Source organism: Aethalodelphis obliquidens, unplaced genomic scaffold (assembly GCF_003676395.1).
Source record: "Aethalodelphis obliquidens isolate GAN/ISIS:26980383/991018 unplaced genomic scaffold, ASM367639v1 scaffold72, whole genome shotgun sequence".
NCBI classification, from domain to species: domain Eukaryota; kingdom Metazoa; phylum Chordata; class Mammalia; order Artiodactyla; family Delphinidae; genus Aethalodelphis; species Aethalodelphis obliquidens.
In genome coordinates, this window is record NW_020838016.1 from 6,255,107 (window position 1) to 6,327,195 (window position 72,089).

At 43.9% G+C, this 72,089-nt stretch overlaps 1 protein-coding gene and 1 pseudogene across 3 annotated transcripts in view; both read right to left on the reverse strand.

The window, feature by feature from the left end:
- The window catches only part of PIK3CB (phosphatidylinositol-4,5-bisphosphate 3-kinase catalytic subunit beta), a 195,775-nt gene extending 183,494 nt beyond the window's left edge, over positions 1-12,281 (reverse strand). For 2 of the 3 annotated variants that reach the window (XM_027091695.1, XM_027091693.1), the window contains exon 1: positions 12,073-12,177. The gene's annotated coding sequence lies outside the window, so the exon portion shown is untranslated. Of the gene's footprint in view, positions 1-12,072 lie in introns of all 3 variants that reach the window. The other variant, XM_027091692.1, reaches the window with a different exon arrangement.
- Positions 12,282-32,425: 20,144 nt separating this feature from the next.
- LOC113612078 (trafficking protein particle complex subunit 1 pseudogene) lies at positions 32,426-56,566 on the reverse strand (annotated as a pseudogene).
- Between the last annotated feature and the right edge of the window lie 15,523 nt (positions 56,567-72,089).

Here is a 72,089-nt window from a genome sequence, read left to right on the forward strand (position 1 = left end):
AAGCCAGAAAAAGTTGATGTTATTCATTAGGTTTTAACTGAATGGAGCACTTCCTTATAATATCAACTGCATAGTTGGGAAATAAAACACTAACTTAACATGTATTCAGTTTAAACTGGTATGTATTTTTAAGTTCCTGAAAAAAATAAACAACTTTGTACATTAAAAAATAAAGAATTTTTCCATTTTAAATAATAATGCAGGGAATTCCCTGGTGGTCCAGTTAGGACTCTACGCTTTTCACTGCCGAGGGCGCAGGTTTGATCCCTGGTCCTGAAACTAAGATCCCGCAACCTGCGTGGCACGGCCAAAAATTTAAAAAAAATTTTTTAGGGATTCCCTGGTGGTGCAGTGTTTTAAGAATCTGCCTGCCAATGCAGGAGACACAGGTTCAAGCCCTGGTCCGGGAAGATCCCACATGTCACAGAGCAACTAATCCCATGTGCCACGACTACTGAACCTGCACTCTAGAGCCCGTGGGCCACAACTACTGAGCCCACGGGCCACAACTACTGAAGCCCACGTGCCTAGAGCCTGTGCTCCACAACAAGAGAAGCCACCGCAATGAGAAACCCGCACACCACAACAAAGAGTAGCCCCCACTTGCCACAACTAGAGAAAGCCCGCATGTGCAGCAACAAAGACCCAATGCAGCCAAAAATAAGATTAAATAATTAATTTTAAAAATAAAATAAAATGACCTTAGCAATTTTCTAAAAAAAAAATTGCTACCTTTTAAGATTACATTTTAAGGCAAACATTATTGACACTGTCAATATACGAAGACTTCAAGAAGGATTGTATTCCTTAAAAATATTTTCCTTTACTAAAATCAGATCCCAACCTCAGCATACAACTAACTAGATATAGTCAGTCCAAAACTTCTCTTAAGTTATTAAATAGTTCATTTTCAAAATGGATAATACATCGGTGGCTTTAGGTCTCCACACCCACTCAGGAATGACGAAAGAATACCTGTAATTTTGTAACTACACAGTTCTCATCTATAGAAACCATTGCTTATAAATGAATTTAAAATAGTGATTAGCTCAAAAAAATTATTATGGAATTTATAAGATAGGATTTTCCTGTTCTAAGTGCTTGCATTTTATTTTGTAAAATAATACACAATTTGGGAAATAATGTTAAAGGCGAAGTGGGTAACTAAAATAACATTTGTGAGTCACTGAGATTACTGTCAACAGAAAAAAGTTCAGACTTCTAAGAGGGAAAAGTGACCCACCTGCCCCAATTTGAGCCCACTCACGGCTTGTCTATGGGAAGAGGCATACCCAGTAAGAGCTCAACTCTTCAGCTGTAAAGAAAATAATCACAAATCCCCCATTTGCAGATTGGACGTGCTGTCATAATGGCTTATAATGGCATCACAACCAGAAACTTGCCTGAAACAAGTTAACTGGGCTCCAGAGTTAGAAAGAAAACCTCCATTGTGTCCTGTGCATCTCCTTCTATGTGTCTGAGTACTACTAATGGTAGATGTAATGTTAATGCTCACATTCCTTTCTCCTGTGAATATGAAAAAAAAGGCCAAATAGTATTAATGCTTCTCAATTCACTATTTTTTTAAGTTAAGGGATTAACAACTGTAGTCTACTGGTTCATTTATTCAAAGTAAATTTATGAAAAAAAAAAGTAAATTTATGTCTAACTTCCTCTATTCCCAATAATTTAGGATCAAGCTTAGCAACATGTTTTAATATACCACCCAAACAAATTTCCTAAGCAGAAGAGGAAAAAAAAACTGTGTTTTCTTATTTTAAAACTCTGTAGGGCTTCCCTGGTGGCGCAGTGGTTGAGAGTCCGCCTGCCGATGCAGGGGACACGGGTTCGTGCCCCGGTCCGGGAAGATCCCACATGCTGCGGAGCGGCTGGGCCCGTGAGCCATGGCCGCTGAGCCTGCGCGTCCGGAGCCTGTGCTCCGCAACGGGAGAGGCCACAACAGTGAGAGGCCCGCGTACCGCAAAAAAAAAAAAAAAAAAAAAATCTGTAGAGATGATCTACACAAGCGGACTAGGACCTCTAACTATACAAAGTCATACATTAAGTATTTTTGTTACTTACACATATATGACAAACCACAAAACCACAGTCCAATTGTAAAGCCAAGGGAAAAGAAAAAGCTCATCTTACATTCAAAACAAAGGTATGGGACTTCCCTGGTGGTCCAGTGGGTAAGACTCCGCAATCCCAATGCAGCGGGCCGGGGTTTGATCCCTGGTCAGGGAACTAGATCCCACATGCCTGCCACAACTAAGAGTTCACATGACACAACTAAGAAGCCCACATGCCCCAACTAAAGATCCCGCATGCCGCAACTAAGACCCGGTGCAACCAAAATAAATAAATAAATTTTTTTTTTTAAGGTACACTATATCACATAACTAATTCATTGTTTAACTCTTAACTCTAATCCATAAAACAGGACTATACACATAGAAACTTGTTTAAGAGTAGTGAGTGAAAGTTAATGCTTAAATGATTAGAAAATTGCTTCCTGTTTTCAAATACCCAGGTACTGTAAAATGAAGGTGGTGATTATTACACTAAAAAGCAACACTTTAAACTTATATAATCTCGGGCTTCCCTGGTGGCACAGTGGTTAAGAATCTGCCTGCCAATGCAGGAGACACAGGTTTGAGCCCTGGTCTGGGAAGATCTCACATGCCGCGGAGCAACTAAGCCCATGCGCCACAACTACTGAGCCTGCACTCTAGAGCCCACGAGCCACAACTACGGAAGCCCACACGCCTAGAGCCCATGGTCCGCAACAAGAGAAGCCACCACAATGAAAAGTAGCCCCTGCTCACCACAACTAGAGAAAGCCCGCGCACAGCAACGAAGACCCAACACAGCCAAAAATAAATTAATTAATTAAAAAAATAAGAAAGGAAAGAGCCCTCTTCAAAAAAAAGAAAAAAAATATATATATATAGTCTCTTTCAACCTTCCTCTGAAGGACCTAACAAATAAAAAAACTATTGAGGCAATCAGCTATAAGCATAAATTCTACCCCAGTGTTCACAGCAACATTATTTACAATAGCCAAGAAATGGAAGCAACCTAAGTGTCCATAAACAAATGAGTGGATACAGAAGAGTGGTGTATATATATATATACAATGGATTACTACTCCGTTATAAATAAAAAGAACAAAATTTTGCCATTTGTAACAACATGGATGGATATCGAGGATATTATGTTAAGTGAAATAAGTCAGAAAGAGAAAGACACACTGTATGATAACACTTATATGTGGAATATAAAAATTAAAACAAACTAGTGAATATAAGAAAAAAGACTTACAGATATAGAGAACAAGTGGTTACTAGTATGGAGAGGGAAGGGGGGAGGAGCAAGATGGGGTAGGGCAGCAGCCCCCAAACTTTTTGGCACCAGGGACCAGTTTCGTGGAGGACAATTTTTCCACGGCCAGGGCAGGGACGGGGGTGGGGGGCAGGAGGGGGTTCAGGTCATAATGCAAAAGATGCTTTAGGTAGTAATGCAAGCCATGGGGAGCGGCAGATGAAGCTTTGCTCGCTCACCTGCCACTCATCTCCTGCGGTGCGGCCCAGTTCCTAACAGGCCTTGGACCACTACCGGTCTGTGGCCTGGGGGTTGGGGACTCCTGGGGTAGGGTATTAAGAGGTACAAACTACTATGTATAAAATAAATAAGCTACAAGAGAACATTGTACAGGACAGGGAATATTTTATAATAACTATAAATGGAGTATAACCTTTAAAAATTGTGAATCACTACGTTGTACACCTGAAACATATAATATTGTAAATCACCTATTCCTCAAAAAAAATAAATTTAAAAATAAATAAATAAGCAAAAGCATAAATTCTAGAGTCATACAGACCGGAGTTCAAAACCTGACTCTCCCACTTAAAAGCTGTGTGCCACCTGGCATGTTAACTTCCCAAAGCTTCAGTTTACTCATCTCTTTTTTTTTTTTAATAAATTTATTTATTTATGGCTGCATTGGGTCTTTGTTACTGTGTGCAGGTTTTCTCTAGTTGCGGCGAGCGGGGGCTACTTTTTGTTGCGCTGCGTGGGCTTCTCATTGCAGTGGCCTCTCTTGTTGTGGAGCACGGGCTCTAGGCACAGGCTTCAGTAGTTGTGGCACGTGGGCCCAGCAGCCGTGGTTCGCGAGCTCAGTAGTTGTGGCACACGGGCTTACCTGCTACGTGGCATGTGGGATCTTCCCGGACCAGGGCTCGAACCCGGAACCCCTGCGTTGGCAGGCGGACTCTCAACCACTGCGCCACCAGGGGAGCCCTCCTCATCTCTTAAATGAGGATATCATTAGTACCTTCATTACAAGTTTGTTATGAAGATAAAATGAATAATGCACAAAGAGGAGTTAGCATAATCTGACACATAGGTGAGCATTCAATAATGTTAACTTTGGTTATAGTTTAATCCTATATAGTAAATCACACAGAGGAGTTTTTCTAATAGGCTATATTGACAGTCACAGCTTTAAATGACAAAAGAACATATTGATAAAAGGAAGCAGGTAACAATAGAATACATTGAATTAAAGAAGTCACTGATCAAAAAATAATTGCCTGGCTCTCAAGGAGAAGATAGTAAATTCTTCATAAGTTAAAGGTAAAACAATTGTTACTGGTTGGTACAGCAATATATAGTTCTCTATAACACACACACACACACACACACACACACACACACACACACACACACGACATTCCTTGTAGGTAGAATGAGAATCTAAAACCCAGAAGCCTCTCAGTTAGGGAAAATTTTAATAATTTAATAATGGAATGTTGAGTAAAGTACATCAAGAGTTAAGAACTAATGATTTCCAATGAAAACGTGAAATTTCCACAGCCATCAAAAGAACAAAAATAAAATAATTATAATTGATCATAACATTGTCCAAAATCAACAACCATCTTCTATGGATGTTTCCTTAGGCTCACAGTGCAAAAAACAAGTGTGTTAAGAGAATTCCAGTTGGTTTTCCCCAGGACATGCCTCTAATAATTAACTACAATGAATCTCATTGGAGGAATAATGTCCATGTAGCTGATAAACATGGAACCTAACTTTTGAAAATATACAACTGCAGAAATAAGTTTTAAATAAATTTGTGTTCAGATAACATAAGGGCAGCAATTTGTATTGATTTATAAAGTCAGAGGAAAACACTGATTTTAATAGTATGATATCTAAATACAAGATCTACACTAAATCAGTAGTTCAAGAATAAGCAATTTTAAATGACCATATTTCAACTATTTAATAGAAATTAGTTACTGTGTAACTACATGTAAGTAACATGTCAGAGGTAGTAAATAGCGGCCTGGCTACAAGAAATGAGCACCTCTATTTCAAACAGGTCTTCATTTTAACTCCTATGAAAATGTTTAACAGTTTAAGTGATTAAATAAACATTAAAGAGAACTTCAAATTGCAGTAAATTTATAATTCTGACAATCTGCAATACTCATTTAAATCACAAAAGCTCAATCATTTAAGCTAGCAAAGTACAAATGTCTCAAAATGGAGTTTGGCCTCTTGTTGACAGTCACCTCAAATTTCTTCCAGTGGCTCAGCAGGTAAGGAATTCATGGAATTCAGGGCTTCAAGGTCTAGTAAGCATTACTAAACCTTACTGGTTAAACCATCCAGTCAACACCAAGTTATGTGGGGCAATGCCTGTAGATTATCTAACTCCTTTGTCCCTTCCCACATATTCTCTACTTCATAACTACCATTACTTCTAAACGGTACAAAGAGGTAAACATGAAATTGGTAAATATTATAAATTAGTTATTAGAAATGCAAAGAAAAACTATGGTCAGGAATGTGGTTAAACTGCAGTTTAAATAAAGCTTCTGGATTACCCATGGATTTCTTTTAATCCACATAATCCTCCTCCTGAAGGCATGGATAATCAGGTTCGCATTTCCATTGAAGGCAAATGAGCATTTGCCCGGTGGTCTCCCAAGTAGCCAGAGCAGCAGGAGACAAGCTACAGGGTCAGGGATGCAGCAGTCCCTCCAGGGTTTGCAGTAGGGGATTGTGAGCTGCTGACCTGTGCTCTAACAATACCACAACACAGGGGACTGCCAGATTAACTTTCTTTATTTTGGCAGTAAATTCCCCCTATTAAAGGCTCAACCGATAATAACCTCAGGTGACCTACTTTAAATAATCAAGAAAATAAGGAAATATACATTCTTGGTGAAGAAGCGGGGGAAAGATAGATCATGGAGCCAGGACTCAGGGGAAGGATGTGTAAATTTTTTGAGGAAATGAGGAATTTCTAAATTATTGACTGCTTTAGGCTGGAAAAAAGTTAAACGAATAATGGAAAGCTACCTTTGCAATACACCATAGCTATAAAGATAGCACATCTTTCCCTCAAACCCTAGGAGAGTTGAATACCTGAAACAACTAAGTGCTGGAATAAAATGGATAGTCTAGCAGAGGTGACAATGCTAGAGAGAGAGAAGAGAGAAAAGCTGAGACTTCATAACATAATCCTTGGCAAAATTAATCTCCAGTTTACCCTAGCTTACCCTGCGATTGCAGTAAATGGGATTCTGGGTTTATCAAAGACACATGAGAAGATATGTTATGCCATCCTTTATGATTTTATCACAGACTTCGCCTCCAAATTTCTTTGTTAGATGCTCCCTATTGTAACTTGACATCATGGGATTTGCCTCACTTGACAGGTTCCAGAAGTTATACAATAATTTTTTTTTTAATTTAAAGCCTTTTAAACATTCCTCCATCTACTAAGTTTATTGCTTTATTGCATGTAAACCCGTTATGTTGAAGACTGGAATTCTTTCATTTATATTTCTAAAAGAAAACCAACAATTAGGTTGATCAATTATCCACTTATTCCAAGTTCTAACATATTCTATGCATGAGAGACTTTCCCTTTAAAAAAACAAATAAATCCAGGGAATTCGCTGGCGGTCCAGTGGTTAGGACTCTGCGCTTTCACTGCCAAGGGCCTGGGTTCAACCCTTGGTCAGGGAACTAAGACCCTACAAGCCGCGTGGTGGCCAAAAAATAAAAAAATAATTCCAAGTGTTAAAAATGAAGGGGAGGCTGACCGCAAAGGGGTAACATGAGGAAATTCTTTGGGGTGTTGGAATTATTCTGTACATTGTTAATGGCGGTGATAGTTACAAGAATCTAGGCATGTGTTAAAACTCATAGGACTGTACATGAAAAAGTTTTTGTAAAATTTTAATATTCAAGGTCACTCTCCTTTTAGAAATGCCTTTTTTATTTAAAAAAAAAAAAAAAACTATCAACTCAGAAAAAGAAAGGTCTAAATTAGAGATACGCAATCTGCATTATCAGAGCAACTGGTAGGTAACACACTATACACACCCAACCATACATCTAATACCTTTCATTTTTCCTCTCTCAACTGGAAGCTTGTGATTCAGGATTATTTAAGCTGGAGATGATAACATAAAGGTTACCATGGAATATATGAGAGAACAACTTAAAAAGGAAGTACACCAGTTTAGAATCACTCCAAAGGGTAAAGCTGGACCCAGTGGCTGGAAAATACAGGAAGCCAGACTTTGATTATGAGAAAGCAGAAAGGCCTCTTCAAGAAAGGATAGTATCCTTTCACACAAGGTGTCCCAGCAGACATCAAACTACCAAAAGCACATAGGCACTCCTTAGAAAAATAGCCCATACAAATCAGGCAGCGGAGAGAAGGCAGAGGGAAAAAAAAAGTGTCAAAATTTGGAGAGGGAGATGAGAAGGTAAAAGGAGTGAGAAGCAAAGTTGCCCCACACAAGCCTGAAAATCTATAATATTCTCCTTTATCTTCCTTTTCTTCTTCTCTTCTACTAAATTTCCAGTATTGTTCTTCTAGTCTAGGATTTCCTTCTCCAACGTATCTTTTTCCTATTATCTACTCTGACAATGGAATTCTACACCTTGATTTTGCCATACCCTTCTTTCTTCACAAACCTACTAGATAGTCTTTGGGGCTTCAGTCTCAGGCAGGGGGAAAATCCTAAATTATTTGCCTCTTTCTACAACATGACAAGGCTTGCAAGTGAGCAGTTAGCAGAAGCCAAATGATAGGCACTTATCTCTCCAAGATATGGTTAAGATATGATAACTGAATCAAATGGTTCAGAGGATATTTACATAAATGCACACAAGGGGGGGGGCTCAGATTTTTAAAAAATAATGTAATTGAAATAAATAAACACACCTGTTCTCTGTAAAAATTGCAACTGCTACCCTATAGGATTTGGTATGCAATACTGGATTAAACTACCACATTCTATAGAACCAGTCCCCTCCAGTCAAGACCAAAATTCAACGCTTCTAAAGAACAAAACAAGGCTGGAAAACTTGTATGGCTTCTTATTCACAAAAATACTAATGATCCAGTAAACAATGAACAAAATCCACATTTGTTTTTGTTATTAACGGCTTGACGTCTAAATGCTTAGCCTTTTCAGGAGGTACAGTACCTTAATGAAGACTGAGAAAGTAAGGAATAGAATAACTAATAGAATAGAATTAACAGAATAACTAATAGAATAACTCTAGGCCCTGTGATCACTTCCTCATTTGCACAAATCTGGGACCAAAAAAGGGTCAAGTGTGTTCAGTACATGTTATACTTGGAATCGGAAGATTTTATAATGTATTTCATTCACACATTCATTCATTCAACATTAGTTAAATTTTCCAGACACTGTTCTGGTTACTGAGAATACCCCAGGGAAGACCAAGTCCCTTCCATCAGAGAGTTTATAATATGTTGGAGGGAAAAGACCATAAACAAACAAGAAAATAAGGAAGACAATTAGCTGATAATGCAGGTAGAGTTTGGACTTACTTTTTAGTGCAATAAGAAGCCCCTGGAGCAGGAGAGTAAGTAAAGATCACTCTGACTGCTGTCTGAAAATGGACTGTAGGAGAGCAAGGCCAGAGGCAAGGAGACTAGTTAGGAAGCTACTACCTAGGAAAAACTGGGGTGGTGACAATAAAAAATAAAGTGAAGTAGGGACTTCCCTGGTGGTCCAGTGGTTAAGAATCCATCTTGCAATGCAGGGGACGCTGGTTCAATCCGTGGTCAGGGGAACTCAGATCCCACATGCCACGGGGCAGCTAAGCCCACACTCTGCAGCTACTGAGCCCATGTGCCACAACTAAGACCCGATACAGCCAAAAAGTAAATAAATATTTTTTAAAAATAAAAAATAAAGTGAAGTAAATATATTCGGGATACATTTTGGAGGCAAAATCAACAGGGTTTGCTGAAGGACTGGTTGTGTGGGGAAGTGGGGGAGGAGTGAGGCAAAGCGTTGAATTAAGGATGACCACCAGACTTTTCACTTAAGTAGGTGGAACAGGGGGGTAGAGGGGTGCGCTTATGAAATGCAGACTGCTGGGGAAGGAACAGGCTGAAGAATGGAAATCAAGAGCTCCACTTTGAACACGTCAAGTTTAAGATAGACAAATGAAGTGAAGATATGTAGGCAGGTAGAAGAAATGTGAAGTTCAGAACTGGAGAGAAAAATCTGAGAGTCAACAGCACGGTGACAGTATTTAAACCACAGGACTTGATGAGATCACTCAGAGAGAATACAGGTAGAAAAAAGTAGAGGGATGGGCTTGGACACCCTTAGGCATTAGGATGTTCTGAATTCACAAAGAGAAGGAAAAGTCAACAAAAGAGATAGAGAAACAGAGTGAAGAGAAGGAAAACCATAAAAGTGGAGTATCCTGGAAGGTTCCTTTATATAATATGATACTCTAATCCACCACCACCCTCCCATCCTGCTGGCCACACACTCTCAAATTCTATAAACAAACAAAAAAAAAAAAACTGAGGCCCAGAAAGACTGGGTGACATCCCCAAAGTCTCAGCTACCTGGGACCCAGGACCAGGCCTAAGAGCCAAGGTGTGACTTCTGACCCCTAGCCTTTTCACAGTGGCTAGCAGCGCTTCTACTGTTGGGTTTACCAGTGAGACAACAGCGAAGGTTATAATCTAGTAAGAACACAATGAGACTACAAGGAAGAAGATAATTTAGATTACAAGGTTAATTTTTAATTTTTTTCTATGTATTTTGTTTACATTCACAAAGCAAGTTGGATCAAAAGTCTTTATGGATGAGTCTCTAAGAAAAGCAAGAAAAACAGACAAGAGGTGAAAAAAGGCAATAAATCAAAACCCAACTCGATTTTCTCCACTTCTAAAAAACACTGTGGGTTTTCCCCAGTGGCGCAGTGGTTAAGAATCCGCCTGCCAATGCAGGCAACATGGGTTCGAGCCCTGGTCCGGGAAGATCCCACATGCTGCGGAGCAACTAAGCCCGTGGGCCACAACTACTGAGCCTGCACTCCAGAGCCCGAGAGCCACAACTACTGAGCCCGCCAGCCACAACTGCTGAAGCCCACGCGCCTAGAGCCCGTGCTCCACAAGAGAAGCCACCACAATGAGAAGCCCGCACACCGCAACGAAGAGTAGCCCCCGCACGACTCAACTAGAGAAAGCCCGCACACAGCAACGAAGACCCAACGCAGCCAAAAATAAAATTAAATTAAAAAAAAAAAAAAAAACCACTCTGAAGGTAGAAGACTCTCATTAGGATGTGAATCAGGGGTTGTACAAAAAAGTTTTTTGATTTCAGTCATTTTTGCTTTAGTGAATACAATCCCAGTTTTAAAGCTTAAGATTTTTACTTTGTTCCACACTTGCCTCTGGAACTAGGTTAAGATCTTTATCCTGACCTTTCCTATGCTACTTTATCATGACTTAAGCAGTTCTGCTTTTACCATAAAAATCTTACAGTGTAACCTAAAAATCCCCAAATGATTAATGAACTGCTGAGAATTCTGACTCGTTGGAGATGATTTTATTAGGAATCATATTTCCAAACACCCATTCAGTGCTTCAAAATAAGTACTCATCTAATTTAACTATAATGACTTCACCAGAAATAACACTGCCCACGATGATGTTTACAAAAGCACTCGTCACTCCCTTCGTATGTAGCAATGCAAAAAAAGGAGTCTGTTTCCATATTCTTCTCTGTTTATACTCTGTAACAAGTGACAGTTTAAGTGTCACTTAAGATTATTTAAACAGCAAAGCACTTCAAGTTTGATATGTCCCACCACCTTGCATCTGAAGCGAATCCTAAAACTCGCTGTTTTATTTAAACAGCAATTCCCACTCGGTACCTGAGACAGGTATTCCAAGGCAGCCTTAGAAAAAAAAAAAAAAGAGACTCCAACATTCTAGGATGAGGCTATAGGATTCGTATTTTGGCCACTGTTAAGATAACAGGCTCCTGTATTAAACAACTCCAGTGGAGGTTACTGCAACATCAAAGCGCTTCGGAAATACATGCCCCCGAAAAGTACACCCGCAGCCAAGAATCGGCAATAGCTAACAAGGGAAGATGCTGCAGCAGAGTTACTCTTAACAGCCTACCACTGACCAAGCACTCGTTTTTCGGTCATGTACATCATCCTGTCCTAGCTACACAACAACCCTGTGAAGTACGTATAATTATTCCCACTAACAAATCCGGATACTCTGGCCCAAGGCCCCAGGGCTGCTCAGTGGCGGCGCCGGGATTTGAAAACACGACCCTATCCCAACAGTCCAGGATCCCCGCCCCTAAAATACACCCTGCGCAAAAAGGTATCTGAGGATCAGGAGCTCGCGGGTGTCCGCAAAGACACAAGGGGCGAGGACGCCGCCTCTCCCCAGACGCCCCTCAGGAACGCAACCCAAAGGGCCGCGTCCCTGCCGCCCGGAGGCCGGGGAGAGCCGCTCACCTTGGAGAGCCCCGGGAGGGCCGCAGGCTAGCGAGGCACCCCGCGGGCCGGCGTCCTCCGCGTCGGCAGGAAGCGCGGAGCGGCCACTCAGTCGCCGGCGCCGCAGGCTGTGGCGGGCAAGAGCGCGCCGCCGGCCCGCGCGGGGGCACCTCAGAGGCCCGCCGCGACCGCGCCGCCCCTCAGCCGCGCCGCATCCGGGTCCCGCTCCACTGCACTCACCTGCCCGGCGCTCCGCCGCCGCCGCCGCCGCCGCCGCTGCCGGCTCTCGGCTCCAGGGGCGCAGTTAGCAGCCCAGGCCACCGCGACCGTCCAGCTGCGGCGCTCCCATGCCCGTGTCTCTCAGTCGCCACCCGCCTGCCCCGCGCGGCGCTACACCAGCCCGTCGCCCACGGCCATGGCCAGCTCCGCCGCCGCCGCCGCCGCACCGACCGACGGAGCACGCGCGCGCCGCCGACGGAGCGCGCGCGCGCGCGCCCGCCCGCCTCAAGGGCCCGCCTCCCAGCAGCCCTCGCCCCGCCCCGCGAGCCGCTCCGGCCAATACCAGGTCTGCGGGCTGGGCGGGGCAGAGTTGGTCGCGGCTGGGAGGGGAACCGCCGCCTAGTCCTCTCCGGTTGGTGCCTGCTGGGAGGCTGAACCGCCGCCTAGATTTCTCCGGCTGCCCGACCAGCAGCGGTGCTGCTGTGCGGCAGCTCCTCTTTGAGGCTCCCGGAGGACTCGGAATCGGGAATCCCCAGCAAGCCGCTTTCAGGAGAGACCCACCACCTGCCCCGGCCTTCGTAGCCGCCTCCGAGAGATTTCTCTGTTCCTGGTTTCCTTGCCGGCCTTCTCTTCACAGCCACTCTCCCCAGTTCTGCGACTCTGAACTTTTATCTCGGTTCCTGGGCCCTACACTTTGCTTTTCCCTCTCCCCCTGTGTCACTCCTCTTCTGGGGGTGGGGCCGCTAGGTCGGCTGACCCACAGCTGGCCCTTCAATGCCTGCACTGGTTATAAAGCAAAAGTCCAGCATTCCAAGCCCAAGATTCTTTTTCTGTGTGTTCATTTTTGCGATAATTAACAGTTATCTGCAGAGGCTTACAGTTTACCCAGCCCTGTTCGCATACCTTATCTCCTGTTATCTTTTGACCTCAACCGGGAAATCTCATGGTCCTCTTTCTTAATGGCACACTTCAATTCCACTTACTGAAAACCAAAAATTTAACTTATTGTAAAGATACTATATTGTAAGGTTATTGTAACTTATTGCTACTGTAATAGCTCAGGCAAATAGTTGAGTAGTCTGGGATGGAATCTCAAGTAAACCTAATATAAAGCAAAGGTGGCAAACAAGCCTGTGATAAAAGAATAGTTTATTTGATCAAGGATCCTGATTTAATTGACTATTCATAATAAATCTAGAGCCATACCATATTCAAAAATATGTTCCAGAAGAGTTAGGCTTAAAAATATACAAAACAAAGACTTAGAGGAAATTTTTTAAAGACTAGTAATATAACTTTAGCGAGGGGAAACTTTAAGCAAGACAGGAAGCTCAGAATCATCAAAGAAAAAAAATTTTCTACCTAAATATTTTGAAAGTTTTGCATAACATCACACTAAGACAAGTTAAAACAAAAAACAATAGATGGAATAGAACTGCACAAAACATGGCAAACACATTATATCTCTAACATAAAAGAGTCTCTATTGAGAAAGCAAATTAAAACAGTAATCCATTTTTCACTCATTAGACTGGCAAACATTAACAAGACCAATCGATACATAGGAAACAAGCTCTGATGGGAGTGTAAATGCCACAAACTTTCTAGGAGTAATCTGAGAATACCTATTTAAATTTAAAATACATATACCTATCCATTGACCCAAAAATGCATTAACTCTGCCCTATAGAAAAACTAAAGAAAATACTAATTGTAAGGATGGATCCAAGGATGCTGTGGTGGGTTGAATGTTGGCCCTCCAAAAGAAGCCCACCTGGAACCTGTGAGCATAGCCTTATTTGGGAAAAGGATCTTTACAGATGTAATTAAGTTAAGGATCTTGAAATGAGATCATCCTAGATTTGGGGTGGGCCCTAAATCCAATAACAGGCATCCTTTCAAGAGAAAGGCAGAGAAAGATTTGAGATAGAGACACAGAGATAAAGGGGATGTGAAGAATGAGGCAGTTGGGAATGATGCATGTACAAGCTAAAGAATGCCGAGGATTGCTGGCAGCTACCAGAAGCTAGGAGGGGGCCACAGAACAGGTTTGCAGAGCCTGCTAACACATTGATTTCAGACTTGGAACTCCAAATCCGGGAAAGAATCAATTTCTGTTATTTTAAGCCCCTCAGTTTGTGGTTACCACAGGAAACTAACACAGATGCTTATTGTGTTACATGAAGTGCAAAACAAACACAAACAAACTAGGAACAATGTGATTGTCCACAGGTAATGGAATATATGAACCAATTGTACTCCCTCCATACTCTGCAATATTATACACTGATCAATGATGAAAATTAGTTAGACCTATCTGTATTGACCTAGAGGGATGTCCTTGATATATTACTAAAGTGGAAAATGCAAACTGAAAATGCAAACTGAAGAGGGATAAAGAGTGGTATGATCCTGTGAGTATATTGCTGACCATTTATAGATACATCCATGGGGGCGTAGAGAAAGGGATTGAAGAATTTACACTAGACTGATCACATTGGATAGCTCAGAGGGCTGAAATGTCTTTATAGATATTTGATATCTTACTGTTAAAACCATTGTTTGGGGGATATCAGGATATATGTATACATATAGCTGATTCACTTTGTTGTAGAGCAGAAAGTAACACAACATTGTAAAGCAATTATACTCCAATAAAGATGTGAAAAAAAAATTCTATGTATTATCTTATGCATTTAATAAATACAGCTTTAAAGAAAAAAATACTTGTGACTAGTTTTTAAATCATGATTAAAGTGGTGAACATAAAGAAAAGGTTCTATCTGTTCAATTTTAGAAGATTCAAATGTTCTCTACTTCCCCACTACTGAGTTCTGAGTTATACATTCAATGCACAATCTTTTGGTGTTTTTTAGGGGGTGTTTTCCCCCTTTTTTCCTTCTTCTTACTTATGAGTACTTCCTTACTTCTGGGAATTTCCTAGGCTCACAAACATTTTTTATTTTTCCTTTTTAGAATTTGAGTGCTTCCTCTTCACTTTATAAGTAGTAAATATGCATGATTTGAAATCCAAAATGTACAACTGAACGTTCAGTAAAAGTCTCTCTCTCAGCTATTACTCGCTCTTCACAACCAAAGTTGTCAGCTTCTTGAGCATCTTTCCAGACGTATTGTATACATTTATAAGCAAGTACAGGTATATTTCTCCTTTTTTTTTTTTTTTTGCGATACGCGGGCCTCTCACTGTTGTGGCCTCTCCTGTCGCGGAGCACAGGCTCCGGACGCGCAGGCTCAGCGGCCATGGCTCACGGGCCCAGCCGCTCCGCGGCATGTGGGATCTTCCCGGACCGGGGCACGAACCCGTGTCCCCTGCATTGGCAGGCGGACTCTCAACCACTGCGCCACCAGGGAAGCCCTATTTCTCCATTTTTAACACATATGGAAGTGTTTGATTCATGCTTGGTTTTTTTTCCACATAATATCTATCAGGTTGTTTGATATCAGTGCTTATAGAGTTTATCTATTCTTTTACATTGTTACTGCTATACAGAATAGAAAAAACTGCCCACGTCATAAATTTTCACAAACGGAACACACCTGTATAATTACTTCTCAAATCAATAGAGAACATGACAAATATCTCAGAACCCACTTGTGATCCCTTTCAGTCACTGCCCTACCCCCAGGGGTTACCACAATCTCTATCACTAGAGATTCCTTCTTCCTGTTTTTGAACTTTAATTAAACAGATTCATACAGTGTGTGCTCTTTTTGAGTTTGGCTTCTTTTGCCCTACATTTCCTCTACATTGTTTTGATATCCATACACTACTGCATATAACTGTATTTTGCTCATTCTCATTGTGATACAGTATTTCATTGTATCTGCATTTATTTTCAGGCTATATAATGTTCCATTGTAAGGATATATCAATACTATATTTATCTGGTCCCTTATTGATGAATATTTTTAGACTATTTCCAATTTTTTGATATACAAACAATGCTGCAATGAACAACCTTGAATTTATAACATTTTGTGCATATGCAAGTGTAACCACAGAATAAATCCTTAGAAGTAGAATTATTTGGTCAATAGGTATAGGTATTTGTAATTTTGAAGGATATTGCCAAATTGCCCTCTCTCTGGGAGGTACCCTTTACACTCCCACCAGCAGAATACTTGAGAGCTTATTTTCTTAGAATTTTAGAGCTTGGAGCTTGGAGACTTAGAAATTACATTGTATAGCCTACTCACCTTACACAGGGAGAAATCTAAGCCCTTAAAGATGAAAAGAGTTGCACAGAGTCCTAGAACAAGTTACTTACCGTCCCCAAATTCTGAAGGAGGAGGCCTGGATGCTCGTCTCCACATCAGAGAGCCAACAAAGCCTCAAACATCCTGTCCTGCCATAGCTATTGGAATGCTGCCTCTCTCTCCTCCTCTTCCCCAACTGCCTTCAAAGACCACTTCAAAAAGGCACACACACACACACACACACACACACACACACACACACACACACACATATACATATCAAGGCCAGGAACCTTAGGAGAAAGGAGACAGAAAGTGAAAGGCAGTGGAGGACAGAGGGGACTCAGGGGGAAAAAGACACATTCTCCTGGAAAGCAAAGTAAGATATATATAAGGCTTTGAAGGGAAATTCAATAAAACAATTACACACACAGGTGAGCACACACATACATACACACGGGTCATAACTGAATTATGTGACTGTATACAACTGTAAAAATAATGAGGCAGGGGCTTCCCTGGTGGCGCACTGGTTAAGAATCTGCCTGCCAATGCAGGGGACACAGGTTCGAGCCCTGGCCCAGGAAGATCCCCCATGCCGCGGAGCAACAAAGCCCGTGCACCACAACTACTGAACCTGCGCTCTGGAGCCTGTGAGCCACAACTGCTGAAGCCTGCACACTGCAACAAGAGAAGCCACCGCAGTGAGAAGCTCGCGCACCGCAACAAAGAGTAGCCCCCACTCACTGCAACTAGAGAAAGCCTGCGCACAGCAACAAAGACCCAACGCAGCCAAATATAAATAAATAAAATTAATAAATTTATTTTTTAAAAAAATAATAATGAGGTGTTTCTATATGAACTGATCTGGAACAATCTCCAAAATATTATTTAATGAAATAGGCAAGATGCAGAACAGTAAAGTCAGCTACGATTTGTATATGCATAGATTATTATCAGAAAGACAGAAGAAACTATCAGTGGTTGCCTGGGAAAAGGAGAACTAGAGGTTGGGAAACAAGAGTGGAAGGGAGAATTAATTTTTATGGTTATTGTCTTTTATGCTATTTGAAATTTTATCATGCTCACATATTGCCTATTATATAAATATAGATAGATAAATATATGTATAGAGAAAGCATATAAAAGAGTTGTAATTTAGCCAGAAGTTTGACCATCATTGAGTAAGGAGAGGCAAAAAACAAGAAAGGAAGGGGTGGAGCCCTAGTAAGGGAGCCAGTGAGGCAGTGGGTGCACTAGAAGGACAGGAAGGACACTCAAGGACTAGCCTCGCAAATTGAGAATGCTTATCGCACTGTAAGTTAAGCGCAATTTGTCTTCAGCCTTATTAACTTGCAAGTCTAGATTGGTGTCATTCACTAAAGAAATATAAGTTGAATGTTGAAAAATAATTAATCAGGCACTTTTAAAACCAATTAGCTCTGGTATGCAGTGTTAGCTGGATCAAAGATTGTACCCCTGGTTCCCAAGAGGTTTGGGTGTGACTCTGCCTTGTGGAATGTGAGCTCTTTATCAACAAAGGCTCTGCCCTGTTTTTTGTTGTGGACAAGCCACCTGAAACTGCAGTTTAACCTGTTTCTATAAAAAAGGATGCAATGTAATTAAATTAACATTTTAAATAACCTGCTACCTTGAAGAGCTGGAACCCAGAAATTTCTGGCCCATTAAGAAGGCATCAGAGGCAGAAATGTCTCAAACTGGCCAGTGGCCTATTTGCAGTTTCACCCTGATTCACCCACTACTGAAATTTTATTGGAGAGCCTATACTCAGCTCCTGTGGTAGCTCACAGAGCCTTATATTTGCAAAATAAAGCCCTAACTTCAAAGGGAATTCCTTTAGCTAAAAAATGAGCTTCATTAGAGCCTTTTTTCCTTTAAGCAAACACCAAACCAAAGAGTTGACTTTACTTCTGCTTTTTAATCAAGTCAATATTTCAAAATGTAAGTAGAAGAGACAGTTTGACTTTTTGTAGCAACTTTAAAAAATATATTTAATTATTTATTTACTTATTTTGGCTGCTCTGGGTCTTAGCTGTGGCACGTGGGATCTTTGTTGCAGCATGGGGGATCTAGTTCCCCCGAACAGGAATGGAACCCGGGCCCCCTACGTTGGGAGCACAGAGTGTTACCCACTGGACCACCAGGGAAATCCCTGTAGCAAATTTTGATACTTCAGTCAAGCCGAGCTCACATGTCTAGAGCAGGATTGAAATATATATGCAAATGAATGGGGAAAATAGCAGGTACAGGATGGCTCTGGAAAACAGAAACCTGGATCGCCCAATTTGAAAGACTGGGGACAAGAGCAAAATGTGAAATGACTCCTCTAGTCCTCAATCCCCCAGATTGGTCAAGGGGTGGATAAATGTTTCTCTTACAAGGATCAAGATTTACACATTCTGGGGACTTCCCTGGTGGCACAGTGGTTAAGAATCCACCTGCCAAAGCAGGGGACACGGGTTCGAGCCCTGTCCGGAAAGATCCCACATGCCACAGAGCAACTAAGCCAGCAAGCCACAACTACTGAGCCTGTATGCCACAACTACTGAAGCCCGTGCTCCGCAACAAGAGAAGCCACTGCAATGAGAAGCCCACGCACCGCAACAAAGAGTAGCCCACCACTCGCCACAACTAGAGTAAGCCCACGCACAGCAATGAAGACCCAACGCAGCCAAAAATAAACAAATTTATTTTTTAAAAAAAAGATTTACATATTCAGAGGATTCAGGGATGTTCCATCTGGACAGAACTTCCACAATGAAATCAGCAAGTTTTTGTCAATTGTCTCCTTAATAGATACCGAGAGAAATTCATAGAAGACAGTGTTTTTAAATTCCAATAATACACAGACTGCTTGGAGGGTTAAAAAAAAAAAAATTGTCCCAGACTCTTGAGAATATTCTCTTCTTCATTCACCAGCAACAGTCCCAGGCACTGGATAAATGGTGGTGATATGGGGGTGAGCAAAACAACATGATTCATACAGCATCTGCTGCAAAGGAAGAAACAGTCATTAATGAAGTCAGCTCATGATTAACTGCAAATTACACCTACGTGCCATAAGGTGGGGGGGGGGGTGCCTGACACTTTGAAAGTAAGTAATAACGGAGGAATTTACTGAGAGGAGAAAGCAAGTTTCTCTAAGGAAGGGAAAACTTGCCTCAGTCTGAAGGAAGATGAGACCAGGCAAAGAGTGGAGGCCCAGAGTATCGCAATCAGAAAAAACAGCCAAGGCAAGGGTCCTTTGCACGGCCACTTGAAAAACCAAAAAGACGAGCTGGAGTGCAGGAAGCATGGTATTCTTGCCAAGTTGGTCCACTGAACCTGCGCCAGGATCCTAACCCAGGCCGAGACCCCTTGTCTCAGACAGGGAGGTTCTTTTTCCAACCAGATTCCCACAACCAATAACGAAACCTATACTGAGACTAGAAGAGCACAAACTTTATTCAATAGCCAGAAAATGGAGAAGCAGGAAACTAGTTCACAAATCAACTTCTCATTCCAATTCTGGTGGAGACACCAAATATATTGGAGGGTCAAAGTAAAAGGGAGGGACTTCCCTGGTGGCGCAGTGGTTAGGAATCCGCCTGCCAATGCGGGGGACACAGGTTCGAGCCCTGGTCTGGGAGGATCCCACATGCCGCGGAGCAACTGGGCCCGTGTGCCACAACTACTGAGCCTGTGCTTTAGAGCCCGCTTGCCACAACTGCTGAGGCGCACGTGCCTAGAGCCTGTGCTCCACAACAAGTGAGGCCACTGCAATGAGGGGCCAGGGCACTGCAACGACGAGTGGCCCCCGTTCAACACAACTAGAGAAAGCCTGCGTACAGCAACGAAAACCCAATGCAGCCAATAAATAAATTAATTAATTTTAAAAAAAGAGTCCACAGAATAGGCCTTAAAAAAAAAAAGTAAAATGGAGGGATTTGGAAAGAGTAGGAGGAATATTCATGAGTTATCCTAGAACAGGGGTGTGGTTTGGACCTGGAGTTGATCTGCAGATCTGCAGATCTCCTGCAGATCTCCTTTTCAGTCCTTGTGTGGGCTTTTCTGGTTGTGGTCATGGCAATTGTCAACTGTCATGGCCTGGTGGCTGTGTCATCATGCTACTGCATCACAATGAGCATATAATGAAGCTCAAGATCTACTGGAAGTCGAATCTTACACCATCTTAGGCCTGACCAGTTCTTGTTTTTTTCTCTTTGCATCTCCCTCCTGAAACTTAGATAAGAATAATTGGCTTGCATTTGAGGGAGGGGCAGGAGTATGATTCTGGGGCAACAGCCTTGGTAACAGTATGAGACCCTCAGGAGAGATTACCACCACTTGCTAATACTTCCAGTTCTCTTCCCCTGCAGAGCACTTGGGAGGACTGTACTTCCCTGCTCTCTTGAAGTTAGATGGAATCCTTACAGTTGAGCAGAGCCATAAGGCTTGCTTTGGCCAAGGAAATGTGAGCAGAAGTGGCATTTGCTACCTCTCAATGGAAGCATTTAAGAGATGGAGTGTGAGGGAATTCCCTGGAAGTCCAGTGGTTATGACTCTACACTCTCACTGATGAAGGCCTGAGTTCAATCCCTGGTCAGGAAACTAAAATTCCATAAGCTGCAGCATGGTCAGGAAAAAAAAAAAAAAGAAGAGAGAGCAATGGAGTGTGTTTTTCTCCAGATCCTCTTTCCCACGTGCTGATGTAAAGGTACCACAAGAAAGGATCAGTGCTGTGGATCTTGGAGACAACACATGAAGGATGGCTACCTGGAGAGCTGACGGGAGCCAACTGAGTGTGAACTCGAAATAAACCTTCGCCATATCCAACCACTGAGATTTAGGAGTTGTTTGTAACTGCAGCAAACCTATATCTTACTGATATAGACCCAAATTTGAGAAACTCCACAAAGGAAACACATAACCCAAAGGAAGACCATTAAAATAATTCAAAATTTACACACTTTCTTTCATCTACAACTATATCTACATCTCATCTGCTTTCACGGACCTTTATTCAGTTATGAATTTCCATATCTAGCTTTTCAAAACTGCACCTGATTTGTACCATCTGATTTTCTGTATGATGTCATAAACATTGAAGACTGTTTTTTTCATTTTATAAAGCTGAATAGAAAACATTTATCACGTGCCTCTCTACTGTCTATTAACACCAAGCTAAGTATCTGAATTTGTTCATTTCACGTTCCTAATAGACCGAATGAAGGTCTATTATACGCATTTTCCAGATGAGAAAACTGAGGCTCAGTTGTACTTGTATCTCCTACCAGATTGTATATTCCTTGGAGACAGTGGATGGTATAGTGTTTATTTCTATACTTCCCACAGTTGACACAGGGCCTAGCTCTGAATGAGTCTTTAGCAAATGCATATTAGATCCCTTCACCCAAATCTACATAGCAAGTCCTGAAATAGGGATTCAAGCCCAATCTGTTCAGGACAATAGCCCCAGTTCCTTCCACACCACACTCACACCACCCCAGTCTCCCTGAGTTCTATTCCTCCAGGATCTTAATTAATTCAGTGATTTCTAGGAATATGCAGTTTATGGCCCAACCATATGTGGCAGCAAGAAAAAGGTTTTTTTAATTTTGTATTCAACTTTGAAAACCATTAAGTCAACGGTTTTTTTGTGTGTTTTTTTGCGGTACGCAGGCCTCTCACTGTTGTGGCCTGTCCCATTGCGGAGCACAGGCTCCGGATGCGCAGGCTCAGCGGCCATGGCTCATGGGCCCAGCCGCTCCGCGGCATGTGGGATCTTCCCGGACTGGGGCACGAACCCATGTCCCTTGCATCGGCAGGTGGACTCTCAACTGCTGCGCCACCAGGGAAGCCCAAGTCATCTGTTATTTGAAAAAGAAAGAATAGAGAAAACACACTTAACTGTACATATGATTAAATGGCCTTGAGGATGTAACACAAGCCAACCAAAGCACAGAAACCCAGAGTTCACCCTACAAGAGCATCTTGAAATTGTGTCTCTACTTGCACTCTGGGTTTTTGAATGAGAATGAGCTTCCCATGTGTTATTTTCCAGTGATGACATGACAACATCTGGAGCTCTGGATTGATCTGAACAGGAAAGATACTATCTTATCACACTTCAGTCCAAGCAGCTTCATGCAAGTCTCCCAAAACTTTCTGACCCACCCTCTAGTAAAAGAAGCATTTTACTGCAACCCAGTAAGTAATACATAAGGAGGTGTGTGTATGTGTGTGTGCATTTATATTATACGCTGAAATAAAACTGTGATGGAATAACACCCTTATCATGTGTGATGCACTCTGATGTTTTCTAGGTCATTTCTATTTTCTATGCTATACTGTTTAAAAATTGTTTTAAATATGTTTTAAAAATTGTAGTTGCAATCCACCAAGTTAATTTCACCATCCATTTAGTCTTGCAATTTGAAAAACACTGGTCTAAGTTAGAGAGGGCATCATCAGAAAATCTACAAACAACAAATGCCGGAGAGGGTGTGGAGAAAGGGGACCCCTCTTGCACTGTTGGTGGGAATGTAAACTGATACAGCCACTATGGAGAACAGTATGGAGTTTCCTTAAAAAACTAAAAATAGAATTACCATATGACCCAGCAATCCCACTACTGGCACATACCCAGAGAAAAACCATAATTCAAAAAGACACATGCACCCCAATGTTCATTGCAGCACTCTTTACGATAGCCAGGTCATGGAAGCAACCTAAATGCCCATCGACAGACGAATGCATAAAGAAGATGTGGCACATATATACAATGGAATATTAGCCATAAAAAAGAATGAAATTGGGTCATTTGTAGAGACGTGGGTGTATTAGAGACTGTCATACAGAGTGAAGTAAGTCAGAAAAAGAAAAACAAATATCGAATATTAACACATATATGTGGAACCTAGAAGAATAGTACAGATGAACCGGTTTGCAGGGCAGAAATAGAGACACAGATGTAGAGAACAAACATATGGACACCAAGGGGGGAAAGTGGTGGGGGGCTGGGGTGGGATGAACTGGGAGATTGGGATTGACATATATACACTAATATGTATAAAATAGATAACTAATAAGAACTGGCCATAAAAAAAAATAAATTAAAGAAAAAAAGAAAAACACTGGTCTAATGGAGATATAGAAGTTGCTACTCCTTGAGTCAGGGATACATATATCTTATTTACCTGAATCTTTAGCACTTATCACACACCCCCTTTTATTTATTTATTTATTTCTGAATAAATGAAGGAGTGAATACCTACCATGTGCATCTGAACCAGGAGCTAGGAATGCAATCATGAGCAAAACTAAGAGGCAAAGCTGAGGGAATCCTTGCCCTGGTGGAGCTTACTGAGGGAGACAGACTTTCAACCAAAATGAAATTAAATTAAAAATAATCTTTTAGGGACTTCCCTGGTGGTCCAGTGGTAAAGAATCTGCCTTCCAATGCAGGCGACGCGGGTTCGATGCTTGGCCAGGGAACTAAGATCCTACATGCCGCGGGGCAACTATGCCCACACACCACACTTACAGAGCCCATGTGCCCTGGAGCCTGCGCGCCACAACTAGAGAAGAGAAAACCCGCACTCCATAACTAGAGAGAGGCCCGCGCGCCGCAGAGAAGAGCCTGTGCACTGCAACAAAAAACGATCCCGCGTGCCTCAACGAAGATCCCGCGTGCTCCAACTAAGACCCAATGCAGCCAAAAATAAATAAAATAAATAAATAATAAAATTTAAAAAAAAAAGCCAACATAAGGTATAGTGCCTTCCATGATGTGGGTGTTCAATACTCAGAGTCAGAGTTTTACAGATAAAAAGGACCATTAATAATAATTTTTTTAAAAAATTGCTATGAGAATGTCAGTCAGATATAGGTGACAATGTATGGGGTCAGGGGTGGCATCTTTTGGAGTGACATTTAAGCTGAGACCTAAAGTCCATGTAGAAGTTAGGTACATAGGGGCTTCCCTGGTGGTGCAGTGGTTAAGAATATGCCTGCCAATGCAGGGGACACGGGCTCGAGCTCTGGTCCGGGAAGATCCCACATGCCGCGGAGCAACTAAGTCTGTGTACCACAACTACTGAGCCTGCGCTCTCGAGCCCGTGAGCCACAACTACTGAGCCTGCGTGCCACAACTACTGAGCCCACGTGCCACAACTACTGAGCCCGCGCGCCTAGAGCCCGTGCTCCGCAACAAGAGAAGCCACCACAATGAGAAGCCCGCACACCGCAACGAAGAGTAGCCCCCGCTCGCTGCAACTAGAGATAGTCCGCGTGCAGCGACGAAGACCCAACGCCTCCAAGAAACAAACAAACAAATAAATAAATAAATTTCTTTAAAAAAAAAAAAAAGTTAGGTACATAGGATGTGAGTGGAAAGAGCATTCCAGGCAGAGGAAAGAGCACTCATGTCAATGAACAGAGGCAAGAAAGAGTTGGGCACATGTAAAATCCCTCCCCATACCCACTCTGCAAAAAGGGGCCTGGACCTGTGTTGTTTGTGTCCCAACTTTTCCTTTGGAAGCCCTGACCGATTATTCTACATGGGCCTGGTAGGACTGCTTTGTGGGAGCTTTGCGCTTATCCCACACGCATGAGTTGGGGCCCAGCCAATCAGAGCTCTGAACCTTCCTGACAACAGGGATGAATGTGATTAGTTCAGGGAGGAGCAGGTGACTTTATTTTACTTTTAATTTTTTTTTTTTTTTTTTTTTGATACGCGGGTCTCTCACTGTTGTGGCCTCTCCCGTTGCGGAGCACAGGCTCCGGACGCACAGGCTCAGCGGCCATGGCTCACAGGCCCAGCCGCTCCACGGCATGTGGAATCCTCCCGGACCGGGGCATGAACCCGTGTCCCCTGCATCAGCAGGCGGACTCTCAACCACTGTGCCACCAGGGAAGTCTGAGCAGGTGACTCTAACTGGACCAATCGAGGTCACCTTTATAATTGGCATGTGGAAAGGGTCTCTTTTTCTCTGTAAGATCAAGTAAAGCCAGACCTCTATGTCATTGTGTGAAGAGAGTGGGTTAAAAAGGTGAAACCGACATACAGAGAAGAGAGTGCTATAAGCAGGAGCATTAGCGGGAGAAAGAACATCAAGTGAAACTCTGGGTCCAGACTGGCCTCAAGCCAGCAGACCAGCAACACTTCAAATTGTTTGAGCTATTAACTCCATTCTTTCCTGTTGCTGGTTTTAGTTGGTTCTCCACTATTTGCAACTGACTGCAAGTGTGAAAGGAAGGGTAGAAAGCCAATTAATTTCTTTTTTAAAAGAAGAACAGAAATGTTTGTGGGGTCACAGACACAATATTTCCACGAATGGGAAATTTGCCTGGAATATGCCAGGTTTCAAGAGTTCCAGATTTATGAGGTTGGTCATTTTCTCCCCTCCCTCCCTCCCTCTATTCCTTCCTTCCTTCCTTCCTTCCTTCCTTCCTTCCTTCCTTCCTTCCTTCCTTCCTTCTCTCTCTCTCTCTCTCTCTCTCTCTCTCAAACTCCATCTCTCTCTCTCTCTCAAACTCCATCTCTCTCTCTATCATTACTGTATCAGCTGAGTGAAGAAATGTTACGGAGCTTTTAGAGAAAGCTGGGAAGCTATGATATATTCCCAGCTACAAAAATATCTAGCTACAGTGGCTTAGACAAAGGTGTGGTACCAGTAATAGAGATCAAGAGAAGCAAATTTAAGAACAGTTTTGGTAGAGCTGCTAGTACTTGGTCATGGATTAGATATAAGGGACTGAACTGTCAAGACAAATGAATAAAATGGATAAATTAACACATGCTGAGTTAAACAGTCACAGAGCAGCTGGAATGTCTTAGACCCTGTGGTAGAAGCTAGGAGAGCAGAGATGAAGACAGTCCCTGCCTTCAAGGAGTTTACAGCAGAGGGGCCCTTAACATTCAGAAAAGAAACGAAAAACGAACGACAACAGCAGCAAAACCAGAGGGCTTCCCTGGTGGCGCAGTGGTTAAGAATCCACCTGCCAATGCAGGGGACACAGGTTCGAGCCCTGGTCCGGGAAGATCCCACATGCCCACAGCCGCGGAGCAACTAAGCCCATGCGCCAGAACTACTGAGCCCGCACTCTAGAGCCCGTGCTCCGCAACAAGAGAAGCCACCGCAATGAGAAGCCCGTGCACCACAACGAAGAGAAGCCCCCGTTCGCCACAGCTAGAGAAAGACCGCACGCAGCAACGAAGACCAAACACAGCCTAAAATAGATAAATAAATATATTTTAAAAAACCAAAACAAAACCAAGGAGGAAAGGGACTTTCTCCCTCAGGAGTCAAGAGCTGAAACCAGGAAGGGAAGAGGGGCAGCCAGAGCCTTCCAATGGGTGCTCTGGGGCTCCAGTAGCCAAAGGTGTGATAGGGAAGCAGCTGGAATAAGTGGAGTAGTTTAGCATCCAACCCAGACAGGCAGAATGGTTGACACACAAACTTGTATCAAGTGGCTTTTTCCTGGGACTCTAAGAAGGGAGAAGAGGTGAGAGGAAGCAGGGCCAGGTCCAGCCTAGCCCAGCCCAGCCCAGCCTTCCATCAAGTGAATAAAGACCAGCTCATACCAAGACTCCCCAGGTTCCTTGCAAATCTGTAACTTCCTTAAAGTTAGTTATTTTTGTTATTCCTTGTTTCCATGCAGCTTAACTAGTTAAATGAATAGGGTTTAAGCAACGAAAGGAGGAAGTGCAATGGGGGCTTGGCTACTTATTTAAAAGCTGGCCTGGGGAGCTGAGAACAGCCCCAGATGGGGTAGCCGGGGGTGGGCTGGCTGTGAATGGACAGCACCCAGGGAGCCTGTGGGGAGAGAGGAAAACGGGTCCATCCCAGTGGAGGTGTGAACGCTGGCTGGGGCGTGGGTGGGGCGTGAGAGCTCAGACCCGGACCGCTCAGCTAGCCCCTCAGGGCATACTTGGGCTTTCTCAAACCACTTTGCTTTGTAGTCAGAGGTGCAGCACTGACTGCTGGGGGAAGGGGGAAGGGCGAAGGGGGAAGGGTGGGAAGCAGTTCTACCCCCTCCCTCCAGGCTCCCACCGTTCGCTCGGTTGCCTCTTCCATCACTGTTACTCTCATTGTGCGCTCTCTGTAGGTCTCCCCACCAGACCGTGAGCGTCCCGGGAGCAGGCACTGTGTCCGATTCACCTCTTTCTGCCTCACAATGTGGCCCAGCGTGGGGCCTGACACTTGGAAGTTTCTCAAAGAGTTACTTGTTGAATGAATGAACAAATGAATGCTTTCTACAAACCACACTGAGCTTCTAGATGGGGTTACAAAGAAGGAAATTACCCACTTACCCTGTGCCGCCAGGATTCAAGGAGGTAGTGAGCCCCTAATGTTTGGTTTCTGTGTTTACATGTATTTTCCTGGGGATATGATCCTGTATCGTTCATCTCAAAGGGGTGTGTGTCCCCCCAGAAGGATAAGAAGAATCACTTGAGAATGTAGTCCAAGACGGAGATTTTATATAAATTTTCTCTGCATCGATTTCCCTGAACCAAATTACTTTTTCTTCCCAACACTACTGTTTCCTTCCTGTATATAGTCTCTTGGCGTTTGTTTTGTAGTGTCACAATCTCCCGTTCATCTGAGGAAATCGTAATAAGATGCTGACAGGGTTCAGGACACGCAACCCCAAAATATGGCACCTTGGCATATTAAATATTTTAAGCTGAAGGAATTTTAAAAAGTGGCAGGAAGGATTCCCTGGTGGCGCAGCGGTTGAGAGTCCGCCTGCCGATGCAGGGGACACGGGTTCGTGTCCCGGTCCGGGAAGATCCCACATGCCGCGGAGCGGCTGGCCCGTGAGCCATGGCCGCTGAGCCTGCGCGTCCGGAGCCTGTGCTCCTCAATGGGAGAGGCCGCAGCAGTGACAGGTCCGCGTACCAAAAAAAAAAAAAAAAAAAAAAAAAGTGGCAGGAGTAGGAGGGTCACTCTGTGCCCTTCTTCCCTGAAACAGGTCATAAAACTCCCATGTGAAAAGTACCCTCCCTGTACTAGGAGGAAGGAGGACTTTCTTGTCACAAGGACAGGGAATTTGGGACCGAGGCTGTATAAACAAACTACGTTAAACAAACCCTTATCTTCCTAGTTACTTCTTCACCATTTACTACTCCTAGCCCAAACCCCTTTGTGTTGTTAATTCTTCACACATTTATTATTTGTCTAAGACATATAAAATCTTCCTGCTCTGGTCACTTCTTCAGGTCTTCATTCTCTTGTGAAGAATTTAATAAAAATTTAATAAAAGTTGTATGCAGTTCTCTTGTTAATCTGTCTTTGTCAGTTTAATTTTCATACCCAGCCAGGAGCCCTAAGAGGGAAACGTTTTCCTCCTCTCCAGTGCCTCCTCCAAGGCCCGCTTATTCATTTCTCCCACACTCCTGGCTCCTTTGTTCCTGGTTTTGCAGGTGGGAAGACAGCGTGGAGCGGGTGTGGGGCTAGTTGGAAGCAGGGGCAGAGGCAGAACCCCCAAGAGACCTGCTGAGTTACCCTGTTACCTAATCCAATTCTCCGCGCATGTTCAGCCACCTCCCCGCCCTCTGCATAACAATGGAAGGAAAGAGGAAGTGGGAAAGAATAAGGTCATCTAATTGAGTTAGAAGGGTAATTACCAGGACCCTGGAGCAGAGGTAAAGTAGCTCCCAGAAAGAAGGGCTAAAGACAGCCCACAAAGATGAAGCGTGGGGAAATTAGTAACAAATATTCACTAGTGCAGGGAAGCAAAAAAGTAAAAAACCTCAGCGCTGAATTGCACAGGCACTGGGAAAAGCTGAGGTAGGCAGCCAGGTCTGAGCCGAGGCAGGATCGGGAGAGGAAGAGAGAAAATTACAAGCCAGGCCGGTATTTCACAGCGGCTGCCGTGGCCTAGTATTGAGTATCGGTGTCGCAAGGGAAGGATGAGTCAGTGCCACCAGATTCAGGGCACAAGCCACTGGGAAGGCACTGGGCAAACACCTTTCCTGTGAGAGGGCTCGCTGACTATCGAGTGAGGAACCTCAGCCAGATGAGGGAAACTAGAGGGGCCCTGGACCCTGCGGAAGAGCTCCTTCTCGGGGAGGGCGAGAGCGAGGTGCCCTGTTGATCCCCCTTCGCTTCCTCTGCAGGGGGTTTCAGCCAGGAATGCCGCCCGTCGGTTTCACAGAGCCGTCTAAAGCCAGGGTTGGCATAGCGCAGAGGGCAAAGTGATGAGTAACAGATGATGTGGTGACTGTCACATCTTGCTCGCTGCAGGAGGCAAGCAAGCACGCTCTGAAGCTAAAGAACATTCTTGGTCATGGGCATGGCTGTAAGTGCAGTGTGTGCCTCACGGGAGAGAGTGAGGAACGGTGGGTGTGGGGATCGGCCAACTGGCATCTGGCTCCTTTGAGGAAGGTAAGTTCCACCACCCCATCCTGACATTCAGAGCTGTTGAAAGGATGGCAGGACCAGCTTGCATCACTCAGCCGAGGTCTGCAGGGAAAGATAGAAAGTTATCCTGGGCGGATATTGGCCCACTGTAAGAGCTGTTCACAGTGGCTGAGGAACCAATTGTATTGCGTGTTAGGGAAAGATTGCCATCTTTGGAGGAAGTGTGTGATCGGTGACTTTGCTTATATGGTTTTGGGGCAGGCGGTTGTTTTGTTTCTTTGTGGGTTTTTTTTTTTTTGTCCATGCCTTGCGGTTTGTGGGATCTTAGTTCTCCCACCAGGGATCGAACCCGTGTCCCCTGCAGTGGAAGCTCAGAATCCTAACCACTGGACAGCCAGGGAATTCCACTAAATGTGCCATTTTAACTAACCATTTAAAATATATATTTATTTATTTTGTTTATTTATTTTCCTTAATTTTTTTGGCTGCATCGGGTCTTAGCTGCAGCACACAGGATCTTCGTTGAGGCATGTGGGATCTTTTGTTACGGTGCGTGGTCTCTTCATTGCAGCACTCGGGCTTCTCTCTAGTTGCTGCACTCTGGCTTCTCTCTAGTTGTGGCACACGGGCCCCAGGGCGGTGGGCTCTGTAGTTTGTGGCATGCGGGCTCTCTATTTGAGGCGTGTGAGTTCAGTAGTTGTGGTGCACACGGGCTTAGTTGCCCCGAGGCATGTGGGATCTTGGTTCCCTGACGAGGGATCGAACCGCAGTCCCCTGCATTGGAAGGCGGATTCTTTACCACGGACCACCAGGGAAATCCCTTAACTAACCATTTTTAAATTATACAATTCAATGACATTAATTACATTAACAATGCTGTACAACCGTCACCACTATCTATCTCCAAAACTTTTTCATCACTCTAAACAGAACCTCTGTACTCATTTCTGTGCTTGTTTTTCCTCTAGAATATATTGGTCCCTGTGCTGACAGAGTCACGCCTGGTAAGTCATGCCTAGTCAAGAGGTCTCCTCACCTGAGTTTCTTTCATCACAGGATTGCTGTGAGTTCTTTCAGCACTGTACTTTTTTCCTCCATATGCACACCTATTTCAACAAAGCAGATATTATATCAAACCTCCCCAAAACTTGCTGCTTATTACTACAACCCTTTCACTTGCTCACAATTCTGTGAGTCATCAATTTGAGCAGAGCTTAGCTGGGCTTTTCTTCTGCTATTATCAACTAGGGTCATTCATGCCACTGCAGTCTTCTGTTGGCTCAACTAGAGCTGGATACTGTATAATATGGCCTCTTTCTATGAATGAGACATTCAGTGTCTGGCGCTGGCTATGGGCTGGGTGGTATATTTCCAGCATGCTACCTGGGCAGCTGGGTTCCAAAAGCAGCAAGGGAGAGAGGTCAAGACCCACTGTGCAAACATCTTTCAAGCTGCTGCCAGAATCATCTTTGCTCACGTCCCATCATCCACAAGTCACATGGCGAAGCCCAGAGTCAGTGTGAGAGGGGACTTAAAGAAAATACAGATACAGGTAGGCATGGTTCATGGGGGTCATTACTGTAACAATCAGCCACACCTACATACTATTTTGCATTTTTAAAATATTTATTTATTTATTTGGCTGTGCCAGGTCTTAGTTGCAGCACGCGGGATCTTTTAGTTGCGGCATGTGGGATCTAGTTCCCTGACCAGGAATCAAACCCGGGCCTCTTGCACTGGGATTGCGGAGTCTTAACCACTGTACCATCAGGGAAGTCCCCTGTTTTGCATTTTGATTTCTCACTTAACAGTATATTTATTTTCCAAGTTGATATAGTTCTTACAATTACATTTGTAATGACTACACAATAGCCAATCAAAGGATTGCCAAAATGTACTTAATCATTATTACTTAATCATTATTACTCTATTTTTACATTTGTTTTAGTTTTCACTATTATAAATAATTCATTAGTTAAACAGATATTTATGAGTACCTACTATGTGTAAGGAGTTGCTCTGGTGTGTGTGTGTGTGTGTGTGTGTGTGTGTGTGTGTGTGTGTGAGAGAGAGAGAGAGAGAGAGAGAGAGAGAGAAAGGGAGAGAGAGGTTAAGTGGCAAAAAAAAATTTTTTTTTGATATGACCACACTTTGACATATACATGTTTCCTGTTGTGAGAAAAACTGGGGATACAATATCTGGAATCATAAACAGCCAAATACAGAGGAAACCAAATATTTTTAATCAGAGGGCTTAGGTAGGTATTTCTTGAAGTGGCAGCCTAATCTTGGCCCTTAGGAGGGATAAAAGGTTCCTTGGTGGGAGCCCACCTGCGCATGTATGGCTCTGACCCTGTGCTATGTACTCGGCTTGGCTGGGTACACTCTTAGGCACTGACCAGGAGATGGGGCCACTTGTGGTCCTCACAGGAAGGGCTCCAGTCTTGGGCTCAATGTGCTTGTTGTGTCTATCTCTACCTTCTTTCTTCTTCTTTTTTTTTTTTTTTAGTGATAAGAAGTTTATTCTGTACTTCTTGAAGCATCAGGTAGGGGGTAAAACTGGAGAGGGCCTGGTTTGGAGGTGTAGGGACTCTGGTAGGCTTTCTTTCTGTGCCGGGGAGGGCACCAGGGACGGCTGTAGGCTGTTGCCCTGGGAGGGCTACCGAGGGGCTTGACTGGGCTGGGGGTGCTGGGGCGGTGGCACTAGTAGTAGGGGGCCCTCGGGTGAAACAGGTTAGGAAGGGCCCCAGACAGGGATTCTTCTGAGGGGTGAGGTAGAGTGCTTCCTTCAGCCAGCCCGGGTGGAGAAGAAGGGCGGAGAGTGGCCACAGGAGTCCAGTCGGGAGCGGAAGAGCTCATTCTGCACAGTTTGGCCCAGCGAGCACAGGGGATTCTTCACCACCAGCTCCACGTACAGCTCACCGTGGATGTGGTGCAGCACATCTCGGATGGGTCCCACGGCCAAGTCAGTATTCATGACAGCGTGATCCCAGCGGGCATCTCGTACTAATGGAGTTTGTAACGTCTAGTTTGGAAGGCCAGGAAGCCGTCCTTAATGTCCAGTGGGGACATTTTGCTGACAAAGGAAAGGATAGAGAAGAGCATCCCGTACATCAGCTTGTACTCCTCCTACTTGGGGATCTCTGCTTGCTTCTTGCGGTGCCACTCGCAGTAATGCAGACACACTCCATTCCGGTGAAACAGATACAGGTTGTGGACAGTCGTGGGGACTTGCTCCGAGTGCCTGTCACTCCATAGTTCCTATCTCTACTTTCTAGGTCTGTCAGTGTCCATGACCCATACATAGTATGTCTGTTTGCCCCATGAGAAAGTGTTTCATTCATTAATTTATGCATGCATTTATGCACTTATTTACCCAATAATTGATCCATCTATTCATTTGGGCATGTATTCGTACGTTAGCACAGTCGTTTATTTAGTACACATTGACTATAAGAGTTGTGACTTTAAAAAAAAGAGTTATGGGCTTCCCTGGTGGCGCAGTGGTTGAGAGTCCGCCTGTCGATGCAGGGGACACGGGTTCGTGCCCCGGTCTGGGAAGATCCCACATGCCGCGGAGCGGCTGGGCCCGTGAGCCATGGCTGCTGAGCCTGCGCGTCTGGACCCTGTGCTCCGCAGCGGGAGAGGCCACAACAGTGAGAGGCCTGCGTACCGCAAAAAAAAAAAAAAAGAGTTATGACTCTTTACTTTGATGCCAGAAGGATTGATGATAATTAGAGACCCAAGTGGGTGCCCAGGGAAAAGTCCCAGGCTCCAGACCTACAGTCCTGTTGCTGGCATTGTGTAAATCGAGATCACGACGGTGCACTGGCCAGCCGTTCTTGGCCCACTAACTTTGACCAAATAAATTCTTGTTTTACTAAACCCAAAGCAAAATGTGCTGACTAAGCCTTCTTTACCTGTAAAATTGTATTACATTTCTTTGTGATAGGAAAGGTTAGAACAACAGTATGTGACCTTAACAACTCTGGGCACTGAATCTGCACTATGTCACCTGTGAAAAAAAGAGATGTCCCTTCGTTCAAGTCACAGAATTTATTTGGCAAGTTATGTACCTTTGTACTAAGAGATGACGGACATTTTTTTTTTTTTAAGCAAAATTGACACTCCCCATCCTTAAATAGCTTATAATCCAGTTGGAGAAATAAGGCCAGTCCACCTAGAATTATAGATCATAGAACTAAGGAATGTTTTATGTTGAAAGCTGCTTAAAGACACATCTGGTCTGAAATTCCCTACCAAGGTGGAACTCCCCATACAAAGTACTCTGCACTAGAGTCTGTCATACAGCGTGAAGTAAGTCAGAAAGAGAAAGACAAATACCGTATGCTAACACATATATATGGAATCTAAGAAAAAAAAATGTCATGAAGAACCTCGGGGTAAGACAGGAATAAAGACACAGACCTACTAGAGAATGGACTTGAGGATATGGGGAGGGAGAATGGTAAGCTGTGACAAAGTGAGAGTGGCATGGACATATATACACTACCAAACGTAAAACAGATAGCTAGTGGGAAGCAGCCGCATAGCACAGGGAGATCATCTCGGTGCTTTGTGACCACCTAGAGGGGTGGGATAGGGAGGGTGGGAGGGAGATACAAGAGGGAGGAGATATGGGAACATATGTATATGTATAACTGATTCACTTTGTTATAAAGCAGAAACTAACACACCATTGTAAAGCAATTATACTCCAATAAAGATGTAAAATAAAATAAAATAAAATAATAAAATCAAAAACAAAACAACAGAATAAAACAAAAAAACAAAGTACTTTGCAAATAGTCTTTTCAGCTTTGTACCAACACTCCTCTGGTGAGGAAACTACTATTAATTTTTGTAATTAGAAAAGCTGTATTTGCTTAATGTAACACATTGAAAAAATATGGCAGAGTATCAAAGTAAAAAGTCAAGCCTCACCTCAAATCCCTCACCTCCCTACCATTTGTTACAGGATGCTAAGAATGGCTATTTTCTATACTTGTACAAACACATATATGGACATTTCCACCCCATACTTTCAATTGTAATCTGTCTTTTAAATTAGATAACATATACAATATAAAAATCGAAGGGTATGGGGCTTCCCTGGTGGCGCAGTGGTTGCGAGTCCGCCTGCCGATGCAGGGGACACGGGTTCGTGCCCCGGTCCGCGAAGATCCCACATGCCGCGGAGCGGCTGGGCCCGTGAGCCATGGCCGCTGAGCCTGCGCGTCCGGAGCCTGTGCTCCGCAGCGGGAGGGGCGGCGACGGTGAGAGGCCCGCTTACCGAAAAAAAAAAAAAAAAAAAAAAAAAAAATCAAAGGGTATGAAAGAATGTACAATGAAAAGAAAGTCTCTTCTATCCCTCTCCCTTTAGCACCTCAGTTCTGCTCTCCAGAGGCAGCCACTGTTACTACTTTTATATGTATCCTTCCAGGGATAGTCTGTGCGTTTTACAAGCATATATGTTATTATTATTATTATTATTATTTTGACCACACTGCATGGCATACGGGTTCCTAGTTCCCTGACCAGGGATCAAACCCACACCCCCTGCAGTAGAAGCATGGAGTTTTAACCACTGGACCACCAGGGAAGTCCCTCTTTTTTTTTTTTAACACAAGTGTTAGCAGATTAAATACAATATTTCCCCCTTAATTACATATCTTAGAAATTATTCCATACTTAGAGCAAGCTGCTTTATTCTTTTGAACAGGTGCATAGCATTTCATTGTATGGATGTGTCATAATTTAATAAATCAATCTATTTATGACTATTTTGGGGTTCCTGCCCTTTTGCTATTACAGACAAGGCTGCAATGGATAACTTTGACTATACTACATCTTTTTCATGCACACGCAAGGTTGTGGGATAAATATCTAAAAGGAGAATTGTTGGATCAAAGGGCAGATACATTTGTTATTTTGATAGATATTGCCAGTTGCTCTCAGTAGATGTTGTATCAATTTCTGTTCCATTCATCAACTATGAGAGTACTTTTTCCCCATGCTATTACTAGGATATTAATTACTTTTTTTTTAACTTATGCCAACTTGGTAGGTTAAAAATAGTTACCTTTAGCTGTTTTCATTTGCACTTCTCTTATGAATGAAGTTGAGCGTCCTTTCATATATGTGAGAGTCATCGTGTTTATTTTCTGTGTGCCATCTGTTCATATCCTTTACCTGTTTTTCTATTTTTTTTCTCCTTGTTGCTTTTCTTGTAAATATTAGGCTTTATATATACATACGTTTTTGAAAATAAGAACAACTTAAATTGAAAATTTTTTCCAGTTTGTTATTTCTCTTATGACTTTTTTTTTCCATGCAGGAATTAAAAAAATTTTTTTTTAATTTTTTAATTGTTCAATTCAGTGAATGTAAATGAAGTAAACCAGACAAAGAAAGACCAATATTATATGATCTCACTTATATGTGGAATCTAAAAGAATGGACCTCATAGTAACAGAGTAGGATGCTCATTACTAGAAGCTGGGGGTGGGGGAAATGGAGAGATGTTGGTCAAAGGATACAACTTTTCAGTTATAAGATGAATAACTTTCGGGCTTCCCTGGTGGCTCAGTGGTTGAGAGTCCGCCTGCCAATGCAGGGGACACGGGTTCGTGCCCCGGTCCGGGAAGATCCCACATGCTGAAGAGCGGCTAGGCCCGTGAGCCATGGCCGCTGAGCCTGCGTGTCCGGAGCCTGTGCTCTGCAACAGGAGAGGCCACAACAGTGAGAGGCCCACGTACCGCAAAAAAAAAAAAAAAAGATGAATAACTTTTGGAGACCTAATGTATAGCATGGTGACTAGAGTTAATAATAATGTATTGTATTGAAGTCAACTAACATTGTAGATCAACTAACTAAACTAACTATCAACTAAACTATCTATCAACTATCAACTAAATCAACTAACATTGTAGATCTCAAGGGTTCTTACCACCATCACCAAAAAAAAAAAAAAAGTAACTTGGTGAGGTGATGGATTTGTTAATTAGCTTGATTTTGGTAATCATTTCACAATGTATATCCAAACATCATGTTGTATACCTTAGATATATACAATTTCACTTTCCAATCATATTTCAGTAAAACTGGGGGAAAAAAAGCTGAAACTTATTAGTATTTTCTTTTACAGCATCTTGTTTTATCTATTTATTTTAGTGTTTGTTTTACCGTACTGAGCAAAGTTTGTCTATAGCAAGATACAAAACTTCTACCACGTTCTCTTCTAGTACATTTGTTCTTTCACTTTTCACATTCCAACCTTTCCTCCATCTGTAATTTATTTTGCTTTAAACTATAAAGTAGTGATCCAATTGTATTTTTTTTCCAGATTGCTCTTCAGTTTCCTAACACCTTTTATTGAATAACACATTTTTGGGAATTCCCTGGCAGTCCAGTGGTTCAGACTCTGTGCTTCCACCACAGGGGGCATGTGTTCAACCCCTGGTTGCGGAACAAATATCCCACAAACCACCCGGCACAGCCAAAAAAAAAAAATCAATTTTTATTTAATTTATTTTTTTGGCCACGCTGCATGGCTTGCGGGATCTTAATTCACTGACCAGGGATTGAACCCGGGCCAAGGCAGCAAAAGCGCCAAGTCCTAACCACTGGACAGCCAGGGAATTCCCTGAATAATCTATTTTTAGAATACTATCTTTATAATAAACTAAATTTATATATATAAATTATATATAAAATTTTACACATATATATGTTTCTAGGCTTTTAATTTTGTTTCATTGATCTGTCTGCCTAGTGTTTTTGTTTGTTTGTTTGTTTTTTGTTTTGGCTGCATTGGGTCATCGTTGCTGGGCTCAGGCTTTCTCTAGTTGTGCTGACCGGGGGCTACTCTTCGTTGCAGTGCGCGGGCTTCAGTAGTTGTGGAGCATGGGCTTAGTTGCTCCGTGGCATGTGGGATCTTCCCGGAGCAGGGCTGGAACCCGTGTTCCCTGCATTGGCAGGCGGATTCCTAACCACTGCACCACCAGGGAAGTCCCCTGCCTAGTGTTTTTTTTTTTTTTCCCTGTCTAGTGTTTAAAAAACAAAATTCAACCAAGTAAATTTGAAGATCTAATTGACTTTATTTGGGTGGAATCTCATCTAGCAACTAGAAGAGCCTCCAAGGAGTTGTACAATATGGAAGGTTTTTATAGGAAGAAGGGTGGGGAAGGGCAGCTATTAGCAAAAGAAAAGAAAAGATTATTTTTAGGCTAGGGCATCTTTTTTTAGAGGAAGGGAGCAGCAAAGGTTTTATCATGCAGATTGGCTCTTCTTGGTTGGGGGAGGCGGGGTGGAAAGGGAGAGGGCCCCTGTGACAGATTACCTTACTGGTGCTTGCTTGGAAAATTCCAGACTGGTTGGTTAAGATTACATTTCTGGGAGAGGTTGAAACTGCAATTAGATCAGGTATTAAATCTAGGTTTGGCGTCATGGGCTTTTAACATGAGTGATGCCATTTTGGGACTGTGGTTTTCCTTTTAACTTTCCTCATGTCCCTTACCACACTGTTTTTATTATTCTGTGTTTAATATGTTTAATACCTAGAAGAGATGGTCATCTTTTTTTTCCAGAATTTTCCCAGATATTCTTAGAATATAAATTTTAAAATTGTGTAGTTAAAAAAAACTCGATGTTTTAATCCTGGTTATGTTAAATGTGTAGATTAATTTATTGTGAATTGACATCTTTATAATACTGAGTCTTCCTACCCAATATATGTATTTTCCTCCTCCTATCAGACTGTTTTTTGAGGCAACCCATTCTATCATTGGATGATTCTGATAGTTTTTCAATTTCCCGTTGTTTTGAGGTATATCTCTTTATATTTTCTAAGCAATAGTTCTAATTTTGTCATTTGAAACTATACAGGAGTTAACATTTAAAGTGTTAAACATGATCTACAAAAAGCTACATCAGCGTTTCTCAACCTTCTACATCATGGAACACAAATGTGCAGTGAACACTGGGGTAAGTAGATGAACTTCTTGCGATCCAAGGTGATGGTGTTGGTAAGGAGGGAAGCAGGCTGCTCCAAGCCCTAGTTCTGCTGACTTGCTGAGGGAGCTACAGCTGGGACCCTGTGAAACCCCCCCTAGGGCACATCATCTGGGAGGCTCTTCACTAGAAGTTCCACTCCTTGCCCCTCTCCACCTCATTTCTGCTCCCCAGACCTGCTTTTCTTTCTAGACCTTAATATACCAAGCACATTCTCTCTCTCTTTTATTTAAAATTTATTTATTTCATTTATTTTTGGCTATGTTGAGTCTTCATTGCTGCGCGCGGGCTTTCTCTAGCTGCAGTTGCAGTGAGCGGGGGCTACACTTTGTTGCGGTGCGCGGACTTCTCGTTGCGGTGCGCGGGCTTCTTATTGTGTTGGCTTCTCTTGTTGTGGAGCACGGGCTCTAGGCGTGCGGGCTTCAGTAGTTGTGGTTCATGGGTGCAGTAATTGTGGCTCACAGGCTCTAGAGCTCAGGCTCAGTAGTTGTGGTGCACGGGCTTACTTGCTCCATGGCATGTGGGATCTTCCTGGACCAGGGCTCGGACCCTTGTCCCCTGCATTGGCAGGCGGATTCTTAACCACTGCGCCACCAGGGAAGCCCCGCATGTTCTCTTTTCGGGATCTTTGCCTTTGCTCTTCCCTCTGCCTAGCTGGCTACGGCCCCAGAAGTTCGCACAGCTGGCCACTCATTCTCTAGCTCACTGGGCAAACATACCTAAAGGAGCACCCCTCTCCTGCCCCAAGTCATGCTACTTTCTTGGTATCACATCAGTTTTAGAAATTTCCAGATGATTTGTGTGTTTGTTGTCTCTCTCCCCACCACTAGAATATAAGCTCCAAAAAGGCAGAAGTCATGTCTGTTTTGTTCTCTTCTGTCCCCAGAGCCTTACACAGTGCCCTGCCCATGCACTCAGTTTGCTCTGTGAATGAGCGAAAGGGCTTCCTACTCTGGATTTTGAAGGATCTTTTTCATGACCACTTCAGTTCTTATTCCCAGCTTGACCTCTCTGTACTTACCTACCTACTTCCCACAACCAAACTTCTTGGTCTGATCAAAGGGCTGCTGGAGGAACTGTCCAGCCAGTTATGACTCCTGCTATCTACACTGTCTCCCCACTGCTTTGGCCATCCTGGCCACAGAGACACCACAGGACCTTATCATCCCCCTGGCAGAACCCAGATAATACTGTCTGCAGTATTCTCAGGATCCGTTCAGTTTAGTAACCTTATCAAAAACGGAAATGAGGTTAACTTGGCAGGAAATGAGGTCAGTTTGGCAACTGTTGGTGAAACATTGTACAATGTAAGAGTTAACAGTCTGAGTTAACAATGCAAGCCATGTCATACAGCAGTGCAATAGGAAGATCAAATGGACCATGAGCCGTGCAGGGCAATTTGGGCTCAGAGAGGGAATATCCCAGTAAACTGATGATTGATCGCTTTCTGTGTACCTTGGACAGGTGAGTGAGTGTATAGTTGAGCACTGCTGAGTCATCCCAACCTGGGATAAAGATCTCTCAGGGCATTGTAGGAGAATGGCTTTGGTTAAAATCAATAAGCACCATTTTTTAAGCCTCCCATACCCTGTGCTAAGCATCTGTTATCTCTACTCCTCCCAATATCCCTAAGTTGGTGATGTTAACCATTTCAGAGAGAATGAAAAGGAAATTTAAATGACTAAAGGACCTACCCAAGGCCTCAGGGTGTGTGATAAGGCAGGGAGTCAGTCCAGCCCACACACCCACCCCAGTTGCTCCCCCTTTTTTTTTCCTACGCTAAATGAGGAGGAAAATGCAAATATAGGGCTCTAATCTATTTGTTTTACTTTTTTTTTTTTTTTTTGTGGTACGCCGGCCTCTCCCGGTTGTGGCCTCTACCGTTGCAGAGCACAGGCTCCGGACGCGCAGGCTCAGCGGCCATGGCTCAGGGGCCCAGCCGCTCCGCGGCATGTGGGATCTTCCCAGACCTGGGCACGAACCCGTGTCCCCTGCATCGGCAGGCGGACTCTCAACTACTGCGCCACCAGGGAAGCCCCAATCTATTTTTTTAAATTGAAGTATAGTTGATTTACAATGTTGTGCTTCATTTCTGCTATAGAGCAACGTGACTCAGTTATACACATATATACATTTTTTAAAATATTCTTTTCCATAATGGTTTATCCCAGGAGATTGGATATAGTTCCCTTTGCTATACAGTCTAATGAATTCTTTTGCAAGCAAACATCGGTTTGAATCTATCTACTGGGATATAACATGCTTAATCAATTCTGAAATGTTATATTTAAGCCTTTGGAATTATTCTTGTTAATGGGCCACATACAGAAATAGAAGTTGAGTCAATATAGAAAGAAAATCTACAGAAAAGTCTAGGATGGTTATCAGAGATGATCAGCACACTCAAATTTCCATATGTTACAGTCCATCAAAGCTAATAGATATAAAAGCTAATCAACAGAATAGACCCATAAATGAAAATAATGATGCTATTAATGTAGATGAGGGGGCTTCCCTGGTGGCTCAGTGGTTGAGAATCTGCCTGCCAATGCAGGGGACATGGGTTCGAACTCTGGTCTGGGAAGATCCCACATGCCGTGGAGCAACTAAGCCCGTGCGCCACAACTACTGAGCCTGCGCTCTAGAGCCCGCGAGCCACAACTACTGAAGCCCGCGCGCCTAGAGCCCGTGCTGTGCAACAAAAGAAGCCACCGCAATGAGAAGCCCGCACACCGCAACAAAGAGTAGCCCCCGCTCGTCACAGCTAGAGAAAGCCCGTGCGCAGCAATGAAGACCCAACACAGCCAAAAATAAATAAATTAAATAAATAAATTTAAAAAAATGTAGATGAGGGATACAGTTGAGCTGATTAACCTCCTGTTTCAGCCACATCTTTCCTGAACTTGTGGAGACCATGCTGCAATTATAACCAGAAAGAACAGAGGCTAACTAGAATGATAACTCCATGTGGAGGACATTTAAAGTTTTCATTGCAGGCTCATATCTCCCCATTTCTCCTGGATAATTATCACCACTGGCTGCCTCCCCCTCCCTCACTGCTAATGACACACACACACACACACACACTCTGGCAGTACACCAGGTTGTTTGAACTGGCACTAGGGAAAGGAGTAAAGTTCTTCTTGGCTGGGAGGTGCAGTCTGAAAACTGCCAACAGCTATTGTTCCATTCACTTGTAGAAACTTGACTGAGACAAAGTGGTTGACCTACAGAGAGATGCACAGACAAGAAAAGGAAGGGGAGAAAGAGAGAGTCAGTCTTACTTGCCATTGCCCTTGAGGCTGTTTCTGTGATCGTCTAAGCTAGTAGAGCTGGGTTTCTTTCACTTGGCAGGCTAACTGTTTACCGTTTTCATTCCAAGCACCTCAACCATCAGCTTTCTATTGGCTGTTTGAGGTTCATCCCTTCTGATGGGGGAGAATTCTGTTTTGTGTGTATTGGTGTGTGTGCGTGTGGCCTCACCCATTCTTTCCTGGGAAATCTCCCTTCCAGTCTCCGCCCCTACCAGCCATGTGTTCTCAGGGACTGTACATAAGTTTTAATACTCACTTGAAATAAAGTGAATTCTACTTTTTAGGTCAGCCTCATCTGTTTAAAAAGAATCTGTTTGGTGTTTTTCTTTCATTTTACCCCTAAAACTAGATGTGGGCAAGCCTTGGTGTAAACTGTGGAATAGAAGATAAAGCACTAGAATGGACTCAGGGGCCCGGATCCTCGCCTGGCTGTGTGACCTTGTGCAAGTTTCTTGAAAGTTTTTGAATCTGTCTTCGTCTGTTAAATGAAATGAGTATGTGCAAACATCTAGTACAATGCCTGGCACACATTGCATGCTCAGTAAATGTTTGTGAAATGAATAATTTAATGAGGGAATTGAATCCTAGTATCCCTTTTTGAGTTTACTATATGACAGTAAATTCCTTTTGGTCTTTAGAGCTCTACCCCACTCTTAGTCCACTGAGACCAAAGGTTATACCCCTCCTCTCCTGTTTGTTGAAATATCAAAGCCCTGGAAGACAGCATTTGATTGGTAGAGCTTCTGTCACATGCCCCAAGGGGGCAGTGAGAGGAACTTCCTATTGAAAGAATCTTCTAGGGACACTTGCAGCTTCCTAGTAAGTAATTTATGCTCAGGAACTACTAGTAAAGTGAATACCAAGGCAAACTTATCATAAAATGATCACACTATACTTCAAAATCAAATATATTCACGGAGTCAATTATTTGTGCCTTTTCCCCACTCCTTTGGGAGAATAATCGGATTTGTCTACTGAAACTCAACAGCTTTGCCATCAACCAAAAACATTTATGAAGCTTCAGACTATGGTAGAAGAGCAGGGGATGTAAAGAGGTGGCAGGTCCAAACCTTAATCATGAAGACCTTGGCCATTGCAAAGACAATATTACTGCCACAGTGTTCATTTATAAATCAGCAAGTACGTTTGCTATAGGAACTTCTAAAATATTCTAGGGTCTAGATTGTGACAGCAGAGGACCAGAGGGTTTTTTTTGGGAAGGGGCCATGTTGGCCGGCTGGCGGATTTTAGTTCCCGGACCAGGGATTGAACCCACATCCTCGTCAGTGAAAGTGCGGAGTCCTAACCACTGGACCACCAGGGAATTCCCAAAGAGGATTTTATTTTTTATTGTTTCCCAGTTTTACTGAGCTATAACTGACATAACATTGCATTATATTAAGGTATACAACATAATGATTTGATATATGAAGCTTGCAAAATGATTACTGTTAAGGGATTTTGAAACACTCTCGGTAACTTTCATTTTGGGTTCTGTAATGGATTTTCATCTCCTTATTGACTCTTGTATACTAAATGTTTATTTCCTCTGATTATAAATGTATCCGTGGATTCTTATCCCATAGTGTATAAGATCACTATTATATAAAGTTCAGATGCTAGCGTAACTGGTGGCTCCTTCTCCAGACGTCAGGGCCCGCTCACTGAGGTGCAGGTTCTGCGCACCCCAGCAGATGCAGTCCTGCGCAGGCGCAGCTGGAACCCCTACGGAGTAGTTTTCTAAGACTGACCGAAGGTTGGCTTGCTCCTCCTGCGGTTAAGTTTAAAGGAGCATTTTCCAAGGGTCTTTTCTAAACCAGAAATGTAGATTTGCCCTTGTGGTCTAGGTAAACACTTTCCCTCCTGAATTAGGCTCAAGTGTTAAGGAATCTCATGGTGCAGTAAATGCCCTTATTCAGGTTCATACCACCTTGCAACCCGATTAAAGGGAGCAAAGTTTAGACTCTGTGGGGTCCTGATCCTGGCAGAAGCAGTGACCAGTCTCACCTGGGGAGACTTCTTTTACTAACTGTTGTCTTTTGAGTAGTTGTTTTCAATAATCAGCGTCAGCCACAGCCAGGGAATCCTCAGTCCCCTTTTCTGACCCTCAAGCCCAATCAGTCCTGCACCTTGGAATGCCTTTTCTTCCTGCTTACCCCAGAGCGGTCTGAAGATAGTGGATCCTGCTGGGCCATTCCTGTGCCCTGGGGCTAGGATCTGGAGTTTCAAGTCATCAGCAAGGGAGAGTCCTTCCTGAGCTAGTGGCCTTGTCTTTCACCCAAAGGCAGAGCTTGAAAGAAGATAGTGACTTCAAAGGAAGAGGGAGAATTCCAGACTAGAGATAAGCTCCAGAGAAAGTGAAAGAAAGAAGGATAAACAGAATTTGAATACCATTCAGTCTGTCAACTAGGTTAAAAAATTAGTCATACATAGAAAAGGAGCTGAAAAGATTAACATTAAAATGTTGACAGATTTTTCTTTTCTTAAAATTGATTTATTTAATTTATTTTTGGCTGCGTTGGTGCGTGGGCTTTCTCTAGTTGCGGTGACGGGGTGGGGGGGTGGGAGGGTGGGGGGGTGGGAGGGTGGGCGGCTACTCTTCATTGCAGTGCGCTGGCTTCTCATCGCGGTGGCTTCTCTTGTTGCGGAGCACGGGCTCTAGGGGCACGGGCTCAGTAGTTGTGTCTTGCGGGCTCTAGAGCGCAGGCTCAGTAGTTGTGGCACACAGGCTTAGTTGCTCCACGGCATGTGGGATCTTCCCCGACCAGGGCTCGAACCTGTGTCCCCTGCATTGGCAGGCGGATTCTTAAGAACTGCCACCAGGGAAGCCCCAGATTTTTCTTTTAATATGAGATTACAGCTGATTTTTCTTCTTTTTAAAAAATAATTATTCTTTTTTATTGACATATCATTGATTTACAATGTTGTGTTAATTTCTGCTGAACAGGGCAAAGTGATTCAGTTTTCTTTATATCCTTTCTACCAGTAGGTGTTACCTTTTCCAGTTATTTATTTATTTATTTTTAGCACTGGCTTTAGGCGCGGGGGCTCAGTAGTTGTGGAGCATGGGCTTTGTTGTTCTGTGGCATGTGAGATCTTCCCGGACCAGGGCTTGAACCCATGTCTCCCGTAATGGCAGGCAGATTCTTAACCACTATGCCACCAGGGAAGTCCCTACCGTTTCCTTTTTTAAGTTGGGTTTTTTTTGTTTGTTTTTTTTTGTTTTTGTTTGTTTGTTTTTGTGGTACGCGGGTCTCTCACTCTTGTGGCCTCTCCCATCATGGAGCACAGGCTCCGGACGCGCAGGCTCAGCGGCCATGGCTCACGGGCCCAGCTGCTCCGCGGCATGTGGGATCTTCCCGGACCGGGGCACGAACCCGTGTCCCCTGCACCGGCAGGCGGACTCTCAACCACTGTGCCACCAGGGAAGCCCTAATGACTGGTTCTTATGCAGTACAAATGCATATCTTCTTTGCTTCAGTTTGGGACAGTTATGAAGGGCAATCCTAGCTTCAGAGCTCCCCCAGGGATTGCTGCAGCCTCTGTTGCAACCTGCTACTACTTGGCAACCTAACTTCTCTCTTGGCCGCGTCTCACTTCTCTCATTCCCTCACAGATGTTTCTGAAAGTACTTCCCAATAACCCACGCGCACACAAGTTTGTCTGATGGTCTATTTCCTGGGGTACCCAGCCTACTGCCATAGGCAATAAATTATTGAGTGATGGAGTGTAGGTGGGTGGGTTTTTCACATTTTGCTCCCTTACATAAACTGGAATAATTTATTTATGAGACTTGTATAATTTTTAATTTGTGTTTAAATATTACCATTAAATAGAAACTATAATAACAAGGTTGAGCTAACTTTTAAAAAAGAAACTCTCATGCCCCCATAACTCTCCCCCTTCCCACCCAGTAGTCTCACTACTGTAGCACAAGTCATTTCATTTCTATGTACTTCCCTGAGCAGGGATCACACATGGTCATATTTTTGCCTGGCTTGCTGTGGTGGAAGGAACCACATAGTAATGAAGATTTCTCATAAAGGTGGACTTTTCACTGCTCTATATGAATGCTGAAAGAGCAAGGCACACTTGAACCAGAACAGGCATTCAGAGCATTCTGAGAGCCATTGTCTCCCGCTTGGGTCCAGAGCTGGTGAGTGAGTTGTATTCCATGAAAAAGGAAATTCCTGGAGGAACTTCACTTCATATCACACAGCCTCTGAGCCAAAGGAGCAGAACTGAAATCCAGGGTTCTGAGCTGCAGATTCTCAGTGCAGCTTTCTTTCCACCAAAGAAGGTCTCCATTTTCTTTTTCTTTCTTTTGTGTGTGTGTGGGGGGAGGGGTCACGCCATGCAGCTTGTAGGATGACCTGGGATTGAACCCGTGGATTCCTAACCATGGGGCCACCAGGGAGTTCATTCCATTTTCTAAAGGCTGAATATTCTCTGATTAGGATCCTCCTCTAGATGAACAGAGCAGGTGTCTGTTCTCTGACAAGGGCAGAGGAACTCTTGTCCTTGGAATGGAAGAGAATAGAGAAACCTGTTCAAAGGACCTGCTAATCTCTGGTCACCCTGAGGAAGTATCTGTGGTCCTCAGCTGCCCAGGAGTCACTTCCTCCCCCAACTTTTCTCCAGAGTTGTATTCTCAGGTTTCCCTGGGGACTGATCTCCAGAAGCTGTGGGGAAACACTCTCCCACTAGTTATTGTCACACATCCATGAAACTCCCCATTTAGGAGTCAATAGCTCAGGTTGGGCAATGAACAATTAACCACAAATGGGGTGGTTGGAGACTTCCCTCAAAACTGAGGAATTTCAAAATTGTCTGTGTTTGTTGATCCAGGACAGTTGTGCTTTATAACAAGTGTTGATGAGGACATGGAGAAATTGGAAGCTTTGTGCCTTGTTGGCAGGAACGTAAATTGTTACAGCCTCTGTGGAAAACATTATGGCAGTTCCTCAAAAAATTAAAACTGAAATTACCATACGATCCAGCAAACTCACTTCTGGAAGTATGTATGTATCTGGGAGAATTGAAAGCAAGGTCTCAAAGAGATATTCTCACACCCACGTTTACAGTGGCATTATTCACAATAGGTAAAATGTGTAAGCAGGCCAAGTGTCAGCTAATTAATGAATGGATAAACAAAGTGCTATATACATACAATGGAGGATTATTCAGCCTTAAAGAGGAAGAAATCCTGATACATGCTACAACATGGATGAATTTTGAGTATATCATGCTATGTGAAATTAGCCAGTCACAAAAAGACAAATGCTGTATGTATGATTTCACCTACGTGAGGTTTCTAAATTAGTTAAATTAATAGAGACGGAAAGTTGAATGGTGGTTGCCAGGGGGAGGGGAATGCGGGGAGTTGTTTAATGGGCATAAAGTTTCAGTTTTGCAAGATGGAAAAGTTCTGGTGATTGGTTGCAAAACAATGTGAATACAGTTAACATTACTGAAGTGTACGCTAACAAATGGTTAAGATGATAAATTTTAAGTTATGTGTTTTTACAATTAAAAAACATAAAACACCAAATGAACAGGTCAAAAAGCAAATTAGATAAAACTGAAGAGGGAATTAATAAACTAGAAGATATAGCTGCAGAAATTATTCAGAATGCAAAACAGAGAAACAAAGAGATGTTAGGAAACATGAATGATGCAATGAGAGGTCTAACACACAGACAACTGGGCTCCAGAAGAAAAGAATATAGAAAATAGAAAATAGATATTATTCAAACACAAAATGCCTGAGAAATTTTCCAGAATTGGTGAAAAATATGAACTCTCTGGTTCGGAAATCAGAATGAATCTCAAGAATAAAAATAAATCCAAACTTATAGACTTTTTTTTTTTTTTTTGCTGTGCTGCATGGCTTGTAGGATCTTAGTTCCCCAACCAGGGGTTGAACTCGGGCCACTGCAGTGAAAGCTCCAAGTCCTAACCACTGGACCGCCAGGGAATTCCCCAAACCTACAGTCTTTATAGGGAAACTGCAGAAGATTGAAGACAGGGAGACTATATTAATAGCATCTTGAGAGCAACACAGATGCATGATCAACTACTGAAGGCTGTAGGTAAATGGGTAAGTAGGCAATGGTACGTCACACAATGTGTACATTGTACATTAATACATGGAATAGTCAGTGCTAAAAGAAATAAGCTATCAAGTTGTAAAAAGAGTTGGAGGAAACTTAAATGCATATTACTAAGTGAAAAAAGCCAATCCGAAAAGGCTACATACTGTATGATTCCAAGTATATGACATTCCAGAAGAATGCAAAAAAGTTTTGCAAAAACATTGAGATGGTAAAGAGATGAGTGGTTGGCAGGGGTTATTGGGGAGGGAGGGATGAATAGGTGAAGCACAGGATTTTTAGGACAGTGAAACTATTCTGTATGATAATATAATGGTGGATACATAGCATTATACATTTGTCCAAACTCATAGAATGTACAACACCGAGAGTGAAACCTGATGTAAACTATAAACTTGGAGTGATAATGATGTGTTAATGGAAGTTCATCGATTGTAACAAATGTACCTACCACTCTGGTGACTGATGTTGATAGTAAAGACAGTCTGTGTGTGTGTAGAGGTCTGGGGTAAATAGGAACTCCTTGTACTTTCCACTCAATTTTGCTGTGAGTCTAAAACTCTGAAAAATAAAGTCTATTAAAAAAATCCAAGAGGGCTTCCCTTGTGGCGCAGTGGTTGAGAATCTGCCTGCCAATGAAGGGGACACGGGTTCGAGACCTGGTCTGGGAAGATCCCACATGCCATGGGGCAGCTGGGCCCATGAGCCACAACTACTGAGCCTGCGCATCTGGAGCCTGTGCTCCTCAACAAGATAGGCTGCGACAGTGAGAGGCCTGTGCACCGCAATGAAGAGTGGCCCCCACTCGCCGCAACTAGAGAAAGCCCTCGCACAGAAACGAAGACCCAACACAGCCAAAAATAAATAAATAAAAATAAATTAAAAAAAAAATCCAAGAGGATGAAAGACCACCCAAGCATCCAGAAAGAAAAACAAATAACCAACAATAAAAGGACAATTACACTGACAGCAAATATCTTAAAACAAAACAATAATTAAAAAAAAATTTTTAACGAACAGACTTGTGGTTGCCAAGGGGGAGGGGGAGTTGAGGAAAGGTTGGATTGGGAGTTTAGGATTAGAAGATGCAAACTATTATACATAGAATAAACAAAATGGCCCTATTGTATAGCACTGGGAACTATATTCAATATCTTATGATAAACCATAACGGAAAAGAATATGAAAAAGAATGTACATATATGTATAACTAAATTACTTTGCTGTACAGCAGAAATTAACACAACATTGTCAATCAACTATACTTCAATAAAATACATTTTTAAAAAAAAAGAAGCAAATCCAAATAAATTTGAGAAGCTGCAAAAAAAAATTTTTTTTTTAAATACACATAACAGGGACTTCCCTGGAGATACATTGGTTAAGAGTCCGCTTGCCAACTCAGGGGACATGGGTTCGATCCCCGGGCCGGGAGGCTCCCACATGCAGCAGAGCAGCTGAGCCTGTGTGCCACAACTACTGAGCCTGTGCTCTGGAGCCCGTGAGCCACAACTACTGGCCCCATGCGCTTGGAGCCTGTGCTCTGCAACAGGAGAGACCACTGCAGTGAGGAGCCTGGGCAACGCGATGAAGAGTAGCCTCCGCTCGCTGCAACTAGAGAAAGCCCATGTGCAGCAAAGAAGACCCAATCCAGACAAAAATAAAAAATTAGGGCTTCCCTGGTGGCGCAGTGGTTGAGAGTCTGCCTGCCGATGCAGGGGACACGGGTTCGTGCCCCGGTCCGGGAAGGTCCCACATGCCGCAGAGCGACTAGGCCCGTGAGCCATGGCCGCTGAGAGTGTGCGTCCGGAGCCTGTGCTCCGCAACGGGAGAGGCCACAACAGTGAGAGGCCCGCATACCGCAAAAAAACCCAACAAAATACAAACAAAAAAATTAAAATAAAATAAAATACACATAGCAAGAATTTAAGGTTGGTTATTGCTAGGTATGGTCATGCCCTATTCCCCTACTCCCTTATCCCTACCCTCTGTTTGTCCTCATTAATGTGGATAGTAGCTTTTATTTTCTAAGTAGGAGAAGGGATAGGCCAAGGTGAAGGAAGAGAGGAGAAAGTTTATTGAGGGAGGAAAGGGTGTTTGGTTTTAAATAGTGATATTGACCTTGGGAGAGAAGAGATCTAGAAAGGCCATTGGTCCGTTTCCATTTTAGGGGGGTAAGATTATTCCTACATCAGCCTCTATGGGCAGGGGACCACTGCAGACACTTTCAGTGATGGTGCCCATTGTATAGGAGCTTAGAACTCTAGATACATGATCTCATTCAGTCTCTGAGAGAAGTTGCTCACCAGCTCCGTTAGACGATGCCAACCACAACATTTCTAGATATCTTGGTTGGTGTTATGCTTCCTGCTCTTTGTTGGTTGAAATTCTGCAGTTTCCCTCTGATTCCAGCATTTCTTTTTGCTTATGAGCAGAGTAAAGCAGGATAAGGTTTTGAAAATTTTGATCTCCAGCCTGAACCTTTCTCAGGAACTCCAGGCTGCTAACTGAGTATTGCCACTGGAATGTCTAAATAAGCATCTCAAATTTAATATGTCCAAAAATCAAGCTCTTGATTTAGTCCTTTCAACTTGCTTGTCTTGCTCTTTTTCCTCTCTCAGAAAATGGCAACACCACCCTTTGAGATGCTTAGGCCCAAAACCTGGAAGCATCTTTCTCTTCTTTTGTCTCTTGTACCTCATGTCCAATCCATCAGGGAATCCTGTTGGCTCTATCTTTCAAAATATATCCAGAATCCAACCACGTCTCATCACCTCCACTACTACCATACTGGTCCAAGTCTCCATCATCTCTTAGTTGGATTACTGCAATAACCTCCTTAACAGTCACCCATGGTAGGACCTCAATAAATAATTGTTGAATGAATAAACGAAGCAATTCTCAGGTATGAGTTATCTTTGGCTGTTTGATGGGTCGTGGTTAATCTTGAGACCCTTTACCATATTTTGGAGAGAGAGTGGGAAGAAGTAGTATTTGGGCAGCAAGTACTGTGGGTCCATGGAGGAGACAATGGAGTGGAAAGTTGAAGCAAACTTGAAAAATACAGGAGAGAGGAATCAGTAGAATTGGGACTCTGAGTGGGAATCAGCAAAGACAATCCAGGTCACTGAGTGTCCTTGTCCCTGCCGTTGTGATTGCCTATCCTTTGCCTGTATAGAGAGCCTGACTGGATACCCTGCTTCCCTCTGTTGACCCATCCAACCTGGGGTCCTGTGAGGTGATTTCCATGAAGCCTGGAGGTGAATGACCCTCACTGAAGACCAGGTGAAGAGCAGTTTCCTTCCGAGCTTCAGAGATGCCTCAAATGAGGGAGGGAATTGAGTGGATCAGGCAAGCTCCTGGAACTCGGGCTGAAGAGGAAAGTAAAGGAAGGCATCTAGGTGTGGCTTGGCCTGAGATTGCTTCCTCTGCTGCTTGGCAGCCCCATGTCCCCTTCTCCTCCCTCTCCCCATAGGAGACCCAGCAGCTGCTTCCAACAGTCTGGGTCTTCTGCCTATATTAAGAACCCTTCCAGAAGTTCATCCTTCTTTCCCCTGACTCTTCTTAGCCATTCTTCCAGTAGGCACCTAAGGCGTGGTCCCCTGCTCTTGGTCACTCAGGGACTCTTCTCCAGACCAGCTAATGGAATCCGGTTTGGAGAAAGTGCTTGGCTGGTTCCCCTACATGTTGAGTTCAATTTCTTCCTCTGGGTGTGTTTTAGCTTCCAACTGGGATCTTTGCCATAGTAATTATAATAACCACACTCTGCATGGAGGATCTTAAAGCTATATAGGCAAACAAACAGAAAGGAGTTCTTAAGGAAAGTCAAGTAGTTATCAGAGTCTCTAACCCCACCAGACCCGGAAGCTCTATACTCGCCTCCCCATAACTTAGTGAACATTGTTTAAGCAGCTTGAAATTCTTTCTACAACCACATTGAAATTGGACATCCTGAGGGAAAGGGAAGTTTCCCCACCCCAACCCTGCTCCTCCCCAAGCCCTCCCCTTCCAGCCAGTAGCAGTGTTATTCACCTGACTGCTTGAGAGAAAACCCTAGAAGTTCACCTTCATTTTTCCTTATCCCTCATTTCTCATCCTGTGTATCAACAAGGCGTACTGTATATGCAACTAGAGATGATCACACTAAGTGAAGTAAGTCAGAAAGAGAAAGACAAATACCATATGACATCACTTATATGTGGAATCTAAAATATGACACAAATGAACCTGTCTGTGAAACAGAAACAGAATCACGGACCTAGAGAACAGACTGGTGGTTGCCAAGGGGGAGGGGGTTGGGGGAGGGATGGAGTGGGAGGTTGGGGTTAGCAGAGGTGGGCTGTTATATACAGAATGGATGAGCAACAAAGTCCTTTTATAGCACAGAGAACTATATTCAATATCCTATGATAAACCATAATGGAAAAGAATGTTTTAGAAAAGAAGGTATAGGGACTTCCCTGGTGGCGCAGTGGTTAAGAATCTGCCTGCTGGATGTGGGCCCAGTGCGACTGCATTGTCTGATTTTTCAAGAGAGGCCAGAAAGTGGGTTTTCATATAAAATCTCCTGAATCTGAAATGTTGACAACAAATTCAGCTGAAAAATAATTATAACTGGGGGTGCTTCTGGAGTGCTGGCCATGTTCTTACCTTGACCTGGGTGATAGTGGCAAGGGTGTTTATTTTATACCTAGCTGTTAAGTTGAACATGTAGGTTTTAAATAATTATCTGTGTGTATGATATGTTTCATAATAAAAAAATATGTTTTTAAAAGGAAAAAAAAAAAAGAATCTGCCTGCCAATGCGGGGACATGGGTTTGATCCCCGGTTCGGGAAGATCCCACATGCCACAGAGCAGCTAAGCCCATGCACCACAACTACTGAGCCTGCGCTCTGGAGCTCGTGAGCCACAACTACTGAGCCCATGCATCACAACTACTGAAGCCCGTGTGCCTAGAGCCCATGCTCCACAACAAAGACAAGTTACCGCAATGAGAAGCCCACGCACTGCAATAAGGAGTAGCCCCCACTCACTGCAACTAGAGAAAGCCCATGTGCAGCAACGAAGACCCAACGCAGCCAAAAATAAATAAATAAATTAATTAATTAATCAAAAATTTAAAACTAAAAAAATAAAATAGAAGGTGTATGTGTGTGTGTATATATATATAACTGAATCACTTTGCTGTATAGCAGATATTAACACTACTTTGTAAATCAACTATACTTAAAAAAAAAATTCAGGGCTTCCCTGGTGGCGCAGTGGTTGGGAGTCCGCCTGCCGATGCAGGGGAAACGGGTTCGTGCCCCGGTCCGGGAAGATCCCACATGCCGCGGAGCGGCTAGGCCGGTGAGCCATGGCCGCTGAGCCTGCGCGTCCAGAGCCTGTGCTCCGCAACGGGAGAGGACACAACAGTGAGAGGCCCGCGTACCGCAAAAAAAAAAAGTTCATTAAAAACAAAAGAACAAACACAACAAAACAAAACAAAAAAAGAACAAGGCCTGCTGTGTCTACAGAATATGCCCAGAATCTATTTTCTTCTCTTCACCGCTTAGTGACCGTTGTGTTTGTGTTGAACAACTGCAGTGATGTGCTAACTGGTCTTCCTGCTTCTACTCTTGTCCTGCTGTAGATCACTCCCCCCGGAGCAACCAGAGCCATCTTTCAGGGGCAAGCCCATCCCACTATTATTCTGCTCATAACCCTCCAAAGGCTCCCACAGAACTTCTGATACATTTCAAACTTCTTACCACAGTGCGCGAGGCTCTGCATGATACGGCTCCAGCCTTCCTCTCCCACCACACGTCTTATTACCCTCGCCCTCAGCCACACGGCCTTACCTGCTCCTTCAGTGTGCCGAGTTTGTTCCTGCCTTAGAGCCATGGGAGTTGTTAGCAATGCTTAAAATGCTTTGTGAAGATTTCTTCATGGCTGGCTCCTTAGTATTTAGAACTTAACTCAGTACTATCGCTCCCTAATGAAACACCCCCAAACTCAGTGGCTTCAGAACAGCAGTTATCTGTTTCGCTTATTATCTATCTGTAATATGGGTAGGGCTTGATGAGGAAGATGCATTTTTGTTCCACATGGCGACAGCTGGGGCAAATAACCGAGATCCGAGGATCTGCTTCAAAGATGGCTCACTTTCATGGCTGGCACACTGGGGCTGGCAGTCGTCTGTTAGTTAAACCAGGGTTGAAGGCGAGGGACCTTGGTTGTTCAAGGGGTCCCAAGAGAGTCAGGTGGAAGCTGTGATGTCTTTTATGACCCAGCCTAAGAAGTCACATAGCATCACTTCTATTGTACTTTATTAATTTTGCAAGTCGAAACACCTGTCCAGGGACTTCCCTGGCGGTCCAGCAGTTAAGACTCCGGGCTTCCACTGCAGGGAGCGCAGGTTCCATCCCTGGTCAGGGAACTAAGATCCCACATGCTGCGCGGCCAAAAAGTAAATAAATAAATAAATATTAAAACAAACAAACAAACAAAAAGAAACACCTGTGCAAGTTCAAGTGGAGGAAACACAGGCTCTACCACTTGAAGGGGGAGCAGCAGGGTTCTGCAACAGCACACAGAAATAGGAATACTGCTTTTCCGGATGACTCTCTCTGCCACGGCTACCTCCTCAGTGCAGCCTTCCCTGACAGCCCGATATAAATTCGCTTCTCCTCCTCACCCCGCAGAGTCATTCTTTACCATTTCAGTCTCTGGCTTATTCACAGCAAGTTGTCTTGCCCATTTATTTGCTCACTTGCCGCCTGCTACAAGAATATAGTCCCACCTCCCACCCGCTCCTCCAAGAGCAGGATCCTTGCGTGAAGGGAGGCCAGACCACAGGCTGTTGCACTAGGTTCTGGCAGTTGCAGTGGGAGAGGGGAAGGCTATTTAGAGATATGTAAAGCCAGTCAGATTTGTGACCGACTGGCTGTGTGGGGGGAAGGGGGAAGGGAGGACCCTGGATTGCTGGTCCATCTCAGAGCGAGGAATACCATGACACTGAAGGTGTGCATGGCTTAGGACTACCTGGCAGGGGCCACGCTGAGTGCTGCATTACTGGGGGTAAGTGGTGTTAACGTGTGTGGAGAGTCTGGTTAGATGGTCACCATACCCCTTTCTTGACCTTTCCAAGAGTCCAGGCACATCTCCCAGCTCTCTTCCAGTTAGGTACGGGCCAGGTGAAGTTATGGCCAAAGAAATGTAAGTGGCAGCTGAAGGATGTCACTTTAAGGCATGGTATTAAAAGCCATCCCGCAACATCCTGCCCCCTTCTCCTTCCTTATAGGAGGAGTGTGAACCATGGCAGCATCACAGATGGGAGAGGCCTGGGTTCCTGAATGACGAGTAGAGTCGAGAACCACCTTTTCACAATCTTTTTTTTGGTTCATGACACAACAGTTTTGAAGAGAAAAGGACAGTTGTAGAGTATCCCCACGTACAGGATTTATCTCAATGTTTCTTCATGTTGTTATTTAACTTCCTCCTCTATTCCTTGCATTTGCTGCAAATGGAAAGTCAGCTCTGTAGCTTGATTCGATTCAGATTAACATTTTTTAGTAAGAAGTATTTCAAAGTTAATGTTGTACTTTATATTGCATCCTATCAGGAGGGACATCAACGTCTGGGGTCCCACCTTCGGTGATGTTATGTTTGAAGACTGAGCTTAGGTGGTGGTTGCAGATTTCTCCATCATAAAGTCACTTGCCCCTTTTGCAACGAGTATGTAAACTATGGGGTAACCTTTGGTCACCATTGTGACATCCTGTTCCTGACCAATATTGCACCTAATATTTTTAGCATCCACTGTGGTTCCTTCCCTCAACTGTTTATATTAAGTATTTTTCTAGCATTTCTTGAGCAACTTACTATGTACTGTGCCCTCTTCCAAGGGTTTTACCTGTATTTTCTTTAATCATCACCATAACCCTATGAGATAATTTTATTTTCTCCGTTTTATAAGTGAGGAAACTGAGGCATAGAGAGGTGTATTAGTTTCCTATTGCTGCTGTAACGAAAGTCCACAAACTCAGTGGCTTAAAACAACACATTTATTATCTTAGCTTTCTGGAGGTCAGAAGTTTGAAATGGGTCTCACTGGACTAAAATCAAGGTGTAGGCAGGGCTGCTTTACTTCTGGAGGATCTAGGGAAACATCTGTTTCCTGACCTTCTCCAGCTTTTAGTGGCTGCCTGCATTGCTTGGCTTATGGTCCCCTTCCAGCTTCAAAGCCAGCAATGGTGGGTCGAGTTCTTCTCATATAGCATCGCTCCGATCTTGTTTCTATTGTCACAACTCTTCTGACTCTGACGGAATCTCACTTCAGTCTCCCTCATCCATTTTTAAGGACCCTTGTGATCACACTGGACCTACCTGCATAACCCAGAACAACCTCCGTATCTTAAGGCCAGCTGATTAGTCCACCTTAATTCCACCTGCAACCTTAATTCTCCTTTGCTATATAACCTAATGTATTCACAGTTTCTGGGCATTAGGACATGGACATCTTTGGAGGGGCCGTTATTCTGGCTACCACAGAAGGTAACTTGCTTTTTTCACACAGCAAGTAAGTAGCAGAGCTGGGATTTAGGCTCTGGAAGTCTGGTTCCAGGGCCCACATTTTTGATCCCTATGTTTTGCTTTTTAAAAAAAATTTTTATTGAAGTACAGTTTATTTGATCCCTATGTTATGCTTCCTATACAAACGTACTAAGTAACAGGTTTGGAATAGTTTATTATGACTTGCAAAATCCCTCCAGCCACACTTTTCCCATGATTTCATAAGTTATCATGAAATTCTCTATTACATTTTGGCTTCCCACAGTATGCTATAATGTCTAGATCCAGAGTCTGGGACTAGCTGGCTTGGGTTCAAATCCCAGCTAGGTTATTTACTTGCTATATGATTTGGGCATGTTATTAAAGTTCTCTGTGCCCTAGTTTCCATAATGTAACATGGGGAATTAATGATATTTATTCTATAAGGATATTGTGAGGATAAAAAGAGTCATTATAGGGCTTCCCTGGTGGCGCAGTGGTTGAGAGTCCGCCTGCCGATGCAGGGGGCACGGGTTCGTGCCCCGGTCCGGGAGGATCCCACATGCCGCGGAGCGGCTGGGCCCGTGAGCCATGGCTGCTGAGCCTGCGCGTCCGGAGCCTGTGCTCCGCAATGGGAGAGGCCACAACAGTGAGAGGCCCACATACTGCAAAAAAAAAAAAAAAAAAAAAAAAGAGTCATTATAATTAAAATGCTTACATAGCAAGTTCTATGTGTTACCTAGAATTGTTTATTACTTCTGCATATTCTTAAGAGATCACCTGGTCAGATTGGTTTTCTGGCCCTTATCTTTCATCTACAGTCATCAAGTGACACAGGGAACACTCCTGTCACAAAAAACACAAAGCTTCAGTAGAAGACAAATGGCCCTGTTACAGTGACCACCAGCACTGGTATAAAGAGCCAATGCCAAATTTTCTTTGAGTGAGCACCAGAGAAAATTTGATCTCTTTTCTAAACAAAATCTGTCAACTTTTATAGTTTGGAGAATACTGACATATTTGCAGCATTGGCTTTTTTTATCATTAAAAAAAATTTTTATTTTAATACACTTTATTTTTTAGAGCAGTTGTAGACTTACATACAAATTGAGGAGCTAGTACAGAGAGTTCCCATATACCCAACTTCCTCTACTATTAACATCTTATGTTAATATGGTACACTTGTTCCAATTAATGAACCAATATTGATAAATAATCATTAATCATTAACAATGCTTTATTCAGATTTCCTTAATTTTTACCTAATGTCCTTTTTCTGATCCAAGATCCCATTACACTGAGTTACACTGAGTTATCATGTCTAAGGCTCTTGTTGGCTGTGAGAATTTCTCCTTGGTTTTGATGACCTTGACGATTTTGAGGAGCATGAGTCCCTTTTGTACAATGTTTTTCTGTTGGAATTTGGTGTTTTTCTCATGGTTAGACTGGAGTTACGGGTTCTTGCGAGGAAGACCACAAAGATAACGTCCAATGTTCATTGTATCATGTGAAGGTGCACACTACCAACATGAGTTATCTCTATTGAAACTGACCTTGATCACCTGGCTGAGGTCGTGTCTGTCAGGTTTCTCCATTGGAAAGTTACTCTTTTCCCCCTTTCCACACTGTGCTCCTTGGAAGGAAATCGCTATGCCCAACACACACTTAAGGACTGGGGAATTATGCTCTAGCTCCTTCACGAATGACTTAGTTTCCTAGGGTTTTGTAATGAAGTACTACAAATGGGTGACTTTAAGTGACAGAAATTTATTCTCCCACATGTTCTCACTGAAGCCTCTAGGGGAGAATTTGCTCCATGCCTCTCTTCTGGCATCAGGTGCTGCTGGTGACCCTTGGCATTGCCAGGCTTGTAGATGCATCACTCCAGTCTGCCTCCACTGGCACCCAGTGTTCTCCCCCTGTTGTCTTTGTGGCCTTCTCTTCTTCTGATACGAACACCAGTTACATTGGATTGGGGCCCACCCTAATGACGTCATCTTAACTTGATTCCACCCGCAACACTCTTTCCAACGAAGGTCACAGTCAGAAATTCTGGGGTTTAGGACTTTAAAATATCTTTTTGAGGGACACAATTCAACCCATAACACAGGAGAATATCTATATAAATTATCTGGAATTCTTCTGCAAAGGAGATTTATCACGTCTTTCCTATTTATGTATTTTCAATTTTATTTATTTTATTTTTATTTTTAATTGAAGTATAGTTGATTTACAATGTTGTGTTAGTTTTAGGTGCACAGCAAAGTGATTCAGTTATACACATACATATAGCCATTCTTTCTCAGATTCTTTTACCATATAGTTCATTACAGAGTATTAAGAAGATTTCCCTGTTCTATACAGTAGGTCCTTGTTGATTTTCTATTTTATATATAGTAGTGTGTATATGTTAATCCCAAACTCCTAATTTATCCCTCCCCCCCACTTTTCCCCTTTCGTAACCATAAATTTGTTTTCTAAATCTGTGAGTCTGTTTCTGTTTTGTAAATAAGTTCATTTGTATCAATTTTCTAGATTCCACACGTAAGTGATATCATATGTTATTTGTCTTTGTCTGATTTACTTCACTTAATATGATAATCTCTAGGTCCATCCATGTTGCTTCAAATGGCATTATTTCATTCTTATTTATGGCTGAATAATATTCCACTGTTTATACACCACATCTTCTTTACCAATTCATCTGTTGATAGACATTTAGGTTGCTTCCATGTCCTGGCTGTTGCAAATAGTGCTGCTATGAACATTGGGGTGCATATATATTTTCAAATTATGGTTTACTCCAGATATATGCCCAGGAGTGGGATTGCTGGATCATATGGTAGTTGTATTTTTAGTTTTTTAAGGAACCTCCATACTGTTCTCCGTAGTGGAGAATATTTACATTCCCACCAACAGTATGGGAGGGTTCCCTTTTCTCCACACCCTCTCCAGCATTTATTATTTGTATTCTTTTTGATGATGGGCATTCCAACCGGTATGAGGTGATACCTCATTGTAGTTTTGATTTGCATTTTTCTAATAATTAGTGATGTTGAGCATCTTTTCATGTGCCTCTTGGCCATCTGTATGTCTTCTTTTGAGAAATGTCTATTTAGGTCTTCTGCCCATTTTTTGATTGGTTTTTTTATTTTTTTGATATTGAGCTGCATGAGCTGTTTGTGTAACCGAGCAGGACCCTATGGGGGCTTCCTGGGACAGGCCTTCCCCCGTATCCTCTGCTTTAGCTCCTCTCTGAAGTACCTAGATAACAGTATTTGATGCACATTTCCTGAGTTGTTTTACAGAAGTGAAAACCCCCCATTAAATGGAAGATGTTAACTACCTGATGACCATGAGCACATAGCCTCCTGGAGCCTAAGGACTGATAAGGTTAACCCCTGTGACGCTGCCTGGTTACCTCACCATCAGCCAGTCAGAGAAGTGTGTACCAGTTGATCACTTACCCTGTGACCCCCACTCCCTCACCTGGCTTTTACAAATGCTTTGCTGAAACCCTTCAGAGAGCTCAGGGCTTTTTAGGGCATGAGCCACCCGTCTCCTTTCATGGCCCTGCAATAAGCCTTTCTCTGCTCCAAACTCTGACATTCGGTTTGTTTGGCCTCACTGTGCATCGGGTACATGAACTTGCGCTAACATTTGTATATTTTGGAGACTTATCCCTTGCTAATCACTTTGTTTGCAAATATTTTCTCCCATTCTGTGGGTTTTCTTTTTGTTTTGTTGATGGTTTCCTTTGCTGTGCAGAAGGGGTTTTTTTGCAGACGCGGGCCTCTCACTGTTGTGGCCTCTCCCGTTGCGGAGTACAGGCTCCGGACGCGCAGGCTCAGCTGCCATGGCTCACGGGTACAGCCGCTCCGCGGCCTGTGGGATCTTCCCGGACCGGCGCACGAACCCGTGTCCCCTGCATCGGCAGGCGGACGCTCAACCACTGTGCCACCAGGGAAGCCCAATCTCTGTCTTTTAATCTGTGTATTTAGCCCACTTACATTTTTAAACTATTTAAAAAATATACTTTATTTTTTAGGGCAGTCTTATGCTTACAGCAAAAACTGAGCAGAAAGCAAAGAGTTCCCAGATATTTTCCCCAGTTTGTGGCTTGCCTTCTCATTCGCTTAAGACAATTCACATTTAAAGTGATTATTGGGGGGAAATTCCCTGGCTGTGCAGTGGTTAGGATTCCACGCTCCCACTACAGGGGTCACGGATTCGATCCCTGGTTGGGGAACTAAGATCCACAAGCCTCACAGCTCAGTCAAAATAGAAAAATAAAGTAAAGTGATTATTGGTATCATCAGATTAATATCCACCATGCTGGTAACTGTTTTTTCTTTGTTGTACTTGTTCTTTATTTCTTTCCTCTTCTCTTCTTTCTACTGTCTTTTTTTACATATATATATAAATTTATTTATTTTATTATTTTTGGCTGCATTGGGCCTTCATTGCTGTGTGCGGGCTTTCTCTAGTTGCGGCGAGCAGGGACTACTCTTTGTTGCAGTGTGCTCGGTGGCTTCTCTTGTTGTGGAGCACGGGCTCTAGGCACGATGGCTTCAGTACTCGTGGCACATGGGCTCAGTAGTTGTGGCTCACGGGCTCTAGAGCGCAGGCTCAGTAGATGTGGCACACAGGCTTAGTTGCTCCGTGGCATGTGGGATCTTCCTGGATCAGGGCTCGAACCAGTGTCCCCTGCATTGGTAGGCGGATTCTTAACCACTGCACCACCAGGGAAGTCCCTACCGTCTGGTTTTAATTGAGCATTTATATAATTCCATTTTAAACTTTATCTCTTTTTGAAGAAAAGTTTTGCTGCTATTAGTTACATCAGTGATTCTGAACGGACAGTGATTTTGTTCCCTAGGTGACATCTGCCAGCGTCTGGAGATATTTTTGGTTGTCACAACTGTGGGAGGGCTACTGGTATCTAGTCAGTGGAGGCCAGTGATGCTGTTAAACATCCTACAATGCAAAGTTCGGTCTCCCACAGCAAAGAATAGTCTGATCCAAAATGGCAGTAGCGTGGCTATTGGCAAACAATGAATTAGATAAAAGAAACCAATGTATATTAGTCAGGAAAGGCTGGGTTAAGGTTGTAAAAAGTATCCCAAGAACCTTATTGACTTGGAGCAACTTATTTCAAGGAAGCAATCTTACCAATGTGCCTGGAAGTGGGGGAACCGGAATTATTTGATGAAGAGCACTAATGGTTATCGCACAATAATACAGGCTTTTTCCTTTGGTTGCCGAGAAGCTCAGAACTATGTTTTAAACACAATAGCAATAACGTTTGTGTTTGTTCAGGTCTTCCAAGAAGTAGATGCCAAGATGAGGTTAGGCCCCAAGAGATTCACTGGGAAAAGACCTGAGAGGGGACCAGTTAGGAAGCTGGAGGAAGAGGTTGGGAGAGCATCAGGCTGTGTGGAGGAGAGGGGAGGAGGGAGAAGGGTAGACACGAAGTCTCAGAGAGCAGTGCACTTCTAAAAAAGTTCTGGCTCTGCTGATGAGGGGTCCTTGAGCTGAAGTTGCCTGTCAGCAGAGTCCCATGTCTCCAGGGTACAGGCCCACCTTGGGGCCCCTGTTGTGCTCAGTCACTGACTGTGGGTGGCCTGAGGGAAGTCGTGATGGTCAAACACACTCCCGCAGTTGGAGATATGAGAGGCACAGTCTCATGGCCACTTCACTGTACAAATTCTCTTCTCCACAGGTCCAGGGAGCAGCTCCTGCTCGGCTCCTGGAGGTCTCTCTTTCTGAGGGGACACAGAAGGAGCTTATTGGACAACGACAGTCCCCGTTCATGCAGCTGATCTCTCGGTTACAACTGGCATTTATCCTCTCTCTGCTCCACGACTTACTCTAAATTTCACTCACGATCATTGGTCACCTCTGCAGGCTGTAGCTTACCTGGTGGTATGACTCTTGTTATTGTGGACTAAGAATGCTGCTTGCCATATGAGCAAACAAAGGATGTTGGCCATCAAGCCATCAGCCACTACAGCTGCCCCCAGCGGCACACCCTGAGGGGACTGGGGATGGGAAATACAGGATACCTGCCCTACATAGCTAAGGTGCATATCAAAGGAATGATTTCAAAGAGCCCTGACTCTTGCATCTTCCCATACATAGAAAAGCACTAAATTAACTTGGTATCTGGTTTTCTTTATCTGATTTTTGTTGCAAAACTCCTATGTATCCTGGTTCCTCCTCTCCCTCTTCGGAACAGACCCTAGAGCTATTTGAGAGGCTGCCTGCCGGGCTTGGAAGCCCTCATAACGTCTGCCAAATAAAACATAACTCTCAGCTTTTAGGTTGAGAATTTTTGCATTTTTTTCAGTCAATATAATCATAACCATCTGAGGCCGGGGTTGCTACACGTGTCCATTCACAGGGAGCACCAAGGGGCACTGATGTGGATCACGTGGGTTCCCACCCCCTCACCCCTGTCACGGTGTCAAAGCAGTTCTACCTGCCATCTGCTCAGCAGGGTCAATTTCTCTTGCCAGTGTGGTGACTCCTCGCATCGGCAGGACCCTGAGGAGGAGCTGTGGCTCGTAGTTCAGTGAGACCCTGCTTGTGTTCCCCTGGCGAGAACACAACCCCTTTGGGGGCCAGAACCTTCAACCACGCAGAGCTGAGTTGCAGGCATGGGAAGCACAAAAGTGGGTCCTGGGAGTGATGGTTAATGGGGCCACTCCTTCTCCCCCGCTTTGGCTCCCAGACCCAGGAGGACTTCCTGGTCCACTGCAGATCACCTTTTCAGGCTTAGCTGGCCTGGTGTCTCTTGGCAGCCTGCTCCCCAGTCTCACTTTGCAGCTTTCCTACCTTGTCTCTGAACTCAGTCTCCAGCTTGGATTAGTTTTGACTCCTCAGGTTGCCTCTAAGCTCCTGCCATCAGGTCCCTGGCTTCCTGCCTCATTGATTCCTCAAGGGCCAGGGCCAGCCCAGCAGGAGCTCAGGAAGCTCAGACTAGCATCTGCTTAAGACCTTAAGTCTAGTGTTACCAAATGGCTCCACAGACCTTTGCCCAGTCAGAATGTCCCGGGACAATACACAAAACAAGAATAGAGCAGACTTTTGGAGGAGGGACCCTGAATTGCTGAGATTATCTATCTTTCTACTTCTTGTTATGCTAATGCCTTGGTTAGAGCGAGGTATTTGATAGGATATACTGAGAGCCCTGCCAGGGCTGGTTGTTTTGTTTGTTGTTTGTTTTGAATGGGTAATTATTCACAGGGTTCAAAATCCAAGAGGCACAAAACAATATTTCGTGAAATGTTTCCCTGCTACCTCTGTTTTTCATTCACCCTAGGGTCCCCTTTCTAGGCAAAACAGACGTCTTCAGTTTTTCCAGATACCATAACGCACACATTTATATTTGTTTACCCAGATGGTAACACATTGTTCTGAGCCTTGTGTGTATGGTTTTAAAAAATCTATCAGTGTATCTTAGAGATCATTTCATTCTATTTTTACTGTTGCTTTGTTGTATGTGGGTGTGTGTGAATGTACCATAATTTATTTAACCAGTCTACCAACTGACGAGCATTTATTTTTTTCCTAATCATTTGAGATGGCAAACAGTGTGGCAAATAACTGTGTACATTTCAAGTATGTAAGTCGATCTGTAGAATCATTTCCTAGTGGAGGAATAGCTGGGTCAAAGGGTATTTACATTTGTCATTTGAGAGAAAACTGCTGAATCACCTTCCATAGAGATTGTATGCCTTAGCCTTCTGCCCTCAGGGTCTGTGTTACTTTACAATTTTGCCAACATGAACCTTTGTCAATACGAAAGGATGACATTAGTACCTCAATGTTGTTTTAATTTGTATTAATATTAGCCATAGGAAATTGCCGTGAATTTTAGGTAAAAATAATTGTTGACTATCACCAACTTTACGTAGTTTTATTTCTCTCATTGTAAGACTGAGAATATTTTAATCTTTTTTTTTTTTTTTGATGTGGACAATTTTTAAAGTTTTTATTGAATTTGTTACAATATTGCTTCTGTTTTGTGATTTGGTTTATTGGCTGAGAGGCACGTGGGATCTTAGCTCCTGGACCAGGGATTGAACCCGCACCCCCTGCATTGCAAGGCGAGGTCTTAACCACTGGACCGCCAGGAAAGTCCTGAGAATATTTTAATTTTTAAGAGTCGTTTACCTAGAATTTTCTTCTCGGAACTTTTACCATTTTAAAATTTAGGGGTTGCTCTTTACCTATTTAGAGGATCTCTTTTTATATTAGAGAAATTAAGCTCTTCTTCTGTTATATGAATTTAAAAATATTTTCCCAGTTTGCTACTTGTCTTCTGAATTTGTTTACACAGGTTTTACAGTCAAGAATTAAATTTTTTAGGGAACTCCCTGGTGGTCTGGTGGTTAGGACTCAGCACTTTCACTACTGAGGGCCTGGGTTCGATCGCTGTTCTGTTCGGGGAACTAAGATGCCACAAGCCACGTGGCTCGACCAAAGAGAAATTAAAAAAAAAAAAAAAACACTTTAAAAATTAAAATTTTAGGGCTTTCCTGGTGGTGCAGTGGTTAAGAATCCACCTGCCAATACAGGGGACATGGGTTCGAGCCCTGGTCCAGGATGATCCCACATGCCGAGGAGCAACTAAGCCCGTGAGCCACAACTACTGAAGCCCGCTTGCCTAGAGCCCATGCTCTGCAACAAGAGAAGCCACTGCAATGAGAATCCCGTGCACTGCAATGAAGAGTAGTCCCCGCTCGCCGCAACTAGAGAAAGCCCGCACACAGCAACAAAGACCCAAGGCAGCCAAAAATAAATAAATAATTTTAAAAAATAAAATTTTAAAAATTTAGTTGAATTTATCAGTCTTTTGTTTTATGGAATGTGATTGAGGTCATAGTTAAAAATGCCTTTTTTTTCCCTCCAAGATTATATGAGAATTTTGTTGTGATTTCTTCTCATACTGGAGCACGTGTACTAGGTGAAATCAGTCATTTCAGGAATCGCTGCTCTGGGACTGAAAACTGCAGCAGCAAGGGATCTGCCTTGCTTCATTGAAAGTTTATGGACTTCAGGTTATCGAGGGGAGAGGTTCTGGGTGTTTGGGATTGAGGTGACCCTCTGCCAGGAGATGGGCTGGAGGCCAAGACTTACAGGAACCGGATAAGAAGCCTCAGAGGGTATGTATGGTGAGGAAGCCAGGGAGTCCTTGGGCTCGGCTAGCCATGAGAGGATCCGTATGTCTCACTAGGCCACCTCCAAGCTCTCGTGTTTGTTCCAAATCTACCAGAACAAGCTGCTGCAGCCCAGCCCCGAGCACCAGCAGGGACAAGGGATGGGAGCCCTGGGGTCTGCACATTCAGCCTTCTCGCAGGCCCACAGAACTCGCCCTCCTGAGCTCTGACTTGGCATCTCTCCAAGGGCCGCCCCATCACATTCTGTCCTTTCTGCTGTTTGTGAAGCTCAGAGGACCTTGTGCCCGTCTCATGGTCTCCCCCTTCCCTGGGGTGCTCTGTGAATACTTGTCCTGCCCTGTCCTGTACTGGGCACTGAGGGTGGAGAGAAGAACAGTGCAGAATCCGATGGGGTTCTGCCCCCAGGAGCTCACCACTATGAGAACGCACCTCTCCCTGGGGTCCCCAGGGCAGCCCCCTCTCTCTCAAATTCTTAATGGCTCCTGTCGTGAGGGCCTAGCCTTTTCTTTCTTTTCTTTTCTTTTTTCCAAGTTAAGGAATATTTTACTTTCAATAAAATGCACAAATCTTAAGAGTTTTCTGACTTTTTGGCCATGGCTCACGAGCCCAGCCGCTCCGCGGCACGTGGGATCTTCCCGGACCGGGACATGAACCCGCGTCCCCTGCATCGGCAGGCGGACTCTCAACCACTGCACCACCAGGGAAGCCCGTGTTTTCTGACTTTTGACAATGTGTACCCCCTTATAACCCAAATCCCAATCAAGACATGGAAACTTTCAGTCACCACAGCAAGTTCCCAGTTGACACTTCCAGTTAAACCTCCCCAACCCTAACCCGTTTGTCAGATTTCTATCGCCTTAGCTTAGTTTTGCCGTTATAGTACTTCAAAAAATGGAACTCTTTATGTTCTAGCTTCTTTCACTCAGAATAATAATTTTGAGTTTCATTCATGTTGTTGCATATGAGCAGTTCATTCCTTTTTATTGTTGACTGGGAGATGTAAGTTCATAGTGGTGAACTCCTAGAGGAAGAATACCATTTTTTTAAAGATTTTTTTTGATGTGGACCATTTTAAGGTCTTTATTGAATTTGCTACAATAGTGCTTCTGTTTGATGTTTTGTGGTTTTTTTTTTTGGCCTCGAGGCATGTGGGATCTTAGCTCCCCGACCAGGGCTCGAACCTGCATCCTCTGCATTGGAAGGAGAAGTCTTAACCACTGGACCGCCAGGGAAGTCCCAAGAACACCATTTTTATAGTTGAATAGTTATACAACAATCCGTTTATTCACTTATCTGCTGATGGACATTTGAGTTTTTTCTAGTTTGGAGCTATTACAAATAAAGTTGCTATCAACGTCTGTGTACAACATATGAGGACATATATTTTTATTTCTCTTGAGTAATACTTAGGAGTGGATTTGCTAGGTCTCTGCTTATGTGCATGTTTAACTTTATTAAAAACAAACAAACAGGGCTTCCTTGGTGGCACAGTGGTTAAGAGTCCGCCTGCCAATGCAGGGTCCACGGGTTTGAGCCCTGGTCATCCAGGAAGATCTCACATGCCGCGGAGCAACTAAGCCCGTGCACCACAACTACTGAGCTTGCGCTCTAGAGCCTGCAAGTCACAACTACTGAAGCCTGCGCGCCACAACTACTGAGCCTGCTCACCTAGAGCCCATGCTCCACAATAAGAGAATCCACCACAATGAGAAGCCCGCGCACTGCAACAAAGAGTAGCCCCCGCTCACTGCAACTAGACAAAGCCTGCGCACCGCAACGATGACCCAACACAGCCAAATATAAATATATAAATAAATAAAAACAGACAAACAAACACAACCCTCCAAACTGTTTTCCAAAATGGTTGTGCCATTTTATACAACCACTGGCAGAGTGTATAAGTTCTAGTTGTACCAAATTTTTACAAATGTTTGGTGTTGTCAGTCTTTTTAATTTTAGCCATTTTAATGGGTATAAAGTGGTATCTCATTGTTGTCATGTTGTGTTTTTAACTTTGCATCTTGGAGATTTTTCCACATCAGCACATATAGATCTGCTTCTTTAACTTTAATGGCTGCTCAGTCTTTCACGGGATGGATGTATCATAATTTATTTAACTAATCCTCTGTTGATGGACAATAATGTTCTTTCTATCTTTGACAATGCTGTCACAAACCTTCTTGTTAATGAGTCTTTGGGCAAATGTGCAAGTATGTCTTTTGGATAAGCTCCTAGAAGTAGAATTTCTGGGTCAAAAGATACGTACATTTAAAAATTTTGATTGATATTGACTGACTATTCAAGTAACATGTCCAAATAGCTCTTATCAGAGGAACAGAGACCCCCAAAGACAAGTCTTCCCCAGTCCTCCATGACACACATTCCTGCATACCATGAGACTCACCACTTTCTGACATTTGGTCTGACTTGCTGATGTGATGTCTCTCGTTGGCACAATCTTTCTTTTCTTAAAGAAAATTTTGTTTATTTATTTATTTGGCTGAGTTGCAGCATGCGGGATCTTTAGTTGCAGCATGCGGGATCTTTAGTCGCAGCATGCGGGATCTAGTTCCCTGACCAGGGATCTAACCCAGGCCCCCTGCATTGGGAGCGCAGAGTCTTAACCGCTGGACCACCAAAGAAATCCCAGCACAATCTTTCTAAAATTACATTTTCTTCTATAGAATGGATGCACTATAATCTGCTTAGTCATCTCCCTATTGTTGGATATTTACTGAGGTTGCTCTAATCTGGAGCTATGGGGATAATCCTGCAGAGAGCATTTTGGTGAACAGGTCAATTTGCACTTCTGTGCAAACAGTTGCCTAAGCAAATAATAATAGCTAACATGTATCAAACACTGGCAATCAGCCAGGCACTGCTCTAAACCATTTGAGATGTATTTTCTCAAAAATCTTATGAGTTAGGTCATATTATTATTAGCTTAATGTTACTGACGTGAAAGCTCAGGCACAGATGAATAATATTTTCGGGGTCCTAGACCTGATAAGAGTTGCTGCTGGAGTTAAAACCCAGTCAGTCTAGTTCCAACCAGTGGTCCTGACCACCGTGCTGAGATGCCTGGCCTGGAGTCCCAGACTGAGAATTTGGTTCAAAGGGTGCTCACATTGAAGAGTGAGATGCTGTCAAATTACTTTCCAAGAAGGCTGTTTCATTCTCTGATCCTACCAGAGCGCCCATGAAGGCCTCTTTTTCCTCCAAGGACTATGTCTTCTTCATTTCCATATCCTGGGTTTTGGGGATATAGAAATGAAATACACTCAGCATAAGGTCTACCACAAAGAAGGTAGGGTGCCTGAGGACTGCTCAGAAATGGTCGGATGGATGGATGGATGAAGTGGGGCAGACAGGTGTGACCTAGGTCACATCAGAGGGGCCATTGCCCAGTGTGGGCTCCTGCCTTGAGAACTCATTCATTTAACACAAGTGTGAAGTGTTCCTTATTACCTCAGACAGCTGCTTGGCTGCCCTCGGCCCCTCCATTAGGTATCTGCTGAAGCGTCTCCCTCAGATAAGAGAGGCCTTCTGTAATCATCCTGTATAAAATAAGAAACCCCACCTCACCCTAGGTCTCCGTCTCCATATCCGTCTTACTCCGCTTTTTCTCCATAGCACCTATCCCCTTCTGACACCTATTTACTAGTTTTTAACGCCTCTATTTTGTTTATTGCCTAGCTTCCTTGTCTCCCCTCCCCGCTTCCACAACAGAATATTAACCTCACAAGGGTAGTGGCTTTGTCTGTTTTGATCACTCATTTATCATCAGTGCCGAGGACATTTCCTGGCCTTAGCAGGCTTTCAATTTTGGTGAAATTTTATGACACTTATTCTTCTCTGTTCGAGGAGCTGGAGCTGCAGCAGCCAGTGAGACAGAGGACCTGCCCTCAGGGCCCGACAGGAATCCTGCCCCGGGCTAGGAGCCCGGGGAGGGTCTCCACCGCTGGGCTCAAGATCACTGGGCGCGTTTCTAAGGAAATCTGAAAAGGGCAGCAAGTGCTCTCAAGGGGCGCGGCCTGCCTGCCCCACAGCGCCCTCTGGCGGCCTCCCTGAGGCCGGAGCGTGCGCCGCGCGGGGCTGCGGAGGGACCTCCCTACCGCCGGCGCATCGGAAAGCCCTGGAGCTCCCGGGCCCGCTTCCTCCGGCCTTTGAGACGCTTCTGCTTTTGCCCAGCGCGGGAAGAGGAAGGAGGACTGGGGAAGGGAGAAGCGCGGAGCCGGCGGGGAGGCGGGAGGGAGGTCGGGGTCCTGCGCCTTTTTCCACCACGTCATCCGCAAGACGGGTTTTTCTCAGGCCTCTCTGGTGGCGCAGTGGTTACGACTCCGCCTGCTAATGCTAAGGGATATGGGTTCGAGCCCTGGTCCGAGAAGATTCCCACATGCCATGGAGCAACTAAGCCCCTGCGCCACAACTACTGAGCCTGAGCTCTAGAGCCCGTGAGCCACAACTACTGAAACCTGTACGCCTAGAGCCCGTGCTCCACAACAAGAGAAGCTACGACAATGAGAAGCCCGCGCACCGCAAGGAAGACCCAACACAGCCAAAAATAAATAAATAAATACATTTGAAAAAAAAGAAGTGTTTTTTCAAGTGCGAGGTCTCCTCATTTTGGGACAGCCTTGCTTTTCCCTCGGCCCCCCTCCGGTTTTATCTTCCGCTCCTTCCCCCGCCCCCAACCCCGGGAGGCGAGGGGCTGCGAGGTCAGAAGGCAGAGGCGAGGGCCGTGCCAGTATCCTTCCTGGGACCTGACGTCCCTCGGCCCTGTCCAAGGGCTTTGAGGTCAAGGGAGGCGGTGCCTCTGTGTTTGGGATCGAGCTCCACGGTCTGCGGGCACTAGGCGCGTCCCCTCGGGCACGATTTGGTGGAAGCCCTGCCTCACGAACTATTGGGAGGGAAGAGCCGGCGGCCACCCCAGCCGAGTTCAGGACGCCACCTGGCGGTCGCAGCCCGCATCCCGCAGCCCAGGTGCGCCTTAGGGGCTATTTGGTCAGAGGGATCCTTGGTTGGGGCGTCTCTTCCCAGGCCCTGCCCTTAACGCAGGATCCCCGGGTCCATTTCACTTAGTGGTTGGGGTCCTGGATCATTGGAACTGGGTACGTTAAGGTGGGATCAGGTTTTGGATTGCCGAGGAATGGCAAAAACAGGATGGTTCCTGTTGGTGTTGGCACTCTAGTTTCCTGCCTTCGTGGATGATGTAAGGGCTCCAAGTGAGCCTCCCTCCCCTCTACACTGTCTCCTGTCCCCCATATGTATTGTTCTTTTCTTGTTTTTAATAGTTACTTTTATTTACCTACATGTTTCTAGTATTTTGTACTCTTCTTTCCTTTGGTATCTCTGATTCTCCCCCCCTTGCCACCAGCCTGTGGAATCTTAGTTCCGCGACCAGGGATGGAACCCGTGCCCCCTGCAGTGGAAGCGTGGAGCCCTAACCACTGGACCGCCAGGCAAGTCCTTATATTGTTCTTCTTATTCTAGTTTGGACAAGGCATGTATGATTATAAAAGGAATGCATAATCATTGTTAACAGAAAAAAAAAAACGGAGAAAATATCTTATGGTTTCTGTTAGAAGTCCTCCCCTTCACTGGAATGTAGGTCTGTGCTCCCTGGAAGTGCAAGTTTGCTGGTTCTCTTTCCTAGATCCTGGCAGGACTGTTAACTCAGGGTCAGCATTCCCTTCCTCATTTTGGTAGGGCTGGAAACGACATTGGAGGCAGCTCTAGAACTGGAGGCGTCTGGGGGCAGTCAGAGGGGAAGGCAATGGGGCCTCCCTCAAGGTTTCTCACTGTTCTCTTTTTCTTTTTGCATAACTTGATTGTTTTTTTTTTTTTTTTTTCTTTTTTGTCCTTGTCAGGTTCTTGCCTACTCAAAGACAATTTTATTTTATTGAAGTAGGTTTACCTTGACATGTTAGTAGCCACTCATGCCATGGGTGACCCCTTTTCTCAGTTGATCTGAGTTGCTCACAAAGGGCCACATCAATGATGGGCCAGTATCCCAGATCTGGGGTGTCAGAGGCCAAGTTTGTGGCCCACTCGCCTGGTTTAGTCAGGGGTGTCCAGTCCCGGAAGTCCAGGTTCCAATAGTACCAAAGTTATGCTCATTTTCTACCTTACATAGTACAAAATTGTATTTATTTGTTCCTAATAAACACCTGAAAATACCAGTTCAACAATTCTGCCCAGAAAATGCTCCAAAACACAGGTGTCCTCTTTCAAAGGGCTGACAACCTATGTATGTCATGTGATTTATTCAGGAGCCAGTGGGTGGACAGGA